This window comes from Carex rostrata, chromosome 27 (assembly GCF_964058835.1).
Source record: "Carex rostrata chromosome 27, lpCarRost1.2, whole genome shotgun sequence".
Lineage (NCBI taxonomy): Eukaryota > Viridiplantae > Streptophyta > Magnoliopsida > Poales > Cyperaceae > Carex > Carex rostrata.
Window position 1 is genome coordinate 1116276 of NC_135944.1, and position 72089 is coordinate 1188364.

General features: G+C 31.9%; 3 protein-coding genes across 3 annotated transcripts; all 3 read right to left on the minus strand.

Moving 5' to 3' along the window:
- Positions 1-15423: 15423 nt before the first annotated feature.
- Positions 15424-16223, minus strand: LOC144545261 (dirigent protein 22-like). Its single transcript, XM_078293850.1, has 2 exons — positions 15808-16223; positions 15424-15728 (listed from the first exon to the last, which is right to left on the minus strand). The coding sequence occupies exons 1-2, from the start codon at positions 16153-16155 to the stop codon at positions 15516-15518; spliced, it is 561 nt and encodes a 186-aa protein (XP_078149976.1). The 5' UTR covers positions 16156-16223; the 3' UTR covers positions 15424-15515.
- Positions 16224-22921: 6698 nt separating this feature from the next.
- LOC144545196 (GDSL esterase/lipase At5g55050-like) lies at positions 22922-29121 on the minus strand. Its single transcript, XM_078293787.1, has 5 exons — positions 28829-29121; positions 25456-25574; positions 25107-25343; positions 24446-24695; positions 22922-23306 (listed from the first exon to the last, which is right to left on the minus strand). Exons 1-5 carry the CDS (start codon positions 29073-29075, stop codon positions 23083-23085), a joined length of 1077 nt encoding a protein of 358 aa, XP_078149913.1. The 5' UTR covers positions 29076-29121; the 3' UTR covers positions 22922-23082.
- An 11980-nt stretch (positions 29122-41101) lies between these two features.
- On the minus strand, positions 41102-42537 carry LOC144544798 (uncharacterized). The gene is made up of 3 exons (XM_078293350.1): positions 41671-42537; positions 41255-41570; positions 41102-41163 (listed from the first exon to the last, which is right to left on the minus strand). The coding sequence occupies exons 1-3, from the start codon at positions 42535-42537 to the stop codon at positions 41102-41104; spliced, it is 1245 nt and encodes a 414-aa protein (XP_078149476.1).
- Positions 42538-72089: the final 29552 nt, after the last annotated feature.

The following is a 72089-nucleotide window of genomic DNA, read 5'->3' on the forward strand; positions in this document are numbered from 1 at the left end:
TGTGCAAAAGCCCAAAATATAACAAGCTTCAAGGCTCAAGATTACTAATGTGGTCCACTGGCACGAATCTCAAAAACAATATTTAACTATGTTTAATACTTTAATTTGACGTACAGACGGTACAGTTGACACTTCTCTCATCTCAGTTCATTGAACCCCTATGATACTGTAGAGGATACGAACTCCATTAATGACGGGGTAAAGATTTAAGAGAGCAATTTTGACTTTGTGGAGCACACAAATCATATACATCGCTTATTTTTATTCTAAATATGTGCGCTGCATGAAGTCAAAACTGCTCTGTTAAAATTTTTATCCTAACACTTTCGCCAAGGCGCCTCAATATTTTTTTATTATCTCTTTTGTTAAGTAGATAATCAAGTATATATTGTAAAATAATAAAATATATGTATTTAGAATGATTTGGACAATTAATATGAAAGTTCAAAGAAGCTATGGACTAGCTGCAACAATTGTTCGTGTAGGTGAATGCAACAAAATGATCTAGAAAAAAAAAAAAACAATGAGAAAATTTATTTATAGACACTTAGTTGTATTTATTTTCATAATTTCAACAAAATGTGTGAGTCATCATAGTTGTACTTCAAAAAATAATGACAACTGATTTTACATTGACTTGAATGTGACATAACTGTGACATATATTATTTTTCAAACTTTTGACATAACTTTGTCTTTAATCTGGTTGTTTTCAGAGTTCTGATAAACTATATAAACTTAATTTGACTAAATGTAATTTTACATATGTAACTTTTAGAAGTCATTTGGTGTTTGCTCTAATGAGGTCTAGACACAAGCAATTCATGATTTGTGATTACATCAAATAAGTTTGTTCAGCAAGAAACAAACAGAAATAAATTTTTGGAAAATTTGTTGAGTGAGTCTATGGTACTATGCATATTACGATTTGGCACCGTGCTACGGCTCTATATTCGAGTTTTCAAATTCTAATGGTCGATCCGAACCGTTCATCTTGTTCTCCATATTAATATGTCTTTGAAGACCAAATTTTATATTTTTTGAAATTTTTTACTATTTTTTTAGATTTATTGAAAATCACTGTTTTTGGATGGTCCAGAATTTTCAGATCAAGTGATTTTCTAAATATCTAAAAAAATAGTAAAAAAATAGTAAAAAAATTTCAAAAAATGTAAAATTTGGTCTCCAAACATATATTAATATGGAGAACAAGATGAACGATTCGGATCGACTATTAGAATTTGAAAACTCGAATATAGAACCGTAGCACGGTAACAACCCGTGATATGCATAGTACCATAGACTCACTCAAATTTGTTGGTATGGAAGTAGGTAGTATAATCGTTAAAGGATATGACTAGAAATGTATATTGGTGTCGTGTGACTTGAGTCAAGTATTGTATTGTGTCATGATCAATTCAACTTTATATATATCGTTTCGTGTCATAATTAAAATAAAAAAAAAAATAATCACGATATGTTAGTCACGCTATTGATTTTGTGTTGTACCGTATCGTATCGTGTAACAGACGACACGCAAGATTTTACATCCTTCCGTTTGGCTTTTTGTTGTGGTATTATGTACCAAAGCAGCTGACTTTTAATTTTGAATTTGGATTTTGTAATTGCTTCAGAGTTCAGATAAATCCTATCACATGCGACAACGCCCGTCTCACGTGACACGCGTATTCCTGCACGCGTTGTACTGTTTTTGTTTTCTTATTTATTTTTCCTTCAATTTATAAGTACTTTGTATGTGCTGTACCGCTTGCTGTTACTAGTCTGGATTACTATTATTATATGCAGAGCACTAGACTTAAGGCTATCACTTGATCTTTTTAATTAAAAGCATTGGATTTTATTTTGTTAACTTAATACTGTTGGATTGACGAGTTCTAACAGTACTTTAGATTTTTCACATTTTTTGTTCTCCTTATATCTATTTTATTATTTAAAATTTTTAGTCTGTTTTGTCGACTCACCACACCACTTATATTTAATTATTAACATACAATATATTATTAACATACAATAATTATATGTTATCCGAGAATATCTCTTACATCTGCAAAGATAGGAATATTTTTTTAAAACAAAACTGTTTTTAATCTTTTTAACAGAACAAGCATTTTTTTAATTAAAATTATAAAAAGGACTCCATCGATCCTAGGGATTGGTGGAGGCAAAAATCCATTTTCTCCAACGATCCTAGGATCAGTGGAGCCATTTTCGGACAATTGATAGTAATAAATGTGAATTTTTTTGGTCAACCGATCCTAGAGATAAGTGGAGAAAATATTTTTTTGCCTTCATCGATTATAGTGGAGTCTTTTTTATAGCTTCCCTGCATTTAGTGCTTGTTCTGTTAAATTTTTTAAAACAGTTCTATTTAAAAAAAAAAAAATCCAAAAATAGTGTAGAGACAATGATTTACTTATTTTTTTTATTTTTGGTTTAAAGTCCGTAAATGATTGCATTGATCCAATGATTTACAAAGTAGCTATTGCATATATTTCTTTTGTTTAAATTAATAAGCATTAAAACCTATACATTCAGCTACTTATACAATCATCTAATTTGCTATGTCAGTAAATAAAAAATACGTGAAGTTAGAGAATACGAATTAGTCTATTCGCGCCCGAATAGCAAGTAGGTGGGCCTTCCGGTTTTCTTCTCTAAAAATGTAGACACAGCAGTAATTTCTTCGAATTGCATAGCTCGCGGACTATGTCGCATCGAGCCCTTCCCTTGAGGACGAGACGTCTTATTCTTTCCGAATTCGACGTTGCCAAGAGGAATTCAAAGCCGAGAGGCACTAAATCAAACCGGATCGAGACATTCACCACTCAGAGAGGAGGAAAAGAGGGCACTGAATCAAACCGAACCAGGATAGTCACCACTCAGCTGAGGTGGCACTGAATATAGTAACAACCAAAAGCACATACCTTATTCTCATATAGATATAGTAGGTACTATGAGATGGAATGGATTCACAAACCCTTAGTTGAACCCGAAGAGTCGAGACGAACGAAAAAGATAATAAGCGACAAAACTCTTAAACAAAATCATCTGCTCAATTGAAACAAAGTATGATGAACCGGACAAACGAAGGGGGATGGATGGAGAGACAGAATGGAGCAACCGGTCACAAATCGACTCTCAAAATCACTGTCTTCCTTTCACCGTCGGAATCGCCTATTTTTTCCATCTGTGCGGGCGGAGCTGCCAAGGTCAGCGTGATTTACTTATTTAATGACTGCTCTTTCTCTGTATCTCGTAATTATTGAATTTCCGCTAAATGGAGAGGTCTGACAACCTGGGCCTGCTTTTCAATCTTTTAATTCATAGATTTAGAAACAAAAATAAAATACCTTTCTGGATGGCAGCAAAGCACTTGAAATGGCCCAATTGGAGTCCATCCAAGCCCAGCAGGCTATCAAGCATGCTCTAAGTCCATTAATCAATTTTCGATAGGCATCAGGCCAGATTCAGTTTGATGTCCGATCTAGGCCGTTCGATCTGCATTGTTATTCGTTCGTACATTAAAAATAAAGGGTAAATTTCGCTGTAGGTCACTAAACTTTGTTATTTGTCACGAATTGGTCACTCAAGTTTGATTTGTCCCTTTTGAGTCACTCAACTCTGTTATTTGTCATAATCAAGTCCCTCTATATTTTTTCATCCAAAATTTTAACAGAATATTCCTATTCGGTCCAAAAAATTAACGGAATATACTAATTCCATCCAAAATATTAACGGAATGAGCATATTTCATCCAAAATACTAACGGAATTAGCATATTCCGTTAAAATTTTGGATGAAAAAATATAGAGAGACTTGATTGGGACAAATAACAAAGTTGAGTGACTCAAAAGGGACAAATCAAACTTGAGTGACCAATTCGTGACAAATAACAAAGTTTAGTGACCTACAGCGAAATTTACCCAAAAATAAACTACTAAACTGTTTGCACAAATCTCGACACGGATCTGAAGTTCATGCTAGAGATCTTGTTAGGAGACTTAAAACTTCATAAAATAAGAAAAATAATCCAAAATACATTTTCAGTCGCTTGTACCACATGAAATCAGTAAATGATGACGAGTATATATACAGATTTCACTGGCATATCAGGGGAAGGAACAAGATAAGATTATTGGAATTTAGAGACGTTTAAATTACAATTATAATTTGGACTAGTGTTATATAATTATATGTTTCATACTGTCATAAATAAATGTCTAAATAAGTGATCAAATTCAAAATAACATTGTAACGTTAATTAGGCATTGTACGTTTTTTTAATTAGAATATGGACTGAAATACATATAGAATATTAAGGTAATTATTTCTAATTGTTGATGGATCGATTAGAAATATTAGGATTTGGACTCGTGATAAATTAGAATAATAAAATTGCCATGAAAACAACCAGATTTTGTTTATTTCTAGATTTGAATCGTATTAAAATTGACTAGATTAAATCCTGGTCATATTTGATTTATTTATAGATGCTTCTAGAAATATTTATGGTTATTTTTAGACAATTTTCTTAAGCCAAAATTAGGATTGTAATTCTGAACTGACTTGGTTAATTATAACATTTTCACGGGTATTTAAGGGCTGGGTCTCCAAAGCAGCAACAATCATTTCTCTAAGATAAATTCTGAAATTAGAGTTAGCATCTTTATACTACTCCATTAAGTTTAAAGACGAGATTATGTTTAAGCAATTTCGGAGAAGAATTTCAACAGGCAATGCTGCAAGTTTTGGAAGAATCTGAGGCCACAAGTTCAAAGTTCAAGCGTTCAAGAAGGGCTCTAGAAGTGTTCAAGCCTTTGATCTCGATTGAGTATCGAGTAACAACACATTCAAGATGGAACAAGGTAATTCTGCTACCTTGATTAGGTTCTATTTTTGTATAGGATAGTCATAGGGCAGATTTTAGGGTGTGCTTACGTACCAACAAGTGCCATCAGAAAAATAGTTATATTATTTATTTATTTTTGGAAAAAATGATGATTTGAACTGCTATATGTTTTCTATTATTAAATCTGTTATTTTGGTTGCCTGTAATTAATTTTAAAGATTAGTAGATGCTAGTTGATCAAACACGCAAATTTTAGACGAGAAACAGTGAATCATTTTGGGAAGAATCTTTGCGGGCTGCAAAAAGGATTTTTTGTGGGTAGCAAAGAGTTTTGAATTTTTGCCACAGTTTTTGACCAAAATAGAAATAGTTCCTGGCCAAAACAGAGTCAGTTTATGGCTGTTCCTGGTCAAAACCAAAGTACAGGAAAACAGTGTTCGGCCAAGGCCGAAACAGATAGTTCCTGGTCGAAACTGAGACTGGAATAGCTGCGCAGAAAACAGTTTATTTGAGAAATGCTAATTCTGGTTGAGTGGAAATCGTGGAAAAAAGTTCTAGGACGCGAGAAACTGCTTGTAAAATGCATGTATGCTATTTAAAGAGGTCCGTACTACCTAGAAGTATTATCTTTATTTTTAGAGAGTTAAACAATGTAAACAATGTTATTATCTATATTTTTGTCATTAAGTTACGACTAAAATTAGATGAATCTATTTTTTGTGTCATTAAGTTTCGACTAATATTAGGTTTTCTATGTTTGGTAAGTTATTTAAGACAATTAAAGGTTTATTTAACAGATTTAATTGATAGAAAGTGGTTATTATACATGCTAATTTTAGGTTTACGTCTTGAAATTAGAAATAGGCTAATTTTCTACCGGCTAATTTTCTGATTAAGACGTCTAGAAATAGATTTACGACTTAGATTAGACTTTAGGTATAATTTTTTATTTATTTAAAGAAAATTAGGGTTTGTACATGTTCTGAATTTGAGTTAGTTAAGAATTAATGTATGTAAATGGACCTCTTTTTTTGAGATGAGTTTAAATTCGTTACATGACAAGTAATTAAGATAACGCACTTGCAATTGATGCGAATATTAGTCAGCCCAAAGGAGGATTAGTACTTGTGAAAGTTGTTTAGGGCATAAGGGTAGTTTATAAAGATCAGATGTGGTAGTTATGTGTTAATGATGTCTTAGAAAGGTCTCGGGACATGAACTTAAGTGTTCCGAAGTGAACCCCTACCTTCCGTTCACTGGCCTGATCATTAATACATAATTGATGCCAACCTATCCCAAAGGATCATTGGTAATTGTACCACGTATTTATACTTTATTTACTACACCAAAGAACTTTATTTATTACATCCAAAGATGTTTCATTAGTGGATGCGTGCTTTGGTTAAAGAAATAATGAAAATTTTCCTTTAAATGAATTTTAAATTTATGATTAGGAATAAATCATGACACGTAGTGATCTAATTCTTTCCTTTGTTCTTTGGAAGACACAAATTTAAGGATTGTGTTCATTAATTATGGTTCATAATTGTCCATATCTAATTATTAGGTTAGGTTAAAATTTACTAGAAGATTTTCTAATTGAAATTGTAAATTTCTAACCTAAAATTGATTCTGGGGGCGCTCCTTGCGACCTCCATGGAATTAGACAATAATGGGTGGTATATGAAATTAGGATTTTGATGAAATTTATTTTTTGATGAATTTCTAAAACAAAATATATACAGGTCTAAAATTAAATTTCTAAATTTGAAAGGTTATTTTGATGAAATTTATTTTTTCATGAATTTCCTAAAACAAAATATATACATATTTATAATTAAAATTTTAAATTTGAAAGGTTATTTTGGTGAATTTTTTTCATAGATTTCCTAAAATAAAATATACATATTTAGAATTTAATTTCTAAATTTGAGAGGTTATTTAATGTGCTTCCAAAATTAGATTTTCTCTCTAGATTATGGGTCAATTTCAGCATAATAAATGCATTTTTTTCAGTTATTTAGAAAATGATGTGGTCGCACGGATTTTGATGTGATAGCACGGTTTTTGATGCAAAAGCACAAAATACCTTTTTCAAGTTGGAAAACTGCAAAAAACAAATTCGTGGGGGCCACACAACTGTTTGGAAAATTTCAGAATAATTTTTAGGAATGAAACTGTAGTTATTATAATGCAGTTATATATATGTTTATTTAATTGTACTTTTATTTTACGATTAAGGTATAAATTATACTTTTTATAAAGGTACTAAAGTTATATGTATTTTGAATTTAATTAATTGAGTTCTAATTGAACCAAAGGTACATCTTTTAATAAGATTAATTTAAATTCATTTTACAAAAAGATATTAGGTGTGCATTTAATGGATGCAATTATTAATCGGCCAAGAGGAAAATAATGGTTGTTGAAGTTATTTGTACAATTGAGTGATAATAAAATATAGTGATGACTATTATGTGTTTACATGAGTCAACATTATGGACCCAAAGGAAGGCATGTTGTTCGACATGTTATTAAATTATCAATATTTTATTATTACACCACAGTATCATAAGAAATTAATTTGTTGTCCAAAGGTGATCAATTAATCAACCAGAGTTCTTCAAAGTCGAAGTATACAGAAATTAAGTTTCTGGTTGTAAAAGAGAGAGTTCAAAATAATGAGTTGTGTATAAAACACATAGGTACAGACGCCATGATAGCAGATCCGCTTACTAAAGATTTGCCACCCTAGCAGTTTCACGGGTATGTTGCTCGTATAGGTGTCATTCCCATTAAGGTTAGTTGGAAAAAATGTGGGAGCCTGATTTTGTTTTATATTTGATGTTCAATGTAAGGTTATATAATTTTGTAAACAGTTTGATCAATGAGGTATACAAATTATATTTAGTTTAATTTTTATTATTTTCTCTTTAAAGTTTAAGTTTTGACCTCAACTTCAGTATTAAGTTTTGTGGTAACCTAGTTGGAAATAGATGTGCTAATATCATATTTGCGTGTAATATCCATGCTATACGTCTATGTCAAATTCATGTCATTCAATTATAATAATAATGTGATCTATGTCGGTTTAGTTACGAGTTAATACAAATGTAACAACTGCGGCTTAGGTTCATACGTCTAAATTACAATTATAATTTGGACTACGTGTTATATAATTATATATTTTATATTGTCATATATAAATGCCTAAATAAGTGATTAAATTCAGAATAATGTTGTAACATTAATTAGGCATTGTAAGTGTTTTAATTAGGATACATAACGAAATACGATAGAATATTCAGGTAATTATTTCTAATTGTTGATGGATCGATTAGAAATATTACAATTTGGACTCGTCATAAAATAGAATAATAAAATTGACATGAAAACAACCAGATTTGGTTTATTTCTATATTTGGATTGTATTAAACTGACTGGATTAAATTCTGATCATATTTGGTTTATTTATAGATGCTTCTAGAAATATTTATGGTTATTTTCAGACAATTTTCTTAAGCCAAAATTAGGATTGTAATTCTGAACCGATTTGGCTAATTATAGCATTTTCACGAGTATTTAAAGGTTGTGTCTTCAAAGCAGAAACAATTAATTCTCTCAGATTAATTCTGAAATTAGGATTACCCTCTTTGTACTACTTCATTAAGTTTAAAGACGAGATTCTGGTCAAGAAACTTCGGAGAAGAATCTCGACAGGCATTGTTACAAGTTTTGCAAGGATCTGAGGCCTCAAGTTCAAAGTTCAAGTGTTCAAGAAGGGCTCTAGAAGTGTTTAAGCCTTTGATCTTGATTGAATATCGAGTAACAACACGCTTAAGATGGAATAAGGTAATTCTATTGCCTTGATTAGGTTTTATTTTTGTATAAGTTGTCGTAGGGCAGGTTTAAGGGTGTGCTTATGCACTTAATTGTTGGTGCATAAGTGCATCCTTAAACTTGCCCTAAAACCATCCTATACATAAATAAAACCTAATCAAGGCAGCAAAATTTCCTTGTTCCATCTTGAGCATGCTGTTACTCGACATACAATCGAGATCAAAGACTTGAACTATTCTAAAGCCTTTCTTGAACGCTTGAACTTTGAACTTTGAACTTGAGGCCTCAGGTCCTTCCAAAATTTGTATCAACACCTGTCGACATTCTTCTCCAAATTGCTTGAACAGAATCTCGTCTTTAGACTTAATGGAGAGTGTAAAGAGGCTAACTCTAATTCCAGAATTGATTTTAGAGAATTGATTGTTGCTGGTTTGGAGACCCAATCGTTAAATACCCATGAAAATGCTATAATTAGCCAAGACAGCTCAGAATTACAATCCTAATTTTGGCTTAAGAAAACTGTCTAAAAATAATAATAAATATTTCTAGAAGCATTTATAAATAAACCAAATATGACCAGAATTTAATCCAATCAATATTAATACGATCCAAATCTAGGTTTAAACCAAATCTGGTTGTTTTCATGCAAATTTTATTATTATAATTTATCATGAGTCCAAATTGTAATATTTCTAATCGATCCATCAACAATTACATATAATCTCCTGAATAATCTATACATATTTCGATCCATATCCAAATTAAAATACGTACAATGTCTAATTAACGTTACAACATTATTCCGAATTTGATCACTTATTTAGGAATTTATTTATGACAGTATGAAACATATGATTATATAACACGTAGTCCAAATTATAATTGTATTTTACATGTCTCTAAATTCCAACAATCTCCCACTTGAACAAGTGTGCCCTTTTAATTATACGCTTTAAAATTAACTGCATGCAAAAACTTTTCTGTCTCACTTATCGTATTTCCTAAATAATTCGGTCCATCAACTATATCAACAAAGAACCTAAGCTGCAGTTGTTACATTTGTATTAACTTGTAACTAAACCGAAATAGATTACATTATTAATATAATTGAATGACATGAATTTGAAATGGACGTATAACATGGAAATTGCATGCAAATGTGATCTTAGCTTGTCTATTTCCAACTAGGTCATCACAAAACTCAATACTGAAGTTGAGGTCAAAACTTAAACTTTAAAGAGAGAAATAATGAAAATTAAACTAAATATAATTTGTATACCTCATTGATCAAATTGTTTACAAAATTGCATAACCTTACATGGAACATCAAATGTAAAACAAAATTAGACTCCGACATTTTTCCAACTAACCTAAATGGGAATGACACCCATACGAGCAACATGCTCGTGAAACGGCTTGGGTGGCAAATCTTTAGTAAGCGGATCTACTATCATGGAGTCTGTACCTATGTGTTATATACACAACTTATTATTTTGAACTCTCTCTTTTACAACTAAAAACTTAATGTCTATATACTTCAACTTGGATGAACTCCGGTTGATTAATTGATCATCTTTGGGCAACAAATTAATTTCTTATGATACTTTGGCGCAATAATAAAATATTGATAACTTAATAACATGTCGAACAACATGCCATCCTTTGGGCCCATAATGTTGACACATGTAAACACATAATAGTCATCACTATATTTTATTATCACTCAATTGTACAAATAACTTCAACAACCATTATCTTTCTTTGGGTCAATTAATATTGCATCCATTAAATGCACACCTAATATCCTTTTGTAAAATGAATTTAAATTAATCTTATCAAAAGATGTACTTTTGACTACAATTAGGACTCAATTAATTAAATTCAAAATACATATAACTTTAGCACCTTTATAAGAATTATAATTTGTACCTTAACTATAAATTAATAAAAGTGCAATTAAATAAACATATATACAACTGCATCATAGTAACTACAGTTTTAATCCTAAAAACTATTCTGAAATTTTCCAGAGAGTTGTATGGCTCCCAAGAATTCTTTTATGCAGTTTGCTAACTTGAAAAGGTATTTTGTGCTTTTGCATCGAAAATCGTGCCGCTGCATCAAAATTCATACTGCCGCATCATTTCTGAATAACTAAAAACTGCATTTATTATGCTGAAATTGATCCATGATCTAGAAAATCTAATTTTTGAAGCACTTTAAATAACCTCTCAAAATTATAAATTTAATTCTAAATATGTATATTTTATATTAGGAAATCTATCAAAAAAAACCACCAAAATAACATTTTAAATTTAGAATTTTAATTCTAGTTCTTTATATATCTTGGTTTAGAAAATTCATGAAAAAATAAATTTCACCAAAACAACATTTAAAATTTAGAAATTTAATTCTAAATCTGTATATATTTTGTTTTAGGAAATTCATCAAAAAAAAAATTCAATAAAACCCCAATTTCATAACCACCCATTATTGTCTAATTCCATGGGGGTCGCAGGGAGCGCCCCATGATCGAATTTAGGTTAGAGATTTACAATTTCAATTAGGAAATTATCTATTAAATTTTAACCTAACCTAATTATTAGATCTGGGCAATTATGAACCATAATTAATGAACAAAATCCTTAAATTTGTGCCTTCCAAAGAACAAAGGAAAGAATTAGGTTACTATATATGCGTCATGATTTATTCCTAATCATAATTTTAAAATTAATTAAAAGGAAAAATTCGTACTAAATTCTATTAGTTCTTTAATCAAAGCACGCATCCACTAATGAAACATCTTTGGATGTAATCAATTACCTTCAGGTTCTTTGCCAGTTCGTTATCTTAATTACTTGTCATGTAACAAATTTAAACTCATCTCGAAAAAAGAGGTCCATTTGCAGACATTAATTCTTAACTAACTCAAATTCAGAATATGTATAGATTCTAATATCTTTTAAATAAATTTAAAATTACACCTAAAGTCTAATCTAAGACGTAAATCTATTTCTAGACTTCTTAATCAGAAAATCATCCTTTAGAAAATTAGCCTATTTCTAATTTCTAGATGTAAACCTAAAATCATCCATTGGCGAAGTCCTCGCACTTGTTCTTGAAGAGACTAACTTCAGCATTAGCACGAGATTTACTGCGAAACTGGCCTCCTTGTCGACACTAACTTCAGCATTGGCTGCAGTGGTCAGTTGAGCTCTCTCACCACTGCCCTCATCGCCGTTGCCTCATCCCACCTATTTTTTCTCACCAGCAGCACCGGCGGCCTCACTGTTATCACCACCAGCGTGTATTGCATGGGGCGTTATGTGGCCGACATTGGCATTAGGAGGGATGTTGTCAAAAGGACATCCGCATCGCTGGCCAAAAGGACTCTCCTGTGGCCGTAGCACATGCAGTTTCTTCTGCCACAAGAGAAAGAAGCTCATTCTTTAAAGCACTCTATTCCCCTTTACTGATGTAAATGTAAAACAATATTTGTTTCGTTTGTGCGATTGCGGGGACCCAAAGAGTGCTAGCTAGTTACATCCATGGTTGTAAATTTTTTATTTATGTGCAATAAAATTTTATTGAAATTCCTTCTTCTCAAAGTTTGTATATAGTTCAGCTTCATTCATAAAATATTAAATATTTGCTGATAGCCTAGTGGTTAAAGTTGCTCCTTATAATTGTAGGAAAATTTGAGTTCAAATTGCACCTATCACATTATATAATTTTTTTTTTTTCAGCCTCTTCATCTAAATATTCTAGTCCCGCCCATGCAATTGTTGGATTGCCAGTAAGTTGTAGAGAAACCAGCTCAAGCTTAGAAGTTAGAATTGTGGATTTGTTCTGGGATTCATGCTATATATGAATGGGTGTGAAACGTGGATTTATGATAAATGAACTTTGTTTAAAATTACAATTGCGAACACTAGTACAGAAAACGCTACTAATTACCGTACTCAAATTAAAAATGGGGTTTTACATGGTTTTCGAATCGTGTTTACGAGAGTTGTGTACAATAGGATTGCTAAATTGTGCACGGTTTTTGAACTATGTATAAAAATACCAATGTATACAGTTTTTTTTATTAAAACTGTGTATAATTCATTTTTTTTGCCAAAACACATCATACACGCTTTTTAAAGTAGAATTGTTTATAACAACACACATCCTACACGGTTATTAATAAAAACTATGTATAATTTATAAATTTTAAAAAAAATATATCACATCATACTCTAGATCTGAATTCAAATTAAACCCTAGATCCAAATACTAAAAACACTAAACTAAAATTCAAAACAATACTAAATTTAAATACAACACATACATTTACCAACATATAAACAACAATTACAATTACATCACATATTATTATTTACATGAATAACATTCTAACTAAAAAAAAATCAAAACACAACAAAGAATCCTAGATGTGAGACTTCATAAATTTATATGAACAATGCCTAAGAAACAGTATAGCAAAGAACAAGACAAATGAAAATTAGAAATGAAAAACTTAATCGGAAAATTCAGCTGAAGTTTGAGGCTCTTTCCTTTTCTTTTTTTTTTGCTTGCAATTCGGATAACCGCTACAGGGTCAAAATCAATATCTCCATCTCGCAGGCTTTCAAAAATTAAAGTAGTCATTTGCTGAAATCGGACATCGCCTATTTGAAGTTTTATTCATCAATACCTCTCTTGCATTATCTCTCGCCCTAGTCTCAATTGTTTATATTTACTTGTCTTAGAGAAATACATGTACAGTCTGCAGAAAAATATGCTTTAGAACTGACTTAAAAAAATAGAGAGAGATGCATTATAACAGAAAGGCATGGATCAATAACGTGAAAACATTTGTATTTATTTTATCACACACAGATCATATAATAAAACTATGTAAAATTGTTGGAGCATCTCATATACGCCCATCTGAAAATGCGCTCTAGAAGGACCAGACTTCCAAAAACACATTTATACACAGTTGTAAACAGTAAAACTGCGTATTAATTAATGTGCATAAATTTTCGGAACAAATTTTTGAAACAATGTTTTCGTTCTTCGAACACGGATTTAATGCAAAATTTTGATCAAACGTGTATAATATGTTGTGTATATTTTGCGTTTCTGTACTAGTGGAAGATACCCAACAATTTCCAATCAGGTTTTGATCAGATCTATAGTTTCAGATATGCAGTAATAAAGATATCTTTCTAGCAGATGAAGAGATATTTTTTGGACTTTTCGTTTGGAGTGGACTAGATATTAAACAAAAAAGTATATTAGATACTCACAGATTTTACTACTATTTCAATGTACTCCAAACGTTTTTGGATGTGACAAAAAATAGTGCTAACTTGAATTAGCTACTATTCTGAACTAGTATTTTATATTTAGATGTGTTTGGGTTAACAAAAAGAAAATATTTTTTATTTGTCTATTATGCGTTGGCATACTATTTTACTAATCCAACAAAAGATTAATTTAGCTCATTAATTCAAATTTAAATTACCTCACTATTCTCACTAACCCAAACTTTCATCGAAACACACCCATAAATTACATCAATTGATACGTTAGGAGATTTCAAAAATCAAAACCTATTGGGAGGAGATTTCAAAACCTGACTGCTATATATATGGCCTATATGAGTCTGGATCATCTACAGTACGGATGCCACTCCGCTGCTCTCCAAATAAGAAAGTAGGACCCTGTTATTCAAAATCTAACCGTTGAATTTTTTCATGCACGAATCGCAACACAGATTTGAAATAATAGGATCCTGCTCTTCTATTTGAAGAGCAGCGGAGTTGGCTCCAGCAGTACCTCGTCGTTTGAGTTTTGAATCCATGCCAATTCGGCCCAAGCCTATGCTGCCACAGAACTCCTTGGTAATTTGTGCTAATATATAATTAACGAACCGAGCGGTTTCAAACTCAAACCGTGATACCTTGGGGAATTTGAATTCCTGGTGTATGGAAATGGGTGTACTATATATATGGAGAGGTCTGAAAATCTGGGCCTGCCATTCTATCTTTTGATTCATAGATTTTAACAAGAAAACTTTCTGGATGGGAAACAAAGCACTTGAAATGGCCCAATTGGAGTCCATCCAAGCCCAACAAGCTATCAAGCAAGGTCTAAGTCCATTAATCAATTTACAAGAGCAAAATGAGCAACCACATCATTTGACACTAAACAGATTCAAAGGCCATTGATTGATTTTAAGCATATCTATCTTCATAAAGATATTATTATAGACCTGGATTATGATTATACTTCTGACGATTATATTTTTTATGTAGTAATTGATTTCTTCTGCTACACGTATATTGATTAAAAAAAAATAAACCATTTGTTCTCAAAATCAAAAAATTAATTAGAAAACTACATATTTCTCTTAAACAAGTTATATATTTTTTATTTTTTAATAAATGGTAAAATTGGTACTTTACAAATTTCAAATGACATGGAATTGAAAAATCGATATTTTGATAAAGTTGTGAGTTTTTGAAATTGCAGTAGGCTAAAATGTGATATTATGAATTTTATAGGAGGAGACGTATCCCCCAACATTTTAATGCGTTAAAAAAATACGACATTGTACAATTTAAGTTTGTATATAATTTAGATTTTTAGTTCTGTTTTCGTCCATAATGTCCTCTGATGTAGAAACTAATAATAAACACTTCAAATTGAAAACAGCCATATTAATTAAAGGTAAATCAGAAACAAGGACATCAAAGCCAGCATCAAACATGCTAAATAAATGTTAAACCAGCATTCATCTACCAGCAGTATAATTATTGTGTTGTTACGTAAACATCGTACTCGATAGTGGCGGTCGTGTAGTCCATTGTGTGAGTCTTGGCAACGGCATACCCACGTGCAAGTCGAAACTGCCCTGTACCACCGACAACTGACATCTCTCTTGTTGCGTGCATCGGTGTGTTTCGCCCCAATACAGTTATCACACTGCCATTGTATGCACCATCCGTGAAAACCAAGTTCATCACCTAAATTAGTGAAGCACAAATACACATATTACTTCACTACTTCATATAAAAGAAAATATATCAATTCATTCTTATATACCTGCATGAAGCCAAGTTCACCAAGACAGGATGCAGCGTACAAACCCTGTGCCCGACCCACTTCCTTTGAGGAGGGATTTGGGCCCTCTGTCAGCTTATCATCCATCATGTTCATCATGCCGAATGATGTCTTCGAGCTGCTAGTTGGCTGAGTAATCATTACGGATGTTGGGTTCTTGCCACTTACAATGTCATGGAAGAAGAAATGGATGTGTGTCATGCCGGCCTCGACCTTCACATTGTCGGGGAAAAGGGTCTCTAATTGAGCCTTGGTGGAGGTGACATAAATGAGGGAGAAGAGAAAGAAGGAGAGAATGATGGCACAATTTGGTGTTAACTTGGAAGCCATTTTTGTGTATTAGTGCCTATGTGGGGAATGGGCTAGGAAGTGTCCATAAATATAAAGAGGGACAATGTTTGTGGGCAGGTATTATAGAGAAATCGTACCTTTTCCTGTGGAATGTGAATCATCAACCTATTTGGCAAAAAAAAAAAATATCATCAACCTTGGCCATATTGATGATATATTTTTTTAATTGAATGTTCTTACTTTTTAGTTAAAAGGGACTTAAAATTATCAAATCATTTTTATATCTTGATGTACGTATCACTGGATGTTATCCATCTTTTATTGGATTCATATCCAGGTATCGTAGAGGATTAACCTCACTTTACGGTTTGAGATTAAATCTCAACCGGTTTAGGATTCAGGATAGTGGACGGGACAGTATTATTGGGCTTCGTGGACGGGACAGTATCATTGGACAGAATAAAAGTATTGAATAATTTTGTGGATCCGGATTCAAATATTTATCTAATATGAAGAAAAGATCTGGATTTAGATACTAATAAATTAATTAATCCTCAAATGGAGTGGATATCTGATTATATCCAGACCCATTTTGAGCCGCAGATACGGATTTGATATTAGTATTGTTCGCTCTGTTTTCACTTCTAAAGTTGAAGAACCAAGGTTTTAATTAGTTCCACCAATTAGACGTAACTCAAGTCCTTCGTGGAGAAAACTTTCTTCAATGAAGATTTGACATTTTCCAGAGATGGGATGGAGTATGTCAGAGCTGTTGGGTTGTTGGGTGGTGTGAGACCTACTAAGTTGCATGAGTCACTGTTAGTTATGATTTGGGTGAGGTAGCTACTTAGCTCTGCTCTTCCTATTTCTTAATCAGGAGTTAAGAAGAGAATAGTTGGAGATGAAGGAAACATCAATTAAACAATATGAAACTTAAAACGTATAACAGAGGTAAATCATTTCTAGCCATTTTTCTGTGCATAATTGAAAAAAGCTAAAAGTTGAAGTTAGTGGTCCAGTTGAAGGAATCTGTTCTGATCACTAGTAGTAGCAAGTGGGAAGAAAATGTACCACTACTCTGTGCCAGATGTTCAGCCTTCAAAATTCAAAGCGTGACAATTACTCTTCAATATTTAATACTTTGTTTTCCAATGCTTTCCAGTTGGCAATTCTACTTTTAGGAAGCACTAGGTGCTTCATGTTGTAGCTACCGTTATTTTCCGTATTATTTTATGTGTAAATGGATGACAGCTTGCTGTTCCAGTTGTCCTATTTGAGAACTCTTAGGTAAATTAACATCAACTTATCAGCTGTGTTTGGAATTGGAAAAATGGTAAACGTTATGCTAAGCGATGGCATGTTAATTCTTTATTACTATACCGTCAAACACAACCTTTTTGTACAGTGTTTTATTAAAATGATTTCAAGTGTTTTAAACAAAGTAATATTTACAATTAACAAAATATGTGAAATTGTTTGTACGATAATACAATATTCACTCTTTCATCTCTTGCTTTGCTCCTTTCACTGTTGTAAAATGAATAAAACGTGTTAGTTTGTTTTGTGGAGTGCAGAGTAATGTTGAGCAGGATATTTGGATTTCATCATCCTTTCAATATTGTATAAAATGTGTTAGTTTCCTAAAGCATAGTAAATGATGAATAAGTGTCTATGAATATAGTGAACTATCTTCTTTTTTTTCTTTTTTCTTTTTTGAAAAACAGATAGAGGCTATCAGTCTGAATATAGTGAACTATCGTATCATTATACTAATGGTGCTGGTATTGCTTTGGCTAAGCAAAATGCAAAGGCAAATTGGTACCATAGTCTGAAGGTTATTTCTGTGTGATTACTGTTCAACCTGCATTGGCATTACTAAACTGAACCATACATTGTTAGCACATCAATTAGGCTTCACTTACACTGTTAAAAACATGATGCGCTAACAAAGCAAGATGAGCAGTTAATAGCTGGAATTAGGGGAATTGAATGGGATGCCGTCGAATTGCCTTCTTAGTTCATGGAGTACTGGTGGTACCATAGGTAATATATCTATATTACTTTTTCAATAATGCTGTAAAAAATATAAGATTATGATTGTGAAACTCTCTAATCATATTGATTAGAATTAAACTCATTTGCTATGTCTTCGTTTTGATAATTGGTTCCCATATATTCTAGTAGTGTACGATATCTCTGTATGAAATTGAAGTACTACAATACAATGAACAAAAATAACATAAATCTAACCTAATCAAGAAAAGTGAAGAAGAGAGAGCCAACTCAAATAGAAGGGCAAGAGGAGAGAGAAGATCTATGTTTCTGACTTCCAAGTAACCGAAGACCAAGTCTCACTGGGGCACCTCCCAAATGCATCTTGATCTGATTATGTGTTTGGGTGTGAATGTCTTGCACAACAATATGCATAGCTTATGCAAGAAATTCAGATGAGAGCTTTACCTGGCCTAGAAAAGGGACATTTTGGTCCATTTTAAAAAAAAAATCAAAAATCACAAGTTACTATCTATTCTGAATTTGGACTTGGAGATTTTACTGTAGGTTAGGGTACCTAAGTACAAATTGTCCTAATTTTTCACATTTTTTTAGCAATGGATAAAAAAGTAAAAATCTTTTAAGCTATATATATGTAATTTTTCAAATAAGCCGAAACCATGTTCAAATTGCCTTATTAAAATTGTAATAACCTGCTGTCAGTTTTGAGTTAGAATTTGAATTTTTTGTGGCTCATAGAAATATTAGTAGAGCATCTTTCCCAATTGGTTTCAACCTCATCCAGTAAACCTACAGAAAGATATTGAATTTACAAAATGACACTCAGCACAGTTTTGGGAAAAAGCTGAAAATAATTTCTGAAAATCAAATAAATGCAATTTTGATCCAAATAAAATGAAATTTGTACCAGAAACCATTCTACATGATCTGAGATACATTTTAGAACTTTAATATATATTTAAGAACTATAAAATGCCTAAGAACTTTAATACATATTTTGAGTGTGATGTACTTTGGAAGGAACATGAGTATAACATTGTGCTGCACAGTATTCTTATAAAAGGCATGTGCAAGAAAAGTGAAGATGAGGAGCTATTGGACTTTGTAGATATCATGAGGGCATGATCTAATGTCATGAGTAACAGTATTATTATTATTTATAGGCCGTGCAAGGAGTATGCATGGAATTAAGAAGACAATGTATGGTTCACTTTAGTAATTCCAAATTTCCAATGCAGGTTGTTTAACTCACGGACAGCCAATGCAGGTTGAACAGTAAGCTCGACAAATTAGTCCCCCTAATTTTATTCGAATTGTTTCTGGTATTATTTCCTCGTTTACTGTCTAAGTATTTGCTGGTACAGGCAATTTCTCGCTTCCCTTTTTTCAATGGTATAATTAATTGATACGAAACGGCCTCACTATTTGTTGCTAAGAGGGTACTTTTTTTTTTCCAGTCAGTGGTCTTACTGTTGTTGGTATTCAGAGTCGCTGATTTACCTGATGTCAGTTGCAAACTTTTCTTAAAATTAAATGCAAAACATGTAGTACAAAAATAGAGGAAAATATCACACTTGTTCTTAAAATTAAATGTGATTACTTTTTTTTTTACAAAAATTATAAGAATCGAAATGCCATTTTGGTCCTGATTTTTTTACTTTTTTGAGACCGAAGTGGCATTTCGGTCCCTAATGATTTCACATTTTTTATGAAAAAATGGTGTAGCCGTTGGTGTAATACCTTGGACCGAGATGTCATTTCAGTCTACTGCTTTTTAGGTGGAACCGAATTGGCATTTTGGTCTCATGTATTTTTTCTTTTCCTTTCTGGACCTCTGTTTTGACTCAGTTTCGGCCAGGAATCCCCAGTTTTGACCCGGAACAATTCTTGTTTCAGTTAGGAACCCTCAGTTTCGGCCAGGAACACTCAGTTTAGGATTTTTTGTTCCCGCAGGTCTGAAAAAATATGAAATCACTAGAGACCAAAATGTCATTTCGGTGAAAAAAAAAATTTGGAACTGAAATGGCATTTAAGTTCTTGTGATTTTTGTAAAAAAAAAAAAATAATCCTGTTGGTTGGGTAAAAATGTTTTTTTTTTTTATTATAGTTTATAAAAATAATCCATGAGGCGCGACGCACGAGAGAGGAAACACGTAGCGGAGGATTGACGATGTGGCGATCGCAGAGATGGGGCCACATGCAGGCTTGCGAGCTGTCGAAGGCTTTTTTTCTAGTTTTTTGGGTGAAATCGCGGGATCCATAGAGGCTGTGGTCAGCGGTGTGAAGATGACGGGTAGAGGCATCATTGTAAAACAATCTCAAACACGGAAAGCACATCAGACGAATGACAGGTGAAGTGGTACTGTTCATTGCTCATTGCTGACATCAAAACTCATTGAAAATTAAGGATGTATAATGCCGAGTAGAACTAGGGTGTTCTTAAGGTGATCAAGTCTAAAACCTATCAAATCAGCTTTAAATGACGAATCTGAACTATTGAAACCCGCCAACTTTACGAGTGATACGTCTATATGTGAAAATTTTAAATATTCGAATTAATTTAGTATAAAGTCAAGTGGTCAAAATTAGAAGGTTAATAAATTAATTTTAATGCATTCATTTTTTGAATGTTTTTTGATCACTTGACTCTATGTAACATAAATTTAAAATTTAATTTTTGTTTACATGTAAATGCAATACTTGTCAAGTAGGCGAGTTTCAACGGTTTAGATTTGTCGTTTAAAGCCAATTCAATGAGTTTTGATTTGGGTTCACCAAGAAACTTGGTGAATTTAAGAACACCCTAGTTCTACTCAATGCCACTTAAACATGAGAGACTTGATTATTTTTTTTTTACACAAATACTTCAATGTCAGTTCCATAGATTGAGCAAGTCTATGGTACTATATATGCATATCACATGTTGGTCCATAATACGGATCAATATTATATTTTTAAAAAAACTTTTGCAAATGCTGTGAAATCATGAGAGGAAATCGAACCCTCAACCTTTGAGTAATACTACTGAGATTCTCAGCAGTAGACTTCCGAAATCTACCGTCCAGAATCTCTGCGGTTTTCACCGGAAGTCTACCATCCAGAATCTCGACGGTTGCATGTGCACTGCTCTCATTTTCTATTTATATATTCTTTCTCCGAGTATTTGTATAATAATTTTTTCATTGAGGATATAAATAAAAATTTCGGGACCATCTCATATCAGATTGGATCCGGTTTTGGATAATTCCGCTTCGAACCATTTTGTATCGTTCGGGTCAATTTTCAAGTCGTCTGCTTTTGTATTTCGCTTATTTTTTTAGTACTCTTGGTCTTGGGTGGAACGAGTCAAATTCGCTAATTTGACTCTTCGTAATCGTAAAGGATTCAAAATACCAGTTTTTGCCTCAAGTCCCTCTGACAAGGGCATATTATAAATTAGTTTTAAAATTTACACGCCAGCCCCTAAAATTAAAATATTTCTGCTTTCATCCCTGTCATCAAGAACAGTACCAGTAAGCAAATATTTCTGCTTTCATCCCTGTCATCAAGAACAGTACCAGTAAGCAAATCACGTGAATGGTGAGCAACAACCAACAAGGCTCATTTCGACAACTTTAAATTTATAAGTTCAATAGCCACAAAGGGCTTAGACCACATATACAAAATAAGCAAATGAACACAACCATGAATCAATTGAACTAACCAGATCAAAGGAGGCCAGGCCACATGCCATTACAAGGCACGTTATACTGAGAAATTTTATTTTCCAAATTGTTATTGTAAATTCATTTTCCTTTTGAATCTAAGGTTTCAAATCTTTTAAAAGTCTAATTAGAGTTTCATTTATCTAAAATCTTGATATTTATTTATGTTAAAATTTTACTTTTGCACAATTATGATTCATTTATCCACTAATCTTGTTTTAAGATTTTATTTTTAATTTGGAAATTTTTATTTCATTTAAATTTGAAGTACTGAATTATCGCAAATTTTAATTTCATGTTAAATTTGAATTTTATTTGTCACTAATTATGATTTAATTTTGCAGGTTATAACAATATGCATGCAGTATGAGCAAAGAGTTGATTGTACATAAAATATAGTCAGGTTCAAAAATTAAGACATAAATGGATATATAAATAGCAAGGACGACACATTTCAAAATTAGTGGCACATCCAATCTATCAGAATAACAGCAGCTGATATGGACCCATTAATTAATTCAACGCTTCAAAATTTCTGTTCATCTGTGATGCTGTGCTGAGTTTATAATCCTATTATTTATATAGATGATGTTGTGCCGAGTTATAACAGATGGACAGTAAGACACATATTACCATTTATGACAAGTTCAAAAAACATAAGACTAACAAATCAAATAGCTCTTTCAAAACAACAATTGAATAATTAAGATTTTGAGCTCAGCTTTTAATTTTGCAAATCGTTCATATACTGATCATTGAGGAAGAGATCAGCTGATGTCTCACAATTTATGGCCTGAGAGACAACTGTGGTGCCGAGGCTAAACAATGCTAGGGTTGGTTGGTATTGCCAGTGTCAGTTCTCACGGCAAGGATTGGTTGCAATGGCACCAGATGTGTCAGTGACTGTCGACGATGGAGGGGAAGTTGTGCCATCCAAAAAAGAGGAAAGGCCACGTCCACAAAACATAGGTAATATTTGTGATTTTCAGCTTAACAAATTTGGATTATGGGCCTTCTCTTTCTGACAGAAGAGGGCCCACAGCTGAGCATTTGAAATTTAATGTACAAAAAGAAACGTTGTCTTTGAGGAACAAATTATACAATCACCCCTAATTTTATTTTATTAAGTCCAAATATAAAATCAAAAGAGTAAAATTTATTGGAGCCAAAACTGTAGATGAATTGGCTATTAGATACAAATGTAACTTAAAGCATATAAATTGCACAGCAACACAATGCGATCTATATTTTATGACTGGACTACTAGTTGCTTTAGATTGATCGGCGTGACGAGTTTTACGGAACCATCAAGCTGAAACTTAGCTGTTAAATAGTATAGAGATTGTGTTGGATGAAACCAATCCCAAAACATATATTGATTCCTGTTTGAGCAATAGGTTGCATTTGAGGTGCATTGTGCTTCCCCATTGAACCTCCCAGCACCACAACAAGCACTTGTGAGCTCCTTAAATCCTGAAGAATTGATTAGGAAAAGATGAACAAAATATACAGTTATTAGTAACTTCGACCAAGTTCAGTATTTTTATCAATTCATATTTTATTGAGAATTCTGAAAATGCATATATTCATATATATAGATGAGGGGGATTCAAATGCCTCCATTTTTTGTACCTCCATCATGCCTTCATTTTTGAAAACTTAAATAACTCAAAATTTAAATTATAAATATCAAAATAAAACCGTTAGATGTGATCCATGTTATTTTCTCTATATGCTCATAAAATATTATCACATTTCAAATTTGTTTTTATATGAATTAATAAGTTGAAAAATCAACGTCTAGATATTATCCACTTTAGTACATTTTTTTACAATCTCTTGATGACAACTAAAACAAAGTTGAAATGTCGTAATATTTTACATGTGTATACATAAAATGATGTAGATTATATCCGATAGTTTTATTTTGATTTAAGTTTCAAAATTTTAGTTATTAAAGTTTTTAAAAATGGAGGCATGATGGAGGCACAAAAAATGGAGGCATTTGAACCCTCCTCTCTCTCTCTCTCTCTCTCTCTCTATATATATATATATATAGAGAGAGAGAGAGAGGTTGGCTAATATCAAATCGATTGTTCCTAAGGTTCCGTGCAATTAAGTTGTTTTTCAATTTTCAAAGTCCAAAAAGTCGATCAAAACTGTTGGATGTGATCTCTATATTAAAATATGTTTGGAGACCAAATTTTACATTTTTTTGAATTTTTTTACTATTTATTAAGCCACTTTGAAAATTACTGATCCAATGGTCTAGTCTGGTTTTACTGTTTTGTTAAGCTACTATTGGATTAGCAATTTTCAAAGTGGTTTAATAAATAGTACAAAAATTTCAAAAAAAAATATAATTTAGTCTCCAAATACATTTTAATATAAAGATCACATCTAACGGTTTGGATCGACTTATTGGATTTTGAAAATTGAAAAACGACTTAATTGCACGGGACCTCAATGAATATATATACCAACAATTGTCATCAAAACTCTATAAGCTGATGCATTAAATGACAACACGAATTAAATTAAAGGTTTCAAGTTTCAACTAAACAACTGACAAAGACCTATCAACTTAATTATCTTAATAACAAAGATCTTACCGTATTTATGTGGCACAGCTGAAATTTTGGCCGTTGCAGTGATAGAATTATAGTAGGAATATTTAAATCCAGCAAGCTGACAGCTGAGTTGTTTTATTCGGGGCTCAGCAACCGCATTAAACTGCTCTGATAGTTGGTTCAATGCATCAATACAGCCGCCTGTAGGGTTTAGGTTCCTTAGATATGGCGCACAACCGAGGGGGAATGTTCCTGTTATTGCAAACTTCCTTGCCCCAAGATTGTAAATCATCTATATATATATATATATATATATATTATGCGACATTAATTTCAAATGTTTTTAAGATTTGATATCAAATATTATCTATTATACAAAAATATTATTAACTTTTGATGATTATATATATTTCTATACTAAATTGTAATTTATCATGTTGGGTTGATAAGGTATATATTGAACTGGCACATCCATATATTCTATACTATTTGATCACTTGCTTTCCCATCAATTATTGTATAATTGTATAATTTATTACCAAATTTTGCACGCAATTACATATAATCAAATAGCCTGTTGTATTAATTAATCTGTATCCTGTTAATTTATAATTAATGATTAAGGTGTATTGCAGATGATTGTTTAATTTCTTCATTGTTAATTCAGGATTATTTGTGTAATTTACTTTGTGAAAGAGATTACCTTCAGATGGCCTAAGAACTCATCAACAAGATTCGAGATGAATCGAGCGTTCTCCGTGCTGTTTGCAGCTCCGGTAGCAGAATAATATGCAAACATGTCATTGTTTGCAGTTACAAAGTAAAAAAGAGCAATTGCCAGACAATCATCAACAACTTTTGCACCTAAAAGTTCTGTTAGTTCATGTTTAGTTTTTGCAAAGTATTTAAGTTGTGTCGCCATGTCCAATGTTCCGTTACCCTAATTAAATGTGTAATCAATAAATTAACATCAATGAATTTGAAATATGAGTATTATGATATATAAAAAACATTCAAAAATGATAATTAAATAGTGACAGATTCTTAATTACAGTAGTTTGAAGTATTCCCGAGCCGGCAGAAGCGAAATTGACGCCTCTCCTTAGCGTTTCTGTCACATTTTTGATAGAAAGATAAGGTGGTGGACTTTCCTTAAAACCAAGCTTCATTGCTGTAATTGACACAGAAAAATGCAACGAATATTAATTTTACAACTCGTATTAATTTCTGAAGAAAATGAGAAATAATCCTATGGTTCCACCAATTGTGTTTCTATGTTATATCTGTATAATTGATATCTTTTATAGCATATATCCAATCTTAATCATGTATCCATGTATAATTGCTTTCTTGTTTTCTATGTTTTTAAAGGAATAATGAAGTATCCAATATGGAAAAGGAGTTCTCATCAGAAAAATAATAAAACCAAAGGACTGATTAAGATTAACCCTCTATAATTAAGTAGAAATATAAAATTTGCTAATTGATTGATGCTCTGCAGAATCATCCAAAGTATTGTAATCATAGTTTGGGACCAAATTTGTTCTATGGTGTTGTTAAATCCTCTTGAGTTTTGATTCTTCCTTTAAGTTTATAGGCACAAAATGTTTTATTTCTGAAAGGACTATTTAATGAGGGGTAGTATTTCTCTAATAGATTGCTATTCTAGGTATTAAGTTTTGTTGCTCTTATTTTTATTAATTTATGGTGTCTAGTTCGTTTCTTACTGTTAATATTTAGTTGATTGACATGTAAAAAAAAAAAAATATATATATATATATATATATATAGAGAGAGAGAGAGAGAGAGAGAGAGAGAGATAATGGCTAATATCAAAACGTTTGCACCAACCCTCCCGTGCAACCGATTCAGTTTCCGATTTTTAAAGTCCAAATGATAAATCTAAACCGTTAGATGTGTTCTACATATTAAAATCTGCTTGGAGACCAAATTTTATATTTTTTGAAATTTTTTTACTATTTATTAAGCCACTTTGAAAATCACTGATCCAACGGTGACTTCTGATTTTACTGTTCCAAACAGCCACCGTTGGATCAGCGATTTTCAAAGTGGCTTAATAAATAGTAAAAAATTCCAAAAAATATAAAATTTGGTCTCCAAGCAGATTTTACTATGTAGAACACATCTAACAGTTTAGATTTATCATTTGGACTTTAAAAATCGGAAACTGAATCGGTTGCACCGGAGAGTTGGTGCAAACATTTTGATATTAGCCATACTATATATATATATAGAGAGAGAGAGAGAGATGGGCTATGGTGCATTGCAATGCATGGAGGGGTTTGTGCATTGCAATGCATGGAGGAGTTTGTGCATTGGACCATAAATCTAAAATTCAAAATTTAAATGACCGATCCAAACCGTTTATCTTGTTCTCCATATTAATATGTGCTTGGAGACCAAATTTTACATTTTTCTGAATTTTTTTACTATTTATTAAGTATTTTACAAAATTGTTGATCCAACGGTGGCTTAACAAAACAGTAAAATCAGCAGCCACCGTTGGATCAACAATTTTGTAAAATACTTAATAAATAGTAAAACAATTCAGAAAAATGTAAAATTTGGTCTCCAAGCACATATTAATATGGAGAACAAGATGAACGGTTTGGATCGGTCATTTGAATTTTGAATTTTAGATTTATTGTCCAATGCACAAACCCCTCCATGCATTGCAATGCACCATAGTCCATCTCTCTCTCTCTCTATATATATATATATAGTACTATTAACAGTTTGGTTAAAACAGAGTACATGTATCAAACTTCTTTGATATCTAGTTATCTAAAATCATACAACGTACATATTGCCCTTTTTGTTACGGATGTATATTAGTTGGATTTCATTTTGGTTTTCAATCAGATCAATTACAGTCAGGTTAATTTCAATTGGTGACTAACTAATTGTAACTTAAAGACCAACAAAGTCATATTCTTTCCTCCATTTGAATTCGGTGGATTTTAATAGAAGAAATTTTGTGGGAGGTCATGGGATGGGGAGAATTCTTTATTGTAATAATAAGGATATTAAATAGTTGGATGGTTTGACCTTAAAACTTTACTCAAATATATATATATATATATATAGAGAGAGAGAGAGAGAGATGGGTTATGGTGCATTGCAATGCATGGAGGGGTTTGTGCATTGGATCATAAATCTAAAATTCAAAATCCAAATGGCCGATCCAAACCGTTCATCTTGTTCTCCATATTAATATGTGCTTGGAGACCAAATTTTATATTTTTCTGAATTTTTTTACTATTTATTAAGTATTTTACAAAATTGTTGATCCAACGGTGGCTGCTGATTTTACTGTTTTGTTAAGCCACCGTTGGATCAACAATTTTGTAAAATACTTAATAAATAGTAAAACAATTCAGAAAAATGTAAAATTTGGTCTCCAAGCACATATTAATATGGAGAACAAGATGAACGGTTTGGATCGGCCATTTGAATTTTGAATTTTAGATTTATGATCCAATGCACAAACCCCTCCATGCATTGCAATGCACCATAGCCCATCTCTCTCTCTCTCTCTCTCTCTATATAGAAGAATATTTTGATTATATACAATTATATGTAATATAAAAATATAAAAACATAATATAATTTTAGCAACAATAAAACTACAGAAGCTTTTAATAGAAATACAGTATCATTAAGTTAGAGACTAAGAGACAGAACGAAATGATGTATACAACAGTGTCATTAACCATAATTTATGCGAATCAGATTGGGTTTCATTTGATAGTATATATTTTTAAGTTTATATCCAACATCTATTTGTACTATTATTAAAAATCCAATTCATACTTCATCAAATATATGAATAGATTAAATGATATAATCATCAGATTGTTTTGTTTTCTTGTACAGTACTCCTACTTTTTTGTTAATATGGAGGAAGCCTCCAATATTTATTAGTGATTAGTTATGTACAATTTATTTTATGATACATTCTTTTTTAATTTATGCTATCGCACATTCATGGCTTTGCCCACATACTGTGAACCACTTTTGGATTGAGACTTTTGAGTGCATTTTTAAATCCAATGAAACTAAATGGATTTTAGTTAGGAAAGTATCATTATTTGATTAACATGCATCGTGCTATCCATGTACCTCGATCTTTTCAAAGGCCAAGATATCACATAAATAATATGAAATGAAAAAAAAAATTATCTCGAAATTTCAGTAAATTTGGGGATGATAACCTATTAATCTAAAATCAATTAATAATATGTTGTACTCTTGGACGCCACTACCCTCAATAGATTGAGCAAGTCTATGGTAGGAACAACTAAAACGGGCTGAACTTATCATTCAAAATGAATATTAATTAATAAGTTAAATGAATGTAAGAAAAAGAAATCTTCAGAAAAAGATGATAGAAAAGGTATATACCGATGTAGTCGATTGTATTGAAACCATTACTGAACCTCCCAGTGGGAACCTGACCCGGGAAATCGATGCCATTGTGAGGATAATTCGACTTGCTGCTAATCGGAACATTAAGGTAGTTATTATTACCGACATCGGCTAGCGAGTCGCCAAATACAAAGATAGCCGGTACCACAGTGCTCTCAACAGTGATAGCCCAGGAAAGAGATAGAACCACAAAAGGAATGAGAGAGAAGGTAAAAGGCGCCATCTATTGTTGTATGAATTATGGAAGCATATATCTAGCTACCTAAGAGTTGGGTGTGTGTGTGTGTGTGTATTTTTAGTTTGTGTAGTGTGTGTATGGTTATAGCTGGAATTAATGAAATTATTGTTTATGTGCTTGTTTTTTGTTTTGTATAGTCAGACCTTGTTTCATTATCCTGACCATATTAGTTTTCTTTTAAAGAAAATATAAAAAAAACTAGCTATCGGTATCAGATCAAATTAGTTTATAAATAAAGCCAAGTCTATAAAGCTGTCAATGAGAATGCTTATAGTAGGTACATACCTAATTGAGATTATCTAGCTAGTAAGCAATTAATTCGTGCTTCCTTGCTTTCATATTAGCACGATTCTCGGTATTATTTTTGAAAGAAAATCTCTTAGGTTCCTTCTTTTCAAAATGTCCAACATCCAAATTAAAGTACACCATGACATTTTCTATAAGTGTCCCCTCAAAAACCAAAGGGGTTGAATAATCAACGGACGGTCCAGATTACTTCTAACCGTGTCAAACTCAATCCAGTGCCTATGAAAACTATAGGGGGTCCGTTTGGGATTCGTGTTAGGTTAAAAGAACAGTCCAATGCATCCGTGTCGGATAATACTATCAGAGGTCCTATCTGAGGCAAAGAAGAAACATCAAAAGACATAATCATAGATAACTTGAAATAAGAATTATCAAAGCGCGACTTACACCAAAATGAAGTTAAAGCAATAATAGAAGCAGCTACAGATCTAATAAAAGGTATAGGAGAATTTTGAAAACAAATCTTATTTCGTGTTAACCATACAATCCAAAGAGTTGCAGCCCTAATCAGTTCCACTAGTAGTGAATCCTTTAATGGAATCCAATAATCGAAATACCAAATATCAGACACCTTAGTACAATTAAAAAGAAAGTTGTTATGGTTACCAATTCAAGACCATAAAGAAGAAATAAAAAGACAAGTAACAAAGAGGTGATCTACAGTTTTTGGGGCACCACAGAAAACACAATTAACAGTACCATACCAACCCCTTGATTGTAAATTGCATTTCGATCTTCAAGACCGTATTAATCCCCTGCTATCATGTGTCGTGAGAGAACTACAAATAATTGATTGAAATCATCTGATTTTCCTTGAAACAAATATGTATGACTTGATTATAGGTTAATATATTTGCTCTAAATTAGTTTTGAGTTAGTAGTTTATCATGTAAGAGGAGACAAGAAAAACACTTAATTTGCTTAATAAAGGGGATGGAAAAAAAATGTTTTTTATTTAATTTATAGTACAGATTAATAAAGTTTGAACATATGTCACTTTTTTTTTTTGAAGGTTGGCTAGAAGCCAACAACAATGTATTGATAATAAAAAAAGAGTTTATGTACAAAGCTATCCTAAGTATAGAAAAAAAAAACGCACAAATTAAAAGGTAAATGGTAAAAAACCTCCGTGGTTCAAATTGTGGATAACACCGCTAGGGAGGCGACATATGCTCCCGCAAACTCTAACCCATGTCTCCCTCGGCCCTCGTCTGATAGTATGCAACCACTGCATGATAGTAATAGTTGTATAATTTATTAAAATATCCACTGGTTTACTCTTATCTGCTTGTTACTCCGACAACCTATCGTCTCTTCCTCTTTGCCCTCACTCTAGTAAATTGTTTTCTTTTATAGTAATAATATAAACACATGTTGTGATAGCATAAACATATATGTTGTGATTGCACAAGTACCTATTCAAAAGTAAAAAAAAAAACAAAAACAAAACGAACTACATAAAATAAATGATATAAAAGTTTGAACACCTGGTTCAAGAACTTTCTTATTATCCACTTTTTTAATTATAAATAGATGTTGTATTAGTACGATACTAGTCATATATAATAGTATAAACACATACTGTAATAATACAGATAATAGATTGTAAAATATAAACACAGACCTAAGTTATTTAACAATTGAGAAAAGGTTATTGTCCACAGGCTTTTGTCCACGGTTTGTCCACAACTAACGAATTAGTCTACTTCTAACGAATTTTATCCGATTCCTCCGACCTTCCTTTATAAGAAGTTTCCTTTTTAATTTCCGATCTATTCTTCAGATCTCTCCTCTCTCTCACCTCTCATCTCTGCTCTCATCTCTCCTCTCTCTGTCACCTCTCATATCTCTGTTCTCTCGCCTCTCATCTCCTCTCTCTATCACCTCTCTCTCTCACCTCTCATCTCTCCTCTCTCTCACCTCTCATCTATCCTCTCTCTGTCCTCTCGCCTCTGATCTCTCCTATCTCTCATCTCTCTACCGACGGCCGCAACGGCAACGAGAGTGGATAAGAAAGAGATGATCGGATCTCACCTCTCGCCTCTCGCCTCTCATCTCTCCTCTCTCTGTCCTCTAATATGACAGATGAGCAACGCGACGATGATCGATGAGAAGGTGTTGAATGAGTGCTTGAACGAGATCTCTCGTGCGTTGCTACAATCAGATGTACAATTCCGTATGGTGAGAGAGATGCAAACGAGATCTCTCGTGTCGAATCATCCAGCAAGTTGGTGATGATTTAATTTAAATTGAGGGAATATGTATTTGATTAGATCCTTTAATTTTATTGTATTGCCCCGTTAGTTTTATAGTATTCATCTTGTCATTTTACAGTATTCATCTTGTGAAAATCTAGATGAAAATAGATGATAGAGAGGTGATATGGAGTATTGATTTGTCAATTTTACAGTATTGCCTTGTTAATTTTTACAGTATTAATCTTGTCGTTTTACAGTATTCATCTTGTGAAAATCTAGAAGAAAGAGATGATAGAGAGGCGATATGGAGTATTGATCTGTTAATTTTATAGTATTGCCCCGTTAATTTTACAGTATTCATCTTGTCATTTTACAGTACTCATCTTGTGGAAATCTGGAGGAAAGAGATGATAGAAAGGCGATATGGAGTATTGATTTGTTAATTTTACAGTATTCATCTTGTAATTTTACAGTATTCATCTTGTAAAAATATGGAAGAAAGAGAAGATAGAGAGGCTTCTTACTCATCCGAACAAAATTCAATTGAAAATTCTACTGTATACAAGATTCAATTTTACAGTTCTGTTGATTCAATTTTGCAGTATACAAGATTCAATTGAAAATTTTACTGTGTACAAGATTCAATTTTACAGTATACAAGATTCAATTTTACAGTATACAAGATTCAATTGAAAATTTTACTGTATACAAGATTCAATTTTACAGTATACAAGATTCAATTTTACAATATACAAGATTCAATTTTACAGTATACAAGATTCAACCCAGTGCGGACGCTAATAACTAACTCTAACTGCCAATAACTTCCTATAACTGTAATTTCCGAAAGTACAGTTTGAGAGTACATTTATTTTGTCATGTTGTGCAAGTTGCAATCTTTTTCTAACTATCATGGGACCACTTCAAATAGTTGCTGGATGTTTTGTGATTAACTGATATACTTTATGTGATATATTGTATAATTATACAGCATGTAGAAGTAATTTTACAGTATTCGCGCAAGTCAAAGCTGTGGACAAATGGTGGACAAAAGGCTGTGGACAATTAGACGCTTCCTTAACAATTAACGAAACAGTTTTTTTGGTTCCACTTTCATTTGTATACAGGCCCGTGTACTCTTGTGCACAGTCCGTGTATGTCAGCGGAAACAGAAACAAACATAGAAAAGAAAGACACAAGGTTTAACGAGGTTCAGCACCAACTTGGTACCAAAAGATGAAGATTATAGAAGATGAAGATTAAGAGGAATGAGGGAAGGCTTTATAGAAAGAGCATCCCTCAAATTAGGCATATCCTACTTTCCTTTCCTTTTCTTTCCTTTTCTCTATAATTCTTTCTTTCTTTCTTTTATATATTACAATCTCCTAAAATAAGAAACAAAATAACTCAGAAACATAACATAAATCTCAAACGGATTCTGCTGCCACCTTCCATATCTTATCTGGCGGCCAGGTACATGGTCCGTGTACACACATACACGGACCGTGCAGTGTCTGCTTCAACATATGTATCATAATTAATAATATAAATACCCTATCTGATAGTATAAACACAGATTTTAAAAATAAATATTCATACTAACAAAAATGAGGCATGTGGAACGTGAATTATTGAGCATGTAGACTTCTACCACTATTTAGTACTATGTATATATAAATATTAACACAGTTAGCTATAAGTACGGATTTGAAAAATGAGGATGCCTCTCAACGTGGGGCCAGCGAATGTGAATTCTATATCTATCAGGATCGAATTGATGGAGGGTTACAAACTAACACACTAGTTGACTCCCATTTAAAGACGTACTATCTACATTTTTTTTTTTTTTTTTTTGTAAGCTTAAAAAATGTATTTCCAAGTTGACCACCCTTTAAAGATCACTTTTGTATGCACTAAAATATATAGCATGATTGCATTGAGTGCGATGTTGCATATCCTTGGTACACGCAATGAAAATAGCTTGTGACTTTTTGTTTGCATTTCCAGAAGAAGAAGACGTGGAAGACTTTGCATATGTTATTATATTTCTTTATTTATATAGATTAGTCCACTTAGGCTGCCTGCGCGCATATGTGCTTCCTTAATTCTACCTAAAATCATGAATCATATGTCAAACATTATGGATTTAAACAATTTAACGGAATTGTTACTGGTAGATTAAAAGATCGTCACCATGCAGCCATGCTCATGTAATAATACCCTGCCTTTTTTTCCTTTTCTCTATAAACTAATTTCATAGAAACTCATTTGCATATATGCATGTATTCTCTACGTATAACTATACTTTTGCTTTTTATTTTGTGAAGGTTGTAATTAGCTGATACTTCCATAGTTCGATATATACCGTTTCAATAATTCAATACATAATTAAAGTTATAAGATTTGTGATTTAAAGGTATTTAATTGTCAAAACAACAAAAAAAAAGAAACATTCATATATGCAGTAAATTGTTTTTTGAGATAAAATATATATATGCAGTAAATTGTCGTTCGAGTAATAAAACTTGGGATTCCTTTGGTACTGAGTTGTAGTTAACTAATCCATACCACCACCAATTTAATTTATTAAGAAAGAAGAGTATGAAAATATATATTCAATAAATAATATTTATTTAGGTTAATGAGATGTTTTCCATCTTCAAATTATTTTCAAGAGAAATCCGGTTGTGTGGGTTCATCTACTCTTAAACGGATTGAATTAACACCACTGATAAGTGATAACTTTCAACACCAAATAGGAACTTTGTATATGCGGAACTCTCAAAATAACTTTGTTATAGTTTACGGGTGCAAACGGATCAGATGGTGGTAAATCATATCCATTTAAATTTTTATTATTCAGATATAGATACATACCATACATTAAACATATACAGATTGAATATTAAATGGACACAAATACATATCAGATATTAAACGGATACAAATATTGATGTAGATATAATTCGGATACCTAATTTAAATATCATAACAAAATTAAATAAATTGTTTTTTTCATTATAATATAAAAATAACATAAAATATGGATATGTTACAAATATTTTTTCTCAGATTAAAATTGTTATTTTTCATAACAAAAATCAATCACTAACCAAACAAATATTTTTATTAAACTAAAAAATAAAAATATGGATATTTATATAATCACCTGCATTTGTATCTGTATCTGCAAATATGATTCTAAAATAAACGGATAAAAAATATTTGTTTCCACACTTGCACAAATAGATATCCGAGAAATTAAAAGAATACGGCTACGGATAACTGGAACGTATCCGCACAAATGGATATCCTGAAAATGAAAAAAAATACATATACATATATTTTTTTTTTATTTGTATCTGTATCTATATGTATTTAGAATTAAACTGTATTAGTATTCGTATCCGCATCTTTAAAAATTCTGGATCCAAATACAGACACATAATATCCGATTCATTTTGCAACTCCTAGTTATATTCCAGGCTACTGCAAAAGAGGAAGATCAAGTGCCATTTTTAGTTAAAGAATATTAAGAAAAAAAAAGCTCTTTTTTATCTCAAAAATAGGTAGAAAGAAGAGCTCATTCCACAATTGCGAATTAAAAAAAATTGCATGAAGCAAAAGACTGTATGTAGTTGTATACGATCCCTAGGCCCTGTTGTCATTAAAAAAAAAAACAGTATTATAGAAGATTGACTATTCCACGAGTTGCTGTTAAGAGTGACCCTAAATATTTTATTATATTATAAAAACAAAAAACCATCTTGTGCTCTACCGTGAAAATATCTTGGTGGATTGGATGTAGTTTAAAAATGGATATGATATCTGAATGAATATAAATAGAAATATAATCGAAGACATTCTTTAGGATATTGGAGCCAAATTATTTTGAAGGTGGTCATTAATAAAAAAATTGAAGCTATCTTTATCCTCAAGTTATTTTGCTCAAACTATCTTTATCCTCAAGTTATCTTTAGGATATTGCTGTTAAGATTGACGTATTCAAAGATTTAAACATGGAGCAATTGTTTCGTTAATGTTTTTAATGTACCATTCTTGGAGAAAATCTGGATTTCAAGAAGGATCTCACGGTGACCATTTAATCTCCAATTTGACCCTCACTGGAGTCTTTCTGCCAGATCATTCAAAAATTGTGTTGCTTGAATATAACAAACATCAAATCAAAACATGGTCAGAATGTCATAGTTGAAATATAATTAATTAGAAATACGATTTATTTTTCTATTCAGTTGTTTTCATTCTTTTGTTGACTTATACAGAGCTTACATATGATTTTTGTTTTCATTGGTACAAGTGGTTGGATGCATTGTGCCCATTGGTTTGATTTTTCAGATGTTCAAACTTTATCCAAGCAAGCAAACCACCCACCCTTCATTTTTGTTGATGAAATATTTTAACAGGATTTCCTTCTTAAGAAAATTGATTGACTTGGCCATAAAAATATTCACTGTTAGTAGAGTATTAACAATACCCTTAACGGGTATACCCTACCCTACCCGCCCGTGCCTGCCGCCCGGGGTACCCGTGCCCAAGCCCGGGTATGGGTCGGGTACTCGGGTACGCGGGTAAGGGCAAAAACCGGACCGGACCCGGTTTTTTTGATCAATACCCGACCATACCCTACCCGACTATACCCGTACCCGACTAAACCCGTACCCGATTACCCGAGTACCCGTACCCGTACCCGTATACCCGACCACTGTTCATGCCATTTCAAAATTCAAAATTTGTATTTTTTTTCCCCCAAAAAAAATCAGAAAAAAACCAGAAAAAAAACCAACAAAAAAACAAAAACAAAAAAACCAGAAAAAAAACAGCAAAAAAAAAAAATCCGTACCCGCCTACCCGTACCCGTACCCGCCCTACCCGTCAAGGGTACACGGGTACGGGTATAGGACGGGTAGGGTATGATTTTTCAAAAATATACCCGACCATACCCTTACCCGAATACCCTTGTACCCGTCCTACCCGTACCCGAGACGTACCCGTACCCGTCCCGGGTATACCCTGGGTACCCGTACCCGCCCGACCATTAATACCCTAACTGTTAGCATAGCTGTGGGATTGTGGCTCCTTTTTGTACTGTGGAAAGAGCGCTGTATTTTTTTGTACTGAAAAATGAAGGTCTATATTTTTTGCTGAATGTTGCTGCAACTTTATCTGATGATTTTAGGTTTAAGCATGAGGTCCCTGCTATGAAAAAAGAACAATTAAGATTCAATAAACTCGTGCAATTTTGGACAGGTAATTAGACTCAAGAGATTACAGAAGCTGTGCAATTATGGATGTCACCCGAATTGATTAGTGTTCTGCACTAGTGGAAAATATGGAATCATGATCGGTTATATACGCATATCAGTATCGGAATACAACCGATCCTGATGAAGGCGATACTGATACTATCAGGATCGGTTTTTTATTTTTTAAAGAACTGATCCAAATAGCAACTATTATGATCGGTTGTTTATTATAACCGATCTTAATAGCAGTTATCTGGATCGGTTTTTCTTAACGAACCGATCCTAATAGTTATATTATGGATTGGTTCTTTAAAATAACTAATCCAGATTAATACCTATTAGGATCGGTTCCTTAGGTTAACCGATCCTAATTCATATCCTAATTCTTAAAAAAAAAAATTTTAAAAAAAACTTTTAGGATCGGTTATTAAAAAATAACCGATCCTAAAAGTTCTTTTTTTTTAGATTTAGGATCGGTTATTTTAAACAACCGATCCTAATAGTAGTAATCTTGATCAGTTGTTTAAAATAACCGATCCTAATGTTTTATTGAAGCTAAAAATTATTTATTTATTTATTTGACCAGCTTCCATATATATTTTGCTGGCCAGCATCCTAAATTTTTTTTTTTTTGCACAGTAAGAAGCAATAATCAAATATCATATACACATCCTAAATTAAATATCATACACATCTTAAATTATTACAAAAAATTCATGTTCATACAAAGTTTTGTGAAGCATTACATATTATAACAAGAAATTTAAATCCAAAAAAAATTAATTAACAAACATACAAGTGACTAATTGAGCTATTTCTTCAATTAACACACATTTATGCAATTAATGTAAAGCACAGCAATAAAAAAAATCAATAATTACCTCTTTTGCAATCACATCACTTGATATTAAAAAAGATCCTAAAAATAAAAACAAAGGTAACAATTAGATGGAAAAACATTTTACAATAAAAAATACAAAAAAATGTGTTTTTAAAGTATAATAATGAGAAAATTAGATAAAGCTAATACCGTGATAGTTGATCGGCCGGATGATTAAGTAACTTGAGCGAGATGTCCTCAAGACTGTAAAACAATATACAAACACCATTAATTAATTTTTGAAACAATAAAAAAAATTAAAAACTGACACAATTGAGCCGGAGGTGCGAGAGGCTCGGCTTTGAGACGAAGAGACGAAGAGAAAGAGAGAGAGAGAGACACGGAGGAGAGGGAGAGACGGAGACAAAGAGTACTGAGGATTTGAGAGGGAGATACGGAGACACAGAGAGAGAGACGCTAAGTTGAAAATGAGAGGCGTGAAATGAAAATAAGAAGAACCCTAAGCAGGTTATATAGGGAGTTATCATTAGGATCGGTTGTTTATAAAAAACCGATCCTGATACTTTTTTTTAACCAACTTTGAAAAAAAATAGTATTAGGATCGGTTGTTTATAAAAAAGCCGATCCTAATAGTATCAGGATCGGTTTTTTATAAAAAATCGATCCTAATAGTATCAGGATCGTTTTTTTATAAAAAATCGATCCTGATACTATTTTTTTTTTTGCAAAACCAACTTTGAAAAAAAATAGTATCAAGATCGGTTTTTTATAAACAACCGATCCTGATACTATTTTTTTTCAAAGTTGGTTAAAAAAAAAGTATCATGATCGTTTTTTTATAAATAACCGATCCTGATACTATATATAAGAAAAATCATTGAGGTAAACCTCACTCATATTGATGGTCTATCAACCATCAAACGGCTACCATTTATTTTCTTTTCTGTTTGGTAATGCATGTACACGGATAAATATTAAGAAAAATGTGAAAAATATAAAAATTATTTATCTGTGTTTGTATGGCCAAATCAACTCTACTATGATCAATTTTGTACAATTTTATTATTATTAATGGCATCAAATTGTTAAATGGAATGCAGACCATTCATTTCTGCATGATCATCCAACGGTGGGTCTGTAATTAAATGGCATGTAATAATTTTTAAAATGATCAAGATATAATATGGAACATTAATAACGTAAAAGTGCCGAAGGCCCGACAACTGTAAGTTTTGATCCAACGTAAACTATTTACAGCCGTGCGATGTTGCTATATTGTTTTGCTTTGATGAACTAGTAAACGAATCCCCAATTTTATCAAATTTTATAATGGTGAAATTAATATGACATTCTTTCATTTTAACGGTTCCGATCGACCAAATACTGATGTTCGTATTCGTTTCTTCACAACCCCACATAACAAGGGTTCAAGTCCTATGTATATTATTATATGGCACAAGTCATTGATGCATCATGCATGATTGTATAAAAAAATTCAATAGTTAAAATGACTTCAAAATGAAATATCAATGTCAAATAATTAATTATATTATCACATAAATTTTAATAATATAAATTACATTAATTTTCATAAAAAAAAAATTATAATTGAACCATATGCCATATACAACAGCCATATATATATTCTATTAATCACCACACTAATTACATATAACACAAATGCCTAATTACATATACTTCTCAATATTAAAATTACAAACATAAATATTTTAAAATATTGAAAAAAAACTAATTATAAAATGAAATTTGCTATCTCAATTTTGAAGCTGTCACTGTGCCAATTTGCTTTTAATCCGAACAGAGCATTTTAGACTACATACAGCGCACCACACAAAGTTGGTTCTGCAAAAAAAAAAAAAATAGTATTAGGATTGGTTATTTGAAATAACTGATTCTAATACTATTTTTTTTTTCAAAGTTGGTTCTGCAAAAAAAAAAAAATCAGGATCGGTTTTTTCTAAAAAACCGATCCTAATACTATTTTTTTTTCAAGGTTGGTTCTGCAAAAAAAGTTGAAAAAAAATAGTATCAGGGTCGGTTTTTTATAAAAAACCGATTCTGATACTTTTTTTTTTTTTTTGCAGAACCAACTTTGAAAAAAAAAAATAGTATCAGAATCGGTTTTTTATAAAAAACCGATCCTAATACTATTTTTTTTTTTTTTTTTTTTTTGCTTTGCAGAGCCAACTTTGAAAAAAAAAAGTATTAGGATCGGTTGTTTCAAATAACCGATCCTAATAGTATCAGGATCGGTTTTTTATAAGCAACCGATCCTAATATATGCTAATTAGGATCGGGTGTTTGTTAGAATCGATCCTGATACTATCAGGATCGATTTTTAATAAGAACCGATACTAAAAGTTCATAAATTAGGATCGGTTGACCAAAAAATCCGATCTTATTAGTTTTGAGGATCAGTTTTATTAATAAAAACGATCCAGATAGGTATTAGTATCGGTTGTTTCTTATAACCGATTCAGATAGGCCGATCCTGATTCCAGTTTTTCCACTAGTGCTGCTACAGATGGCTCATTCCCAGCTGAAAATTCTGATGATGATAGGGAAAAACTGATACCAGTACATTGAAGTTTTATTTTGTTTTGTGCGTAAGAAACCGAAAAATGGTTGGTTAATGCATGTGTTTTACTGCGTTTTAAAACTTGTAATAAAATGAGAAAGACTGGCAAGGGTTAGATATCAGGCTTGTAGGTAATTTTGTAAAAATTTAAGAACCGGTATCAGTAGACTACCAAATTAAATTAAATGGAGCAGCGACTACCAAATTAAATTGTTTTTCATTTTTATTATTGAATAATAACACTAACAAAACATATACATATATACATACATTCATGTTTGGAATTCTGGAACAACAGTTCAAGAAAATGGAGCTTATAATTAGTAATAATCTGACAGACTGACGAAAAAATTTGTCATATGCAGAACTAATTAAGGCATGTTCTAATTCACTAAAATTGCAAACTATTGCCATGTCGTGCGCTGTCCTGGCTCACACCGCTTTATATGTACCTGTAGTTTCTCCCCTTTTCTCATCGTCCTTGTTCGACAGCACTGTCTTCTTGGTGCCTAAAAATGATCCAAAAAAAATTCTCCTAATCAACCATACACTGACAGATAAGAGGTTTTCTGGTATATATTAATTCTTTTGATTGCTTAGAGGGAGGGGCACAACAAAAACAGTAGGGGAAATTGCAATACAGTTTAAAATATATAAAGATATAGATATACAAAAAGAAACCAAGAGCAAAATTACCCGCTTCCAATCGGCTGGGTCCATCTTTGCTGCATACACAGTCACAGTCTCAACCTTTAATGCCTCAGTAAAACTTGGCAACTTGCAAGTACTGGTAACATTGTCAGTTATGTTTCTTGAATATTCTGTGATAGTTCGAACAATTTTTCCGTTTCTACCTGTCTCCGCTCTGGCATGGTTCAAGAAAAATATTAAAGGTAGCTCACATGATTGGTTCAGATCCACTGGTCTAGTGTCGAAGTTGAAAGGCCCTAGATTACGGGTCCTCCAAGTTCGAAATGTCATGAGGGGCTTAGCTAACTCCTTGGGGGAAACTTCCTGTGGGTAAACTTGCACCGAGTAGCCCCACGAAACCGACACAGACCAGTTTGTGCTCAGCCCCTGCTCATAACAGATTGTCTGCTGCAGGATCCTGCTTGGGTCATGCCGGGAAACATCGACCAGAGACTTGGCAGCTTCTACTTGTGTCGCCCAATGTGGCGAGATGGGTTTTACATGGCCCAAGTGGTTCAGAGACAGCAATGGCGCAACAGGATGCGCTGCGAGCAGTCCATATATATCGTCCTGCAAATCAACCTACAATTGCATACAAATAAAATGTTGATTGGCAAGTATTAATTAGCCATAAATTTTATTAATTGTACATATATACACTAAGATATAGTAAGCAATGTACCTGGTGAAATCCCGGTTCGATGGTTAGGGTGACTCCTAGCTCGCTTATACAGGATTGAACACGCTCATCACCTCCATATAAGCTCACAGAACGTTCGAGACAGCCATCCATTGTTTCTGCCAGCTCAGCTGCAATGTTACGACTAACCACAAAACCGGCCCCACCATACGCTACACTGTATGAGTGCTGCATGGTCTGCTCTACACTCTCTGAGATCGATCCAATGTAGTACATATCCTCATGATTGTACTTATTCAGCATGGCCACCAGGTTCTCCGGGAAGAACACAGTACCATCATCCCCTATCACAAACCATCTAACATCTCTAGAGACCGGTTCGGCCATCACAGCTCGGTAAGACTCCACCACAGTTCGAGCAATCCTAGCAGTTGCTGGAAAAATACTACCCGCTTTACTTGAGTAATTGAAGGTTGAAACACGGTATGGAGAACATGTGTGTGGCCAAGTGCTATCTGCCGGTGGCTCCTTGTCCATCCAAACATAACCGTGCATTTCCCCTGGTCGCCACCACAACTCGTTGTACGGTCGCTGTCGGTCCCATGCTTCATCTGAACTGCCTATACCAAATTCAATGTGCGAGAGATCTGTTGTGGCGAAGGATGACTTGTCCCTGTCTGTATCAGCTGTGAGATTAGCAGAAGCAAAACATGCACTCCGGCCGGTCAAGTCGCAAAATGCCGCTGGGTGCAAGAAGAATGAGTATACATAGGAAAGGAGAGAGAATGCAACAAGGCTGCAGATTGAACTGCGGACCCAAAACCGACGTTGCTGCCTGGCTTCGTCTGATCTAGGGAAAGATATTTGTTGAAAATTTTGAATTATTCCCCCTTCCGCTCGGCTCTGCATTCTTCCTAAATTAGATTTTGAGGTTTGGAATTTTGGGGAGATAACAATGAGATTAGATAATTAATTAATTAGTTAACGATGACGGAGTTACAGAAATGCTTAGTCATGATCAAATTTGTTTTATGACTTTGGAACCAGCAATAATTATTCTTTTTGTTGTTAGAATAGAGTATTCAATTCATTGACTTCTAAATAAATCTAAATGGTATATGGTACCCGGAATTTGACCCAGATTCCTTGATCAGCTGCTCCCAAGTTAGCGCAGGCCCCTAATAGGCTAATCCACTGGTTCTTGGTCTCTGCCATTCCTCGCGTACACACTAATCATAGTCTCCAAGTAGCCATACTCCTCTCAAGCATTTTATCGAACCGTGCTCTTGCCTCATCAACCTGACCAGTTCTTCCCAAACCCGTAACCATTGAATTGTATGAAAGAACATCAAAATCCACACATTCATCAAACAGAACAAACCCTTCCATTACATAACCACCTGTAGCATAGATAGCCATCATGGCATTGCGCACGTAGATATCACCAACCAACCCCAGCTTCACCTCCATGGCATGAAGCTCTGTGCCACTGCGCACCCAGCCCAACCGAATAGCATTTCAACAAACACCTAGCTTCTCCCACACATGATAGTTTGGTTCTTTAGTTGAAACTTGAAAGGATACCACCAACTACTATCAAAGCTAGAGGTAACCCCTTACATTTTTTTGATAGTTTGTCTGCAAGCTCAAGGAGATCGCCAGGGCATTCTTCATTTGGTTCTTGATACGGGAGAGCCTTTTTGAGGAGGAGATCTAGGCTTATCCTATCATCTAAAAAGCTTAGTTCATATGGTGCCATTTTGTAGTCGGCTGATTTAGCAACATCGATAGACCTACTAGTCATCAAAACATGGCTCCTGTTCTTAACATCAGGCAATGCATGTTTCAGTTGATTCCACAAATCAACCTTCCACACATCATCTAAAATAATCAGATATCTTCTGTGGCTTAAAAAACTTTTGAGCTCGTTGATTAAATCTCCCACATCTTAGTTCTTAGGTACAGAATCTTTGAGCTGGAGTAGCATCTTTCTCAAGAGATCAATCAGATTGAATGTTGGAGAGATTGACAACATTATATGATACTCGAAATATGCCCTAGCACTAATTAAAAAAGCAAACAAGATATACTATTAGATTGGGTTTAGAACAATAATCATTGTTGCCACTATGTATTACTAAAATCTCAGCAATTAAGGAGCAATAAATTGAAGGAAATGTTCCAATAATTATTTAAATTTGTACAGGGACATAATTATTTCTTCAAATTACTATATATCTAAATTTTCCAACCACTATAATTTTTGTACAGAATTATGTAGATCTTTCAATAATCATTGTTGCAATTAGTTTTTTTATTTCTGTAAACATTAGATAATATTATTAACAAATTAATAATTAAGTTATGAGATAGCTGCAAAGACATCTATCTAGGAGCGCCCAAATCAAAAGACCATTTGCTATGGCTAATAAAAATGATATGAGTGAGGCTATTGTAGTATGCATAGTACGGATCGACCCGTGCTATAGATTTATATTTCTATTTTCAAAGTTTGGATAGTAGATCTAAATTGTTAAACATAGATAATTTTCATATGAAAAGATACTTGTAAACCAAATTTTATATTTTTAGAATTTTTTTACTATTTTTTTACTATATTTTGGATAGTCCAGAATTTTCAAATCAAGTGATTTTCTACCTATCTAACAAAATGTAAAATTTTGTCTGCAAGTGTCTTTTCATATGGAGATTATATTTAACAGTTCAAATCAACTATTTGAACTATAAAAGCAGAGAATGAAGAGTCCATAGCGCGGACTGTTGTGTAATATGCATATTACCATAACCTCACTCGAGTGATATTATTATCATCATCATCACCATCATCATTAATATAATTATTGTTTGAATAAGCAGTTAGATCAACTATTAGATCTTCAAAATTATAATTTATAGTAGTAGTACTAGTTGATTGGTACCATATATACATAGCAACTTAGTCTAACTCTTACTTATTCATGCTGCTATATATTGTGGCAATTATTTATCTCATGAAAACATAGTTGAAAAAGAAAAATCTGCACTTGCCTTCTGTATACAATTTGTGCAAGGGTGCTCTTTCCTAGACCGCCGGTACCCACGATGGTTATGATGGCTCTCCTTGGGGTTTCCTCAGCACGCAAAAGCTTGAGAATGTTGTTCTTGTCAGCTTGCAGGCCTACGACTTCTGTGTCGTCTACTTATTGATAAATAGCTCTCCGAACAGGCATTATGACCGCCTCTCCCACAATGTCTTGTAGGGCTATGATTCCGTAGACGATCCTGCTCTTAGAAATCCCTTCGAGTTCATGTTGAATGTTATCAAACTCAGTGCCAAGGTTGTGGAGAATACGCATCTTTGGGGGTTTGTTCCACAGCTTCTTGACTATTTGCAAAAAGCTGCGATTTTTGTGGTAGTTATCTTCATATTCAAGAAAGAACATGTCTATTGCATCCTCAATCCGGTATGCCACATCACGTAGCTCATTCATCCAATTATGCACCCTCTCATCTCCTTTGCGTTTGGAGTCTGCATCTCTCAGGCAGCATTGGATTCGGGTTAGTTCTCGCTGCACCCGTTCAACTTTTGTCCCAACCCCACCCAAGAACTCCATTTCTTTCATGATGATATTGGCAAGCTTGCCCAGCGCAAATACCACAGCCGCTTCAGCCATCTCTCTCTCACTCGCTTTCAAAGATGGTCTAATTGCAAGAATAAATTTTATTAATTTGTGGCCTGCTTGTGCTGAAATAATTTTTCGAGAATCATTTCCCATCAGTCTTTGTTGGAAGTTGTACATCGTTATTTTATTTTTTATATGTTTGTGGAATGCGGAAATGACTTAAATGGGGCCAACGCGCATTTACGGGACCAAGTTGTAAGAAGTCAATGGTTTTTGCCTTTATTGCGGAATATTTTGCTCTAAGAAAACTTATGTTGTAGCTTAATTCGTAAGATGGTTATATACACATCAAGCAACTCTGATATATAGTTGGAGTTGGTTCGATGTGAATCTTGATACTGATCAACGGTTTTGATCGGGTCACTAGTGGAAAAACATGAATCAGGATCCGTTATATACACATATCAGTATCGGAATCCAACCGATCCTGATGAAGGCGATACTGATACTATCAGGATCGGTTTTATATTTTTAAAGAACCGATCCAAATAGAAACTATTAGGATCGGTTTTTTAATAAAACCGATCTTAATAGTTGTTATCTAGATCGGTTTTGACTAAGAACCGATTCCGATACGTACTATCAAGATCGGCTTTTATATAAGAACCGATCTTGATAGTATTTTCGAATTTTTTTTAAAATTACATAACAACCGATCCTGATACGTACTATCAAGATCGGTTTTTATATAAAACCGATCTTGATAGTATTTCGGATCATAATTCAAAAAAAAAAAAAAAAAAACTTTTAGGATCGGTTTTTAAATAAAAACCGATCCTAAAAGTTTTTTTTTTTTTTTTTCAAATTAGGATCGGTTATTTTAAACAACTGATCCTAATAGTAGTAATCTGGATCGGTTGTTTAAAATAACCAATCCTGATGTTTTATTGAAGCTAAAAAAAATATTTTTATTTATTTGACCAGCTTCCATATATATTTTGCTGGCCAGCATCCTAAATTTCTTTTTTTGCACAGTAAGAAGCAATAATCAATTAAATATCATATACACATTCTAAATTAATTATCATACACATCTTAAACTATTACAAAAAATTCATGTACTTCATACAAAGTTTTGTGAAGCATTACATATTATAACAAGAAATTTAAATCCAAAAAAAAATTAATTAACAAACATACAATTGACTAATTGGGCTATTTCTTCAATTAACACACATTTATACAATATACACATTTATGCAATTAATGTAAACCACAACAATAAAAAAATCAATAATTACCTCTTTTGCAATCACATCACTTGAGATTAAAAAAGACCCTAAAAACAAAAACAAAGGTAACAATTAGATGGAAAAACATTTTCCAATAAAAAATACAAAAAAATGTGTTTTAAAAGTATAATAATGAGAAAATTAGATAAAGCTAATACCATAATAGTTGATCGGCCGGATGATTAAGTAACTTGAGAGAGATGTCCTCAAAACTGTAAAACAATATACAAACACCATTAATTAATTTTTGAAACAATAAAAAAAATTAAAAACTGGCACAATTGAGCCGGAGGTGCGAGAGGCTCGGATTTGAGAGGAAGAGACGGAGAGAAAGAGAGAGAGAGACACGGAGGAGAGGGAGAGACGAAGACAGAGAGAGAGAGAGAGACAGGGTACTGAGGATTTGAGAGGGAGATACGGAGACAGAGACAGAGACGCTAAATTGAAAATGAGAGGCGCGAAATGAAAATAAGAAGAACCCTAGCTAAGCTGGTTATATAGGAAGTTATCATTAGGATCGGTTGTTTATAAAGAACCGATCCTAATAGTATTAGGATCGGTTTTTATAAAAAAACCGATCCTAATAGTATTAGGATCGGTTTTTATAAAAAAACCGATCCTGATAGTATCTGGATCGGTTTTTAGCAATAAAACCGATCCAAATAGTTTTTTTTCTTTTATTTGGAAAATCTTTTCATATGGTTATGTTTAAATAAATATAAAAAATTACATATTAGAAATATAAGTTAATTATTTAATATAAATTTTATTTAATTTTCAAATTCTACTTAAATAATATTAAACAGCAGATAGGTACTATTTGACATTGATATTTCATTAATGTAATTTTGATGAAAATTAATGTAATTTATATTATTAAAATTTATGTGATAATATAATTAATTATTTGACATTGATATTTCATTTTGAAGTCATTTTGACTATTGAATTTTTTTATACAATCATGCATGATGCATCAATGACTTGTGCCATATAATAATATACATAGGACTTGAACCCTTGTTGTGTGGGGTTGTGAAGGAACGAATACGAACATTAGCATTTGGTCGATCGGAACCGTTAAAATGAAAGAATGTCATATTAATTTCACCATTATAAAATTTGATACAATTCGGGATTCATTTACTAGTTCATCAAAGCAAAACAATATAGCAACATCGCACGGCCGTAAATAGTTTACGTTGGATCAAGACTTACAGTTGTCGGGCCTTCGGCACTTTTACGTTATTAATGTTCCATGTTATATCTTGATCATTTTAAAAATTATTACATGTCATTTAATTACAGACCCACCGTTGGATGATCATGCAAAAATGAACGGTCTGCATTCCATTTAACTATCTGGATCGGTTTTATTGCTAAAAACCGATCCAGATACTATCAGGATCGGTTTTTAGAAATAAAACTGATCCAGATACTATCAGGATCGGTTTTTAGAAATAAAACCGATCCTGATACAATTTTTTTTTTCAAAGTTGGTTCTGCAAAAAAAAAAAAAAAAAATCAGGGTCGGTTTTTTATAAAAAACCGATCCTAATAGTATCAGGATCGGTTTTTTATAAAAAAACCGACCCTGATTATTTTTTTTTTTTTTTTTTTTTTTTAGCAGAACCAATTTATAAAAAAAAAATTGTATCAGGATCAGTTGTTCTAAACAACCGATCCTAATAGTTAAACTATTAGGATCGGTTGTTTAGAAAAACCGATCATGATAGTATCAGGATCAGTTGTTCTAAACAACCGATCCTAATAGTTTAACTATTAGGATCGGTTTTTTAGAACAACCGATCCTGATAGTTCACAAATGAGGATCGGTTGACTAAAAAACCCGATCTAACTAGTTTTTAGGATCGGTTTTGTTCAGAAAACCGATCCAGATAGGTATTAGTATCGGTTGTTTCATATAACCGATCCAGATAGGCCGATGCTGATTCATGTTTTTCCACTAGTGGGTATCAGACTATCTCCGATCTGAACTCGATTGAATCGACTGAATAAACAAATAAAGTGTGTGGATCTCGAACTGAATGAATTATATACAAATCAGCATTTGGCAGTGCACCACGGACTACCACATGATCAACTGAATTAATTAAAAGTAAATTAATATTCAATTAAGTTTGGCGCGCAGTGTGCCACGGACAAATTAAATATCTTGAAATGGCAATTTTGAGGAACAATTAAGTTTTTAAAATTTAAACACACCAACAAATTAATTACTTTCCAAGTTTCCATTACATATGGAGGAGAAAAAATATGTTGCATGGATATGGGTACATGTATCATATCGGATACGATACGGGATACGGCGATACAATATGAGTATCAATACGGCAATACGATACGTATCAAATGCGGGTATGGGACTAAATATGAAGTATTGGAGCAACATAGGAAAAAAGTATATATGACGACTTAATTTGGGGGTTCCATTATTTTTACCCATTATTATAAACGACAAAGTTGTGGATAGATCAGTTTTTTAAGAAAAAATATTAATAATTTTATATGCATGGTATAGCGTAAAAGGCTGCAAAAGATGGGAAATATAACATTAATGAAATATCGCTCAAAGGAATAACAGAATGAACTAATTTTTGGATCATAAAGAAAATTACAATGAATCACAAGCTTGATGCAAATCTTTAATGCCCTTAGGACCGCATATCATCAATAAAATTAGTAATAATGTTTTAGAATATAACCAAAAATAAAATGCTCGAAATTTTTTTGAGTTTATGAAGGTTTCAATGCCAACCAAATTAAGGTAATGGCTGGTATACCAACGGTTTCTGAAAGAATGTTAATATTTTTTAATTTCTTATTGAGAAGTAGGATATATTTTTAATAATATTTTCGTAAATAAATTTTTTTATCGATTTATCCTCGGCAATAGTCAGTTTTTATCATCAAGAATACCTCTATATTCTTATATATATATATATAGAGAGAGAGAGAGGGGCTAATATGCATTCGGTTGCATATGGACCGAAGTGCTACCGGTCCAAATTTGATTTTTCAAAATCCAAACGGTCAATCTGAACCGTTCATCTTGTTCTCCGTATTAATATGTGCTTGGAGACCAAATTTTATATTTTTCTGAATTTTTTTATTATTTATTAAGTATTTTACAAAATTGTTGATCCAACGGTGGCTTAACAAAACAGTAAAATCAGCAGCCACCGTTGAATCAACAATTTTGTAAAATACTTAATAAATAGTAAAAAAATTCAGAAAAATATAAAATTTGGTCTCCAAGCACATATTAATATGGAGAACAAGATGAATGGTTCAGATTGACCGTTTGGATTTTGAAAAATCAAATTTGGACCGGTAGCACTTCGGTCCATATGCAACCGAATGCATATTAGCCTCTCTCTCTCTCTATATATATATATATATATATATATATATAGTTATATATATATATATAGAGTGTGACTAATATGCATTCGGTAGCACTTCAGCCGAAGTGCTACCGATTCATTTTCCGATTTTTAAAGTCCAAATGATCGATCCAAACCGTTAGATGTCATCTACATATTAAAATGTGCTTGGAGATCAAATTTTACATTTTTTGGAATTTTTTTACTATTTATTAAGCCACTTTGAAAATCGCTGATCCAACGGTAGCTTCTGATTTTTACTGTTTGGCAAGCCACCGTTGGATCAACGATTTTCAAAGTGGCTTAATAAATAGTAAAAAAATTCCAAAAAATGTAAAATTTGATCTCCAAGCACATTTTAATATGGAGATGACATGTAACGGTTTGGATCGATCATTTGGACTTTAAAAATCAGAAAATGAATCTGTAGCACTTCGGCCGAAGTGCTACCGAATGCATATTAGTCACACTCTATATATATATATATATATAGATATATAGAGATGGGCTATGGTGCATTGCAATGCATAGGCCATGGTGTGCATTGGACCATAAATCACCGATTCAAAGTCCAAATGACCGATCCAAACCGTTCATCTTGTTCTCCATATTAATATGTGCTTGGAGACCAAATTTTACATTTTTTGGAATTTTTTTACTATTTATTAAGCCACTTTGAAAATCGCTGATCCAACGGTGGCTTCTGATTTTACTGTTCCAAACAGTCACCGTTGGATCAGCGATTTTCAAAGTGGCTTAATAAATAGTAAAAAAATTCCAAAAAATGTAAAATTTGGTCTCCAAGCACATATTAATATGGAGAACAAGATGAACGGTTTGGATCGGTCATTTGGACTTTGAATCGGTGATTTATGGTCCAATGCACACCATGGCCTATGCATGGCAATGCACCATAGCCCATCTCTAGATATATATATATATATAGATATATATCTATATATCTATATATAGATATATATCTATATATCTATATATAGATATATAGATATATATATATATATATATATATATATATATATATAGAGTTAGGCTGGGGTGCTATGGATAGCATAGTGGCCTCTATGCTACGGCTCAATATTCGAGTTTTCAAAATCCAAAGGGTCGATCCGAACCGTTCATCTTATTCTCCATATTAATATCTGCTTGGAGACCAAATTTTACATTTTTCTGAATTTTTTTACTATTTATTAAGTATTTTACAAAATTGTTGATCCAACGGTGGCTGCACAAACAGTAAAACCGTTAGATTAGCGATTTTCAAAGTGGCTTAATAAATAGTAAAAAAATTCAGAAAAATGTAAAATTTGGTCTCCAAGCAGATATTAATATGGAGAATAAGATGAACAGTTCGGATCGACCGTTTGGATTTTGAAAACTCGAATATTGAGCCGTAGCATAGAGGCCTCTATGCTACGGCTCAATATTCGAGTTTTCAAAATCCAAACGGTCGATCCGAACTGTTCATCTTATTCTCCATATTAATATCTGCTTGGAGACCAAATTTTACATTTTTCTGAATTTTTTTACTATTTATTAAGTATTTTACAAAATTGTTGATCCAACGGTGGCTGCACAAAACAGTAAAACCGTTGGATTAGCGATTTTTAAAGTGACTTAATAAATAGTAAAAAAATTCAGAAAATTATAAAATTTGGTCTCCAAGCAGATATTAATATGGAGAATAAGATGAACGGTTCGGATCAACCGTTTGGATTTTGGAAACTTGAATATTGAGCCGTAGCATAGAGGCCTCTATGCTATCCATAGCACCCCAGCCTTACTCTCTCTCTATATATATATATATATATGGGCTATGGTGCATTGCAATGCATGGAGGAGTTTGTACATTGGACCATAAATCTAAAATTCAAAATCCAAATGGCCGATCCAAACCGTTCATCTTGTTCTCCATATTAATATGTGCTTGGAGACCAAATTTTACATTTTTCTGAATTTGTTTACTATTTATTAAGTATTTTACAAAATTGTTGATCCAACGGTGGCTGCTGATTTTACTGTTTTGTTAAACCACCGTTGGATCAACAATTTTGTAAAATACTTAATAAATAGTAAACAAATTCAGAAAAATGTAAAATTTGGTCTCCAAGCACATATTAATATGGAGAACAAGATGAACGGTTTGGATCGGCCATTTGGATTTTGAATTTTAGATTTATGGTCCAATGTACAAACTTCTTCATGCATTGCAATGCACCATAGCCCATCTCTCTCTCTCTCTCTCTCTCTCTATATATATATATATATATATATATAATAATAATAATAATAATAATAATAATAATAATAATAATAATAAGGTTACCATATATTACAATACATAGGCATATTTGTGCATTGGACGATAAATCATCGGATTAAAAGTCTAAATGACCAATCCAAACTGTTCATCTTGTGCTCCATATTAATATATGTGCTTGGAGACCAAATTTTATATTTTATGAAAAAAATTTACTATTTATTAGAGGAGGGTTCCAATGCCTCATTTTTTTCATACCTCATCATACCTCATATTTTATATTTTTGTTTTCAAAGTCCAAATTGTCGATCCGAACCGTTCAACAAAATATTTATACTAAAATATGCATGGAGATGAAATTTTATATTTTTTGGAATTTTTTTGCTATTTTTTTAAGATAGGTACGACATCACTGTTTTTGAATCGTTAAAAAAATAGTGATTTTCTACCCATCTTAAAAAATAGTAAAAAAATTTCAAAAATTATAAAATTTGATCCCTAACCATATTTTAGTATGGATATCATGTTGAACGGTTCGGATCGACAATTTAGACTTTGAATATGAAGAAAATGAAGATATAAAATATAAGGTATGATGAGGTATAAAAAAATGAGGCATTGGAACCCTCCTCTATTTATTAAACCACTTTGAAAATCGCTGATCCAACGGTGTATTTTGATTTTACTGTTACCGTTGGATCAGCGATTTTCAAAGTGGCTTAATAAATAGTAAAAAAAATTCAAAAAATGTAAAATTTGGTCTCCAAGCACATATTACTATGGAGAACAAGATGAATGATTTGGATCGATCATTTGGACTTTGAATTCGGTGACTATAGTCCGATGCACAAAAATGTCTATACCTATGCATTGAATTATTTTGGTTTAAATGGTTCGGTTCGGTTTAGACTTTTCAAAACCGACTAAATCAAACCAACCGAATTATATTGGTTCAAGTATAATTTATATTTTCTTTGGTTCAATTATTACTTCATTCATTTCATTTTAGTTGAAATATTTAAAAACATCTACATATTTTGTATGGAATTGAACAACTTATGTATGAACATGTTTAATTTTCATTAAAAATGATACCAATAGGTTTACTTCAGTTTGAACCGAACAAACCGAAATTACTTCGGTTTGTTTGGTTTGGTTCTTAATCGGTTCGGTTCGATTCTATTTTTGAAAACCGAAGAAAAGTTCGGTTTAATTATTTTAGTTCGGTTTCAACAGAACCGACCATTTGATCAGCCCAATAGACGAACAGGCTGGAAAGAATACTGATATATATGTTTAGTCTAATTACAAGAATAAATTTAATTAACAAATTAAACGTATTCAGAAGTGATCGTGGAAGCAACAAATTAAACGTATTATCTTAAGAGGTGATCGTGGAAGCAACTAAATGTATTGACTTTGCAGTTGATGTTATAGTAGTAGTTATAGACTTATAGTGTTATACATATCTAACAACTATCATAATTAAGAAAACAAATGAAATAACTTAATTTGCAAGAAGGGGAAGATTATATACACATCCAACAACTCACATAGTTCGAGTTGGGGCTGGTCCAATGTCCAGACAGAGCTGTTTCATCCGCATCAAAATTTGTGCGAACTTGATCAGCACGAACCTCAAAACTGTCCGCATGGATCTTGATGCACAACGGCTCCGACCAGGTAAATATGCGATCTTAATGCACATCAGATTGCACCGAACCTTGATAGTTAGTCATTTCAGTCTATTAATTAGTACAGATAAACAGCTGGTTGCAGATATGCGATCTGAACTCAATTGAATCAACTGAATAAACAGATAAAGTGAGTGGGCCTCCAGATTTTCCATTAAGTTTGACAAATGAATTAAATAAAACTTAGTTTGTAGTGCGCCACACAAACTAAATATTAAGTGATAAACTGAATTCATTAAAAGTAAATTAATAATTAAATTATTATCTATATATATGAGAAACTTATAGATAGATTCAAATATATATTAATGATTTTCTATTTATTGCATAGTTTATAAGGTTGAAAAAGTTGAGAAAATATATTTGTCATATTATACATCAATCTTCTTTTTTGGTTAATAAGTATATGGTAGGCAGTTTCAGGGTAAAATCAGGAGCAGCTTCAGGGTCAGGTTCTGGGTTTGGTACATAATAATTTTGATAAAACGAATTTTGGTCAGAATTTCCAACTCCTAGATCAATCGGAACTCTTTTTACACCAACAAAGGAGAAAGACAGCAAACCTAAGTGCAAGCCGGTCAATACAGGCATGAGGCACAGGGACAGGATGAGTGATATGTACCGGAAGAAGATGCACAGAATAATGAAATGAAGAACGATAATAATTAGGTATAGATTGAGTTGGAAGGGAGCGGGATAATTAATGCGACTCAGAGGTAGGCGTGCATCATGAGCCCTGTTCCAAAAAGAATAAAATTAAAAAGAGCAACTTGTAACAGAAGTAAAAAAATACTTATATTGACTAAATTGATTGAACAGTCTCAAACCAGAGTACTGGTACCAATACCATACCAGGCCTTAATAAGGAATAATACAGAAAGGGGCAAAAAAGAAAAAGAGGATTATACCAGACATTTCACAGCCCCGCACCTCTTTGCTTCACATGCTCAAAGCTTTAATTGCTCTAGCTTGTTGTTGTTTTTTTAATCTGAAAGGGAGGTACTAGTAGAAGTTTCCTTTAATTTCTTTTATTTCTTACAAGGTATAATGGAAATTATGAATTTAAAAGGTTGATGGATTTAAATTAATGAAAAAGTTGATGAATTGGGTAAATATGTGAGCTTTTGCAATTTTCAAGGACAAATATGATTTACAAATTTTTTGAGGGGGATACGTGAAATTCCCCCTAATTAAATTAACCAAATCTTGGTTAATAAGATTATATTGCTTTAATTCACTGCACAATAAGATATACTGTGAGATGAAGGGATCCATGCCTAATTCTTACATAAAACAATATTAATCAAAATACAAGCAAAGTAAATAAAAAATTCACATAAAAAAAAAAACAATACCAGAAAATTCAAAAACAACCATATATCATTTTCTGTTGATTTATATAGTGATCATGCCGCGTGTCCTTTAAATCATTACCCCATTTAAATTAGAAAAATGTGGTAAGTTACTAAAATGCGAAATTCAGATAATACAAGATGTACTGACAAGGACTAAAAGTGGTATTAAAATAAGAAATTTCAAGAGAATATCAATTTGTTGAATCAAATCTATGCTCAAATAAAACAACAATTTACTGAGACTAAGAATGAAGATGGGAACAAAGCATCAATATACCACTGTGTTTAAACCCCACAAAAGTTTCTCAATTTGTGAAGATCTGATACAGTGAGTTAAATAAAAATTAAAAATTAAATGCACAAAATAATCTAATTTCATAATCGAAAGAAGGAACTTAATCTCAATCAAAAGACATATGCAAGTTTTTACAAATTAAACCTCCAGTCTATACCTATATTACCCCTTAATGGACCTTCATCCAGCTTTTTATGAAGGTAATGGTAGCATCAATTATTTTAAAATGGAACGTTCCAAGAACAAAATGGGAACTTTGAAACTTTTTAGGGACCAAAACAGGAAAAGAAATACTTTATGGACCATTCATGTGATTTACTAGTATTCTTTTTTTTCAATTATATCGCTGATTAGTCTTTACTAGAAGAACAGTAATCATCTTAAAAGCCATTTGATAAAGCTGATATGGAAAAGCATACATGAATCGAAATTGTTGTGCTGCAATTTCTCCATGTCCCCTGTCAAAATACCAAAAGATTATAAACAACTTGTTTTCTTTTTTGTCTATTCAAAATACATAGGACCAATAGCTTCAAGTCAAGCAACTACAAAGTTAAGTGGTTATATGAGTCACACGGATAAACTTGTCTTGGTGGCAATTATGAACAACATTATACCATCAGAGTTTGTTGATACAAGGGTCTTTCCAACATTTTCCATCTAATTTAACTGGCATCACTGTCTCAATGTTTGGAAAGGCACTTGTATCAACACACTCTGACGAATAATCCGATTCATAAGAGGGTTATAGGAGAAGCGATCAGGTGTGCAGCCCAGCTGAGGCATTTTGTCGAGCACTATGGCTGCATCTTCATGGATCCTATTATCCTTACAAAGACCCTTCAGTAATGGATTGAAGACAGCAATCCAACCCGATCCACTCAGGTACAGCAGTTGAGCACTGGGTGAGATCGGTTTTGTTCGGGTCAATCGGTTAAAAAGGGAAAAGATAGTCGCATAAGATCAGCCCCTTGAACATCAAAATTAATACAAGCAGGAGAAACGATACCAACATCAACACAAGAATCAAACAAGTACCACACAAGTAACACCATCTCTTTTGTTCATTTTCAGAAAATCGAGTATAAAATTAATGGGTTCAAAGAATCATCATAACCCGCTAAGAATTTTATTAAAAAAAAAGACCATCACAACTATGGAATACTTAAGCAAAATCCTTGTTTAACAAGTTCAGTGGACTTTAAATTTCCCAAAAGCCCCATTTTTCTTTGCCCAAAAATCCAAAAATTCCACAAAATGTAGGTCATTGTCAGACCTGTTATTCCCAAAAAGACCCTCCATTTACCATTATCACACATTGAGAGCCAGTCAGCAAGAGACGCATCCACACAACTCATATGAGAGAGAGAAGAGATGTAAATTGCAAAAGGGTAATAGTCGGAGGAAGACAGATGCCACGAGGGGAGGGACGATTTCTAGGGTTAGACGGAGGAGAGAGAGAGAGAGAGAGAGAGAGAGAGAGAGAAGGGAAGGAAGAAATACATGAAATTCACATTACCTGAGGTAACATAAATTTTACTTTTATATCAAGACCGTCCGATCTGCTTTGACACGAATTTTAAAGGTATCGCTGCATTCCATCTTGGCAAGATTGACCTGGATACTTGTCGGACGGTTCATATATAAACTAAAATATTTTTTTACCTCAGAGTTAAGGGTGTGAATGGCACCCTTTTATCCGTTTACTTGATCCATTTCATATCCGAAAACACGGATAAAGATAAGATTTTTTTTCTGTTAGCTAATCAGATACGGGTAAGGATAATAATTTTTTTCCATTATCTTACTCGTTTTCGTATAAGATAATTTTTAGAAATAAAATTAGATATATAGATATATATTTGTATGAAAATGATACATGATACAATAAAATTTTGTAATACAAATTAATTGTGTAATAGCACTTTTTTATTCGTTTATCCGACTCGTACCGTATTCGAAAAGACACGCAAGAGTAAAGATTTTTTTTTCTTTATTATAATAGATATGGGTATGAAAATATCTCCACCCGACCCGTATCATATCCCTGACACCCTACTCAGAGTATAAAGACTCGAATTAAATTTATTAAGCCCACTGTTCATAAAAGAATTAAATTTTATATCTCGGCCCAAGATCAAGATGCAGCCCATATGTTATTAATTCACAGTTTCTTTTTACGGCCAGAGACCGTAGGCCCAATCCCAATTTATATCATTGTAAATCGGACTCCAATTTATACCAAAAACAATTAAGTCATTAATGGAACTTGACTTGGACCCAAATTTACTGGATCTTATCTTTGTTCGGAGTAATTTCAAATTTCTTTTAGAATTATTTATTTTAATTTTGAAAAAGTAATTACAAATAGTGATAGAAATCCGTTACACTGTTCATGTTCTTGTTTAATCATAAGAAGATGAAAAATGGCATTGTCAAATAGCTTTCATACAATCTTTCAAAGGATTCCTCATCTCCCAATGATTGCTAATACAATTATTATGTGGGCTTTTGTTCTTGCTAAACCTAATTAATTAGTTCCATGTAACACTCATGCAACATGGCAATTAATGTACAACTTGTGAGGCACAAAATAATTTGTCATCTGTCAAAGAGGCATATAAAATTCAACCATTAAAATTTTTATAGTTTGATAGAAAACTAACTTATCTTCAAATTTGCTCAAATTTATTGCATGCCATATTTAAAAAACTAGATAAAGCATCTACAAGTTAAGTTTAGATATTATTTTTTTGATATTATTAAAATTATATTTTATGATAAAATATTGAACATCTTATCTTGCTCTTAATGAACGGTTCCACACCTCTGTTTGAAAGTCCCAATGAATGAATTTTTAAATTGCTGCCAAAATCTCCAAGTTTAGTCATTACCTTCTTTCAATTTTATACATTTTCCCCATTGCATTTATTGCGCTCTGTATTGGGTTAATATTATAATTTTATTTTATTTAAAATCAAATAGCACTTTCATATTCGGTTTCTCATTTTTATTAGACTTATATATACATTTCGATATTTATTTCTTTAATGTATTTGTGTATGTATTCAATATTGATCTTTTGAAATTTAATCTTTATTATTTTGTTTCAATCAAACAAATCAAAATTTATTTTGGTTCTTTTGATTCGGTTATATTTAGTTTGATTTTAACCGTACCGATGGTTTGAACACACTAATTTGAAATATAATGGGTTTGTTGAGCGATTTTGGATTTGCAACTAGAAATTTATTTTCCACCATTGCATTTATTGTGCTCTATAATGGTTTAAATAATCTGATGAAATTCTATTGAAAAAATCAAATGGCACTACCATATACTGTTGTGATAGTGACCTATACAAGAGATGCATGGTGCCATGGTGTCATATTATTTCTCAATCCCAACGCCTCTCTTTATTAGTTGTCAAGGTAAAAGGGGGGATGTAATATTGGTACCATCCATAGTGCATTTTTGCTTTTACTTTAGCTTTATTGATACTGGTAAATGTTGTACTGATGATTTGCTGTTAGGGATTTCTTCTTTCTGCTGTTCCACAGCATAGATCCGGTACGGTGCTATCTGAATATATATTTTTTTGGTCAATTCCGGAAGTTTCCTTAGTTTTAAAGATATTTTTGTGTTCATAAAAATAAGGTAGAGGCCCGATCCAAAGCTTTGAATCGGATTCATTGGTCCCGATTCAAACAGTGTTTGATCTTCTGTGAAAGCAGATCTTGTTGTTGATTTTCAAGATGTGCAAAATGAAAAAAAAATATATATGTTTGATCGTAATCAATGAGTCAAATCCAAAGTTTTGGATCAGGATTACTAATCTAATCCCATGAATATTTTTTAATCTTACATTCTTTTGATTATTTTTTAACTACGTGAATACAAGACTTCGATCAAAATTACTTGATCAAACCAAATTTAATTTTACCTATTTTGAAAATTAGTAGTCTCGTTAGACAAAAAGAGAGATTATCTAGTCGTTTCTTTATTAATTCTTATATGTATTTGAGTTAAGACTTCGTTCAGATTGCCGTTTTGAGAGTCGACCGTACACCCGTTTGCCATTCCGCCCACTCCATCTCTCGTCTAACCCGGTTTATCTTGTCTTGCTTCATTTGAGTGGATGACTCAGTTCAAGAATTGTCTCTCGTCGTTTCGTTCATCTGTCTCAATTTTTCGAGTTCAGCTGAGGATATTGTGAATTCATCTCACCCTACAATATCTACTATAACTATGTCAATAAGGTACGTACTTTATAGTTGATCCTGATGACGATATTGTAAATAGTTGTCTCCTTCTTCTTCTCTTTCTTCTTCTTTTTTTCCTTCTTCTACCTTTTCTCTAAGTAGTGACTGTTATGATCCGGTTGATTCAATTCCTGGTCCAGTTTGATTCAATGCATTTTCGGTTGAGCGGTGACTGTCCCGGTCCGGTTTGATTCAGTGCCCTCTTCCTTCTCCTCTTTGAGCGGTGACTGTCCCGGTCAGTTTTATTCAGTGCATCTTCTAGGCAACGTCGATTTTGGAAAGAAGAACGTTTCATCATCAAGGAAGGATGCGATGCGGCATAGTCTGCCAATCATGCAACTCGAAAAAATTACTGTTGTGTCTACATTACTAGAGAAGAAAATGAAAGCCCACTTACTAATTGGACGCCAATAGACCAATTCACATTCTCTAGCCTCACATATATATTATTTCAAGATATAGCAAATTAGATTATTTTACAAATAGCTCAATGCATGTATAGGTTTTCATGCTTTTATTAATTTAACAAAAAAAAGTATGTAATAGCTGCCTCATAAATCGTTACATCATTGCAATCACCTATGAACTTTCAACCAAAAAAAACAGTTGTTCTACTATTAATTATCTATAAGAGATTTTCAATTTGAATTTCAAATCTACAACATTTCACACGAAGAACATTACTTTTCTCGTTAAATTAAAGACTGATTCTCAATCATATATAGCAAGATATAACAACAAAACTTCAAACCAGAATATTTCACACGGAAAAAATGTTTATATTTTATTCTTATTGTTTTGGTGTTTTAAGTATTTTTTTTAGCTCGTTTATATATATATATATATATAGAGGTAGGCTAATATACAATCGATTGTTCCTGAGGTCCTGTACAACCAAGTCATTTTCTGATTTTTAAAGCCCAAATGATCGATCCAAATTGTTCATCTTGTTCTCCATATTAATATGTGATTGGAGACCAAATTTTACATTTTTTTGAATTTTTTTACTATTTATTATGCCACTTTGAAAATCGCTGATCCAACGGTAGCTTCTGGTTTTACTGTTTTGTTAAGCCACCATTGGATTAGCGGTTTTCAAAATGGCTTAATAAATGGTAAAAAAATTCAGAAAAATATAAAATTTGGTCTCCAAGCACATATTAATATGGAGAACAAGATGAACGGTTTGGATCGTTCATTTGGACTTTAAAAATCAGAAAATGACTTGATTGTACGGGACCTCAGGAACAATCGATTGTATATTAGCCTATCTCTCTCTCTCTCTATATATATATATATATATATATATATATTTTTTTTTTTTTTTTTTTTTTGGTTTTGGTGTTGGGGTAAGACTGTTATGTATTTTTTTTATAAAATTTTAGAAGAGAATTAGACTTTAGAGGTGCTGTTCCAAAGCACTTCTTTTTAGATATAACAATAGAACATCACTGTTGTACCGATGATTTGCTACAGGCATTTCTTTCTGCTGTCCCAATGCATGCATAGATCCGGTACAGTGCTACCTGAATTTTTTTTTTTTTTTTTTGGAATATACTGGAAGGTTAAAAGAAGAATAGTATTATTTTTCTTAATTTTTGAACGCACAATTTTGATAATTGTAGTTGAATTCATATATTCAGAATTTCGGATAGTTGAAAAAAAAAATAACAATGTGTTGATCAATTAAATTGTGATTCCATCTATTTGTTGTCACCTCCTTCATTATCTACTCAGAAAATTTGTTGATTATTTTTTAATTGCATGAATGCATGATTTCTATCAAAATTACAGAATGCATAAGCAAACTAAATGTAATTTTTAACAAAATTTGAAAATTAGTATAGTCTTGTTGTCTTCAAATTCCAAATTAGACAAATTAAAAAAATCTCTAGTCATTCCTCTATTTCTGTAATTATACTACAACCGAATTACATATCAGTTCTAGCTTCCTTGTTATAGAAACATGTATTTGAATAAAGATTGGAGGTCTCTAGATTCAAAACTCAATTCATAATTCTTTTATGAATATTTAAAGTTATAAAAGTTGATTTTTTTTTTTTAATAGAAGCTATTCTAGAATTAATAAGGGCTATTCGGAATAGCAATGTGCATCCAAACAACACTTTTGCTATTCGGAATGCTAGAATAGCCGCTATTCTTTATTTCTTATAAATGTTGGAATAGCTACTATTTGAAAATGTGAATAGAGATGAAAAAATATTTATTTTTGGATTTTTGTCAACATATATAGTCTTGAAATGACAAAACTAATATCTGTGACAATTCGTTTAAGACACCATTTGCCTATATTTTCTCTTAATTAACACTTTATTAATACTATTATTTATCTGTTACAACTATTCACTATTTCAAATGTACAATCCAAACATCATTTCTATTAATCCGTATAACACCATTTTCACACTATTCTAAAAATCACCATTTTTCTCTATTCTCATTTACTATTCTCAAATTTCGTTAGTCTAGCTATTCTAGCTCTCATTCAAACGTACCCTGAAGTGTTTGCAAAAAAAATATATAGTATTTCCTAAATAAAATTCGTACTTATTAAAGAGACTCCTTAATAGTTAATAAGTGTACGAATTTTAAAGATAAATTAGGTTGTGAGCAAGTAAAAAAAAAATAAAGAAAATAATTTTCATTAAAAAAAACAAAAGGAAATACTAAAAGAGGCTAGATTGGGAGAACATAAAGACAAAATCTACATTTGGAGGCATGTAAATATGTAATGCATATATCATCATATATATACAAAATTAAACTTATAAGCTATCTAATTAAAAGGTCCACATAACATGTGAATTTGGTCCCTGAAACGCAACGCTGTTTCTTGCTTAAAATGTCCAGGATCCTTTGTAAAGATCCTCTTAAAACGGGTTTATAACGGGTCACTGGTTCAAGGATTTTTTTTATCGTATATAGGCAAAAAAAATTGGCAAATAAGTCTTTGATTTAATTGTATATATTTTATCGGAAATTTATATCACATCATGGTATTTACTATTATACATGTCTTTAGTATTAAAACAAAATAGTACTAAAAAATTGTTACATGCAAATTTTAGGAAGTTTTATACAATAGAAATTATCTCATTTTAAAAATAATTTGTTTCTTTTAATTAATGTTCCTTATTCCTAGTTAATAAAACCTTTAACTATGTGTTGTTCATCAACTCACATTTTTCTCTTCATCCATAAAATTTTTAAAGAATATTTAATTTTGCCACTAATTATTTTTTAGTGTATCGATCATAATTTCTTGTTTTGAAATTTATGATGGATTTCAAAAATAGGGAGCACGATTTTTAATGTAAACACATTAACCCAAATTTAGTAACATGGTCTTCCTGTTGATTATGTACTGTCTATTATATAGTGCAAGATTCTCATGTCACAAGCTGTCACAATTTCTTTTTTGCATCAATAGTTCCAAAGTTTAAAATTCAAACTACTGATAAATAAAATCCTACAAAAAATGATCTTTTTCAAAAGAAAAAAATATATATTAAATTTTAAGGTGTAAAAAAAAAATGTTTCAATATATTAAATTTATTTGTGCATAAATAAGATTAATTAATTACCGTTGTTTGCTTTACATATGTGATGTTTTGTTTTGATTTTTGGTTAGATGTATTAGTCTTTGGTATTTGTCATTTGAGTTTATAGTGGTATTGATCAATACCAGTAGGCAAATACTTTGTACCTGGTACTAGCTTGTTGGTACCGATAAATATTGTATGGGGTTCTCATTTTAATGGAAAATCGGTGGATGTTTCCACTTCTTTCAAAAAAAATACATAAACTATAAATTTTAAAATATTATTCCATTAATGGATTAAATTTTAAAAGTGAAATTATTCTATATTTCTATTGCCAACCTAATTAATTGACTGAAAAAAGAAGCTAACAATTAATATGAAAATTAATTAGCAGTGATAGTCCATGAGCTAAGGTTGTCAGTGACACAGTAGCATACACTGTTCTTAACTTCTTTAATTATATTTTTTTTTTGAAAAACTGATAGCAGCTATCAGTGAGAACTTCTTTAATTATATTGGAAACATGAGCAGTGTGATATCGTTGTTTCTCAGATTGTTATTTCGTCTCTTCTTCTCCCAATTAAAAATTCAGAATCCTCTGTTTTATATACTCTATTCTCTCCATTGATATCCCAATGGAGACGTTTGGTGTTAATAAATCAAGAATGATTCACATAATATTAAAAAAAAAAAATAGAGTACTATAACTCTATAGTAGATATTATTTAAAATAATTTTTAAAAATTTTACTGTATAATATTCAAAATATGATTATACACAGTGTTGAATTCTCCTCCATTCCCGAAATTTTTAAAAATACCATAACCCCGAAAATAATAAATCAAAACGCCACGTTTTCTGAAAAATTCGAATTTTGAGAGCCGCATCTAGAGGATGCGGCCACCCCTTTTTTTTGTGCAGACTGAACTGCCGCACGAGAAGGGAAAAAAAAAGTGGCCGCTTTCCCTAGATGCTGCCATGCTATTTTTCAAAATTCCACAGAATCGTGGTCTTTTGGTTTATCATTTTTTGAGGTATGATATTTTTAAAAATTTCGGCCTCCATTCTACTTTATATATTATTTATAAGTAGACTAATATTCACCGTACTGTAAATATTTACGTGCTAGAAATATATGCAACTTGAATTATGCCTATCTTTGTATCGAACTATATGAAATGACTTATTTCTCGAAATTTGTTTTAATAAAGATTAATCTACTTTCGAACTTACAGCCTTTCATATAAAAAACATTATATTTTGCCGCTGGATCTTCTCTAGGTTGATTTAGACATCTTGTAACGATATAATTTGAATCAAGCCTGTAGTTTATATCTCGGCAAGTACTATAAAAATTTTACGTTCATATTAATTTTCGTAAATTAAATTATGCCTCCGCCTCTACATTGGAGATTAAATCATCTAACTAATTAATATCCACTAGAGATTTTTCATTCAGATTTCAAATTTGCAACCTCCCATACATAAAGTATTGCATTTTACCACAAGACCAAAAATTGGTTCTCGACTTGTTTTATCATGTTGATTTAGACATCTTAGAACGATATAATTTGAATCAGACCGGCGGCGACAAGTACTCAAGACTGGACATATTCTGTATTTTGAAATGGAGAGGAGAGTAGTTGTACATATTTTTTATTCCTTTACATAGTTATATTTTGATAGATCCAAAAACTATAGTTATGGAACCATACAGAGGTGGGGTAGTAACACTGTAATAGCTTCAAAACAATCTAATTTTAAAAAAAAAAAAAAAATGGGGAGACAGACAAATTCTCAAGTCGCTCTCTAAGTTATCCTTTCCGTACATTCTGACATTGTGGGTCCACTCCGTCAGCCCAGCTGCACAACGGTTTAGTAAGCTTTTTTTTTTTTTTGCATGGCATTTAGCATAGCAGGTTATATTTTTGGCTTAGTGCTCTTTGTCAGGTTTGTCTGCTATGGCAATTGGTTAAGGAAGAGAATGTTTTAAATGAGAAGAATTATAATTAATTTTTTTTTCTGGTATATGAGCTGATGTGTTCACATGTATTATTTATAAATTTTCAAATAAATTTAACATAAAGTCATGCAAGTAATTAAAAAAATAAATGCATTAAAGTTAACTTATAATTTTTTTTCAATTGCTTGCCTTTATACTAACTTTATTCGAAGATTTATAAAATTGGCATCTAAACACATTATCCGTTGGCTCCAAAAATAATTTATTTTTAAATGATAAAAATCTATATGAGATTAAATTTTAGTTTTTTTGTATTTATTTATTAAAAAAAGAAGAAGAAGAGAAAATACATTAAATATAAATAAGTTAAATTTTAAAAAGAAAATTGCGGTAAATTAGCCTCTACAGGTAATAATTGAGTAAATTCGCCTATCATATCAATATATTCTTCTAATGAACACATAGCTAGACAATTGGTTGCTTTAACTAAGACAAGTTACCCTTTTAACAGCTTTTGATCAACTTTGTACCATCCAAGATTCCTCTAAATATTTTGTCAAAAAGATGTTGTATTTGACATCAACAACCATGATTGGCATCACTAATTAATTATTAAAGCAAATGCTCATTTTCAATCACACGTGATGATAATAATAGCATCTATATATGTGGAGTGCAAGATACATCGTTTAATTAATTTATTTGGTCCCATGTCTACTTCTTTGTACATACATAAACATATTTTAATTACAATTACAGTGATGGGCTTTTTATGGGTTCTTTTTTCTTTATCAAAGTATAAAAATAAAAAAGGATTCCCCTCAGGAGATATGTTATATATATATAACATATGTCTCCTTTTTTTGCCTCGCTATTAAAAATGTCTTTTTCTGTTTTTTGAATTAGTGAGACAAATAATCTTGAAAATAGTGAGACAAAATTTTAAAAAGACATTTTACCATAAATTAGTGAGACAAAATTTTACAAATAATCTTGAAAATAGTGAGACAAAATTTTAAAAAGACATTTTACAAATAATCTTGACATTTTGTCTCAATTTTCTTAAATTTTGTCTCACTATTAAAAATCTTGACTCTGCTTTTGCCTTTTAGTGTACTAGATACAAATAATTTATGGTCATATGAACTCACAGCATCTAGTCTATTATCCCATATAAACCTCATGCATCCTCTTATATAAATCCAAAGCAAAACTATAGTTATATCTACTTGTACATACATATATATGTAAAACAAATAAAAGGCCTAAAAAAAAGACACCTTTGTGTTAAAAAAAAAAAAATGAGCACATGTGAGTAAGTGAGTATTGAGTAAGCATGCTTGAATTGTGATGATAGTTCTCTTTGGTGAAAACTCAACAAAGGCTGCCAATTGGATAAAAGATTCCTCATCAACACTGATCCCTGTTTTTCTTGTTAAAAATCAAACTACAAAAGCAAATTGATTGGATTCCAAAAAGTTTGTTCCCCTGTCATTAGGTTATGGGTTTTACTCTAAATCATCATTATACTGTATCTTAATTTATCTTAATTCACACTAAGTAGGCATATTTATGAATTCATATCTCCTAGGTAACAGAACATTTCTGTTTACATTCGGACCGTCCGATCAGAATTGCACGAATATTAAACGTGCACCGTGGATTTTATCTCGGGACGGATTGACCCGTATTGTAATCAAACGGTCCGGATCAAAACAGAAATTTCAACCATAAAAGAAAGACAGAAAGGAAGAAAACAAATCAGAGGTACTTAAAATTCAGATTCCTAGTCTATGTAAACTGATATTATAGGAGAAAAAACCCATTAAATAGAATTAAAATTTTAGAGTATTTGGAAGATTACTGTATTTTTTTTTTGGTATAAAGATAAGCATGAAGAGCATTATGTTTTCTCCCAAACGCATAAAGGCAGATAGGTACCCCCACTATTATCTGTTACCTATATTGCATTTCTTGTCAGGAAGAAAGGGATATGTTAGAAAGAGAATGAGAGGCAATCCATATCAATAGTTCAATCTTTCATTAGTAAACATGCCACTAAAGAATTACTAGTTAGTAACAAATGCAAAGATGTACATTTATTTAATTTTAGGATTTTGGAGGGCTCAAATGCATTTAGTTTTATGTCTGCATTGTGTCTTCATTTTAAAGCTTTAATAACTTAAAATTTAAAACCTAAATATCTAAATAATATTGTAAGATGGTGTAAAAGATTATAATATGTTAACTTTTTTTTTATTGTTATCAAGAACTTACAACATTAATTATTCTGATGTGGATAATTTCTAGACATTGATTTTAAACTTATTGATTCATATAAAAATAAAAATAAAACGAGATAATTATTTATGTGTATGTTGAAAAAATAACATAGATCATATTTAACGGTTTTAATTTGATATATAAGTTGTAAAAAATATTATTATTAGAAAATTAAAAAATAAAGACACGATGAACATAAAATATAATGCAAACATTTAAATCCTTCTCTTTGGATCATATGTGACTTCTACTTTCAAATATTAAGGGTTTTATCTGGATTCAACAAGAATTTTCAAATTGATTCAATAATAGATTAATAACATTATTTGATAATGAAATGCAATCCACCTGGGTCCCCAATTTAAGAATCAAAAGAGGTCACTATTTTAGCTCAACCCCCCTTTAATTTGAGATCTAGACCCTAAAAGGGACAAATTTCATAATTAACCCCTTGACTTGGGGCACCAAACTAGGCCAAAAAGCCAAGTAGGCAAAAGAGAAATAATTGCATTTTTTTTTTATATATTAGCTAAATTTGGATATAGTATGCTGCTTCAGTGTTAGTGCTAATGAAAATGTACAATTTTTTTTTTACCCAAAGCATTTTTCTTTTATCATATATATGTTATCATTTAAGTGTATTATACAAAACTACATTAAAATTACTAAATCATTTACCAGAACTTTCATGCTTCATTTTTTTTAATTACCTGTGAGACAGAAAAGCACTTTTTTAGAAACAAGTAGAGGTTCATAATTAAAAAAATATATATAGTAGTAGCAATAATTAATAAACTAACAAGAGCATGCATAAGTGGGGTCAAAATACAACCTAGTAGTGGGGATGATGAAATTAAATTTAGAAATGGAGGCCAGAGCTGCCATTCACTGTTTGACTATAACAGCCATACATCAAAACATGCACCACCTGGCCTGACAATGACCTCTTTCTCTTTGCTCTTTGCTCTTTGCTTCTCTCCTCTTAGTTGGATATGTTATCCACATTTATTGTGAGAATATATTAACATCAAAATTTATTTTTAATTTTTTATAATTGACATTAAAAAAATTCATACACAACTACTTTTATTGATGAAAAATATTATGAATATGCTACATCAGCTCAGGCAGTTCAAATTAGGTAATGCCATGTCACTGATTAGGTGTGGATGTTCCACTTTTAAGCCAAAAGTTACAATTACTTAAAAAAATAATTGAACAACAAATATTCAAAATCATAAGAATAAAAAATGAAAGAAAACTATGTAAAAAAAATGTTATGATTAGAATATCAATGTTGCATGGTTTGAACAGGTCAAAAAAATGGTCAATTGTCAAAAATTCAGTAGACCCCCAAAATATTTGTCTTCTATTAACATTCTTCCGTACTGATGAAATATAAAATATTTTAATAAAAATAACAAAATGAAATGGCCCACAAATAGCTCAGTGGATTGAATTTCATGATCATATCAGATGCCATTGTCTCCTTATCACATCACTTAATCTGTTTATTAGATATATATAACTATAAAAGACATTTTCTTCTCCTTGTCAGTCTCTCATTTACTGCCAACATTTTCTTTACACTTTTTTATTGGACCATTTTCTGAAGGCCTGCTCTGATTTTTTTTTGTTTAATAATATAATACTACCTACCAGGAATATTGTATGGAGTACATTTGTATTTTGCCTGATTTTTTCATATTATACCCTACCCAAAAAATTTTGAAAAAATTATTCTAGAACTTTTTTTTACACGTATCATAACAACATGAATAATTAATTTTAAGGGTTTCAGAAATAAAAATAAATTGTTAAAATTATTCTATGTCACGACTCACGAGGTGATATAATCAAGTTTAATTTTCTAACGCATTCCATTTTGTAAATAGATATCCAGTTAGTTGTAGGCTTGCAGCTAATTTTGTGCTTTAATTTTTTCACTTTCTGAGTTATTATCAGATGAACCTTAAATTTTATAACTTTCGGTGCACAAATAGTTTGTCCGGAATTAGAGTAGAGTATATGTGAAATAATTCAATTCAATTAAGTCTATTGATTAAAATAGAATTTAAGTGTAAAATTAAATTTAAGATAAAATTTATTACTAGACACGCAATGGACATTTTTGTCTAGTAGTAGAAGCAGTGGCATTCTTCTTCGTTCACGTGTCATTACGCAGCAACAACAACCACATCTCTACTTAATATTGACATGAATGAGTTGATAAACTACTGCGTGTCAGAGTGTTAGTGCCGACTAACAACCCCCATCTTTACTCTCTTTGAAGCTCTCTCTATTTTGGATGTGAATTTTGATAAGATAATATCAGAAAATCTGAAATGCTGCATATTTATAACCAAACACACATATTATGTTATTCTCAAATGCACCGCTAATTGCTCTAAAAAACTGAAAATAAATGTTATTAAAAGTAAATAGATGAGTTTAGATAAATTTGACAGGCGGGATGATAACGGAGTTTGGCAAAACAAAGGCCTACGTCTCCGGGACGTCGCAACCTCTTCTAGGTGCGCATTTCTATACCCAACGAGAAAGGTTTACAACTTGTGAACCGATGAGCCATTACAACCAAGGGAAGTCACACGAACAACTCAAGAAAAGAACTTCTAAATCAATGTTCGCAAGAGAAACACACAAAAACTCACTCTAACATAATCTAACTCAAAATTAGTGAAGTGGATTTGAGGTTGTTTGAGGGATATTAAAGTTCTAAGTTATCACAACAATGGAGGAACTCAAGCTCACAGAGATCTGGCTTTTTGAAATTTGGAGCGGCTGAGTTCAAGTGGGGAAGAGACCCCACAGCTCTATTTATAGAGACAGCTCCAGAAAGAGCAATATTTGACTTAAAACGTTACAGACGTTTGTTAAAACGTTACAACATTTTAGTTCAAAATACGATTTAAGGTTTTCAATTTTCTGTGAGCTCAGTAAAACGTTACCAACGATTGTAAAACGTTATGTAACGTTTTGCACTGTAAAAACTTGATTAAAATCAGGAATTTCTGAAGTTTGGAAAGTAATTTAAACGTTACCAACTTTTTAAAACGTTACAGCTTTTTTCATAAACGTTATAACTTTTTAAAACGTTGCATCCATAACTTTTTAAAACGTTACCAACTTTTTAAAATGTTACAGCAATGTTTTCGATTTCTTTGACTTTAATCGAGTTGTTTCACAGTGTTTTCTTAAGGTATAATCGTTATAACATTTTAAAAACGTTACCAACGTTTTTATCCTGTTGAAACAACATCAAAAATACTTTACCGAATTTAAAATATTACAAATTAAATTCTTGATAAATATCTTCATGATTTATTCAGTTCAAGCATTCTACATTACAATTCAAATTCGGCTTGAACCTATATAATTCTAAAATAGAAGAAATCGTAAAATTCAATAATTGTATGTTTTGCAAATTAGTCAAATAGACGAAAAAAATTATTGCTAGAACAACATATTCAGTTTTGCGAGTTCATTCACACTTTTTGTCCACACCAATTCAGTCGAACTTTTTCAAAAGACTTATCCAGAAATTAGTACAGAAATATTTCGGACTATATTTTATATAACCCATAATTATACGGCTCAATATGATTTAATCAATAATTAACTTTACAAATTAACTTGTCAATTTTGGTCCATTATAATTTGACATGCATGACATTTTCAACATATTTCTTGTGTCATAAAACAAAACTGGAAATTTTGAGTTTATTTTTTGTTTTCGTAAAATTTAAATTTAATGGGCAAATAACTACTTCGATGAAAAATGGAGACATTAAAGAAAGGGAAGAGAAGAGAAGATCAGAAACATAAGTATGACCGTATTTGACTAGAGGCGTTTACTTGCTCCGGAATAAAAAAAAAAAATAAGAGGGAGCGGAGGGGAGCGGGAGAAAGAGGGAATGAACTATGTATAAAAAAATTAGCTATTTTATTCACCTCTGATTTGAGATGTGAGGTGTAGAGGAAGTGAACTCGCTTTCGCTTTCTGATACTTAATTTGTGAAGCACACCCTAAGTATCACGCATTTTTTTTTCTTTTACGCATTCTTAGAATTCACACTTGATTATTAGAAAATGTTCACTCTATTATTGCAGAATGCATACTAATCTATTGTAATTTAACACAACTGTTGAGAACTGTCATGCATTTTTACTTCCATTAGCTATTAACAGTTGCTTGAACTTTGAGACTTCTCATATGAACACATCCAAGTGCACACTTGTAGTTTCTGATTTCACAGCCATTATAAAATGTAACATAAATTTTACATTATACACATTGAATACAAAGTGTGCATATATATACTTCATTATTCATTTATTTCCAAAAAAGTTGACAAAAAAAACATTTACAAAAACAATATGTCTCACTTTTAAAAATAAATAGAAATATCTGGCCATAGCTCATTC

Bases quoted from the DNA above. Each gene is read 5' to 3' on its own strand.
- LOC144545261 (XM_078293850.1), bottom strand. From the start codon at position 16,155: ATGGCTTCCAAGTTAACACCAAATTGTGCCATCATTCTCTCCTTCTTT. The intron at 15,729-15,807 runs GTATATAAGAAT...TCACTAATTTAG, and splicing joins GTGAACTTGGCTTCATGCAG to GTGATGAACTTGGTTTTCAC.
- LOC144545196 (XM_078293787.1), bottom strand. From the start codon at position 29,075: ATGGCGCCTTTTACCTTCTCTCTCATTCCTTTTGTGGTTCTATCTCTT. The intron at 25,344-25,455 runs GTAATTAAGAAT...ACATTTAATTAG, and splicing joins CGGGAATACTTCAAACTACT to GGTAACGGAACATTGGACAT. The intron at 24,696-25,106 runs GTAATCTCTTTC...ATATATATATAG, and splicing joins AGTTCTTAGGCCATCTGAAG to ATGATTTACAATCTTGGGGC.
- LOC144544798 (XM_078293350.1), bottom strand. From the start codon at position 42,537: ATGCAGAGCCGAGCGGAAGGGGGAATAATTCAAAATTTTCAACAAATA. The intron at 41,571-41,670 runs GTACATTGCTTA...ATGCAATTGTAG, and splicing joins TCGAACCGGGATTTCACCAG to GTTGATTTGCAGGACGATAT. The intron at 41,164-41,254 runs GTAATCTAGGGC...GAACCATGCCAG, and splicing joins ATTTCGAACTTGGAGGACCC to AGCGGAGACAGGTAGAAACG.